General features: G+C 41.3%; 2 protein-coding genes across 3 annotated transcripts in view; one reads left to right on the forward strand and one right to left on the reverse strand.

Annotated features, from left to right (window-relative positions):
- Positions 1–3008, forward strand: part of LOC127213023 (killer cell lectin-like receptor subfamily B member 1F) — a 14158-nt gene extending 11150 nt beyond the window's left edge. For both annotated transcript variants that reach the window (XM_051173254.1, XM_051173255.1), the window contains 3 exons: positions 1–104; positions 1385–1500; positions 2165–3008. The exon at positions 1–104 is cut by the window's left edge and continues 51 nt beyond it. In XM_051173254.1, the coding sequence (XP_051029211.1) occupies positions 1–104; positions 1385–1500; positions 2165–2288 (344 nt within the window). In that variant the 3' untranslated portion in view covers positions 2289–3008. The remainder of the gene's footprint in view (positions 105–1384; positions 1501–2164) is intronic.
- Positions 3009–9549: 6541 nt separating this feature from the next.
- On the reverse strand, positions 9550–54377 carry LOC127213025 (C-type lectin domain family 2 member E). The gene is made up of 5 exons (XM_051173257.1): positions 54290–54377; positions 15613–15744; positions 12899–13083; positions 12233–12339; positions 9550–11219 (listed from the first exon to the last, which is right to left on the reverse strand). Exons 1-5 carry the CDS (start codon positions 54375–54377, stop codon positions 11054–11056), a joined length of 678 nt encoding a protein of 225 aa, XP_051029214.1. The 3' UTR covers positions 9550–11053.
- Between the last annotated feature and the right edge of the window lie 5073 nt (positions 54378–59450).

A 59450-nucleotide genomic window follows, 5' to 3' on the forward strand; every position in this document is an offset into this window, starting at 1 on the left:
AATGCTTATTTATTTCTCAAACTTCCGGACCTTGGGCCGAGGGTCTGGCTGACTGCTCTGAGAAAGAGGCCACTTTGCTGATCATTGAAGATGAAGGAGAACTGGTAAATTTCTGTTAGAGCATAACCTTTTTATTTCCTCACTATTATTCTTTTATTATTTTTCTTATTTTACATATCAATCCCGGTTCCATCACCTTCCCATCCTCCCATCCTCTCATGCCCCCAATCCCCTCCCCTCCCATTCCCTACCCACACAGGGAGGGTGATGCCTTCCAGGAGGGATCATCAAAATCTGTCAAGTCATTTGGAGTAGGGACATGGCCCTGCCTCCTGTCTCTAGGTTAAGGGATTTTCTCTCCATGTGGAATGTTTTCCCAAAGTCCTTTTGTGCACCAGGGATACATCCTGGTTCCACTGCCAGAGGTCCGTTACACTGCCCAGGCCTTTTAATTAAGACCCATTTTCAGGGGGTCTGAGTCAGTCCTATGATAGTTTCCCAGCTATTAGTCTGGGTGCCCATGAGCTCCCCCTTGTTCAGGTCAGCTGTCTCTGTGGGTTTCTGTAGCCAGGTCTTGACCTTTTTGCTTATCACTCCTTTTTCTCTGCAACTGCATTCCAGGAGTTCAGCTCAGTGTTTAGCTGTGGGTGTCTGCTTCTGTTTCCATCAGCTCCTAGATGAAGGCTCTAGGATGGCATATAAGCTGGCTATCAATCTCATTATCAGGGAAGGGCATTTAAGATAGCCTCTCTGGACATTTCTCTAGAGTTAGTTTTCTGTAATGGCTCTCTCTATCATGGTATCTATTTTCTTGCTCTCATCTATTCATCCTCCGATTCAATCCTCCTTTTCCCTCATGTTCTCCTCTCCCCTCCTCTTCTCCCCTTCTCTTTCTCCCAACTCCCTCTCCACTCACCCCCCCCCCAATATGCTCAGGAGATCTTGTCCCTTTCCCCTTCTGTGGGAGACCTTGTATGAATCTCTTAGGGTCCTCCTTGTATCCTAGCTTTTCTGGTGGTATGAATTGCAGGCTGGTGATCCTTTGCTCTGTGTCACAATCCATATGTGAGTGAGTACATACCATGTAGAACATAACCCTTTGTAAAAGCTGTGCTGGCATCTCTGGACTGTAACCACTTGTCTGTGCTGAGGAAGTGGAGACTGGGGTTTTAAACTCCCCATAGTCTGAGAGACTAATTGGATCCATGATTTAATAAAAGTACAAATACAGAGGGATGACTTTCACGAAGGAGAGAGAATTATGCTGGTGAGGAGGTATCATGGACTTCAAATAGCAGCAACGGTGTTTTAGAAAGTTAGTAGAAGCAAATAAGTCAGGAATAAACAATTGAAGATTAAGTCTCCCACTATGTTTTAATTATAGAGATTCATTCATGCTTTCTCAAAGAGAAAAGGACATCAGTTTTTTATTGGACTAAACTATGTACCAGTGGAGAAGATTTGGAAGTGGGTAAATGGCTCTACTTTAAATCCTGATCGGTAAGTATTAAATGAGCTAGTTTGAATATTCAGTTCACATCCATGTCATTGAAAATTTAATTTTGTAGTTTTAATTAAGTTTATAAACTCTTGAGAGGGTCAGAATAGGCTGAAAAGACAGTTTCCAGATTGTTTGAAAATTTTCATGTACAAGGTAGACATCGATCCTTTATAATTGTGTATGTGTGTGTGCGCATGTGTGTTTGTACTTATTTCCAATAGACTTTTAAAGGACAAGATTAACTTCGTAGGGTTGGAGATAAAATATCTTAAAATTCCTATCTGGAGTGCAAAGTTTTTTTTCTTTCTTTTTTCAGTTTTATACTTTCTACACTTATATAAAATTAAAATCTTTCTTTTGTTTTATTTTTGTATACCTGAGTGTATGTATGTGTATGCTGTATTGCATGGGCTCATAAAGGTCAGAAGGGGGCATCAGATTCTTTGGAACTGGAGTTTCAGGTGGTTGTGAGCTTCCATGTGTTTCCTGGACCTTGAATCTGGGTCCTCTGCAAGAGCAGTAAACACTCTTCACCTCTCAGCCATCTCTTCATCACACTGTGTAATCTACAGCATCCTTTAAAGTCTAAAGAAGAATAATGGCTGATGGCGATGATTGTAAGAAAATCCTAAACGCTAGGTGCAGCTCTTCTTTGCTCTTTAGAGTACAAATCATGGGCACTAATGAAGACAACAGCTGTGGTGTCATCTCACAGACAGAAGTGTTTTCTGACTTCTGCTCTGCAGACAACCGCTGGATCTGCCAAAAAAAACTGAAACGTGTCTGAAATCCTGTGTCCTGACTCCTGATTGCAAAGCTCATCTCTATTACTTTACCTTCCACACCAGATGTCTGCATTGAACTGTCAAGGCTGTCGGCCCTCCCAGCACAGCAATACAAAGTATGCACTATAAAACCTCTGTGACTCTTACAGATGCTCAGGTCCAAAGTCTTTATTCTGTAAATGTACACCGACACAGATTTACCCTTCTGAGACAGGTGCTCTACAGGAGAAAGCCCAGGCCAGCAGGGTGTACTGTGGCCTTTGCTGACCTCCATGACTGAGTCATTTGCAAACAGCTGCAGAAAATTGCTTATAAAGCCCTCATTTCTACCCTGCACTCCAAGCCATCTCACATCTGGGCTGTAGAACCTCCTCGATTAAAGTCTTTACTCTGACACCAGAGGCTCAGAGCTGGGAAGGGAAGAGTTTGTTTTTATTGACACCTCCAAATTGACTAATATGATACTGACAGTAATGCTAGATAAACTGAGCTCTGTCCATGTGATGCCTCCCACCCTGCAGGGATGTACCACCAGAACCTGGGCAGATGCTGGTGCATTGGTCCTGGGCTTGTGAGCCTGCAGAGCTGTGAGACAGGAGGGTCTCTTCTCCTCCAAGTTCTTGTTCTGGCAAAACAAAACATGGCTCAGTGGTTAAGGGCCCTTGTCACGTCCATATTATCAGGGTTCTCTAGAGTAGTAGAACTTATAGAAAAAAATCTCTCTTTACACACACACACACACACACACACACACACACACACACACACACACAGGATTTATTAGAATGACTTACAGGCTATGGTTCAACTAACCCTGCAATGGCTGACTATGAATGGAAAGTCCATAAGGCTGTGTGTCAGCTTGTCTTTGGTAGACACTGGGATCATAAAGAAGTAGGCTCCAATGCCAGTGAATACATGGAATCACTAGCAAGGCTAGAGCAGGTAGCCTAAAAGCAAAAGTTTTCATGTCTTTGCATAGGTTTCCAGAAGAAGGTGTGGCCCGATTAAAGGTGTGTCTGCACCCAAACCCCTTCTTAGCACCGACAGTGAGTTGATTCTTTTTTTTTTTTTACAATAACAAAGCCAGGTAATACTGTGTAGGAGTATCAGGGACTGCCTCAGTGGAAACAGAAACTATTTACATTAAATAAAAACCTGGCTAGCATCCTCATGAGCTCTTCACCGGCCTGATTCACACGCTCTCTGTCACTATTGTCCACTACGAAGATCAAGTCTTGGGTGTTCTGGCAGTAATGGCGCCACAGCGGCCTTATCTTGTCCTGGCCACCCACATCCCTCACGGTGCAGCTGAAATTCTTGTACTCAACTGTCTCCACATTGAAACCAATGGTGGGACTCACGGCTACAGCTTCACCCAGCTTCAGTTTGTGTAGAATTGTCCTCCCTGCAGCATCCAGGCCCACCATGAGAATGCACATTTCCTTTTTCGCCAAAGAGGCCCTTAAAGAGGTTTGCAAAGATATTCCATATGCTTGTGGGCAGGTGGAAGCGATACTGGACAGAGACCTCCACAGCGGCTGCTCCCAGCCAAACGCTGGTTTGCTCCCACCGAAACAATAGTTTAAAAAGGATATATGGGCCACATCTGTTGTCTACCAACCTGTGGGATTGAGCTGTCCAGGTTTTTTTTTTTCCTTTTGCATCCTCTGCTTTTTTTTAGTTGTACCGTGAGTTCAGGATATGTCCTCTGACTATCAATCAACCCCACTGGTCTTAGGGCCATTTGTTAGGCAGCCAGGCCAGTGGCCCTGTTACTTTTTGACTTAGAAGGTATAGTGCTTCACAGAGGAAGCCAAAATTCCTGGGAGGGCCAAGATTTTCTCTTTGTTTTTAATGTCCTTTCCCCCAGTAGTTAAAAGCTCTCTGTCTCTATAGATCATGGACACACACCATAGCAAAAGCAAAGCAACTGTCAGGGTTGCTTTGCTATCCCTTTCCCCATCTGAGAGCCTGAGTCAGATCAGTCAGTTATGCTCTCTGGTTTGGGAAGCTCCCACATACCTGGTTTAATCTTTCATCTGGGGACAATCATGGATGAGCACCTTGAGGTGGGTTTAGGAGTAGGGCCTGGTACTGGGTCACACAGGCATTAGACAGCCAGTGTTACTCAGAGGAGGGCCTCATCAGCAGTGATGTGAGTATAAGATCCTGACCCAGAGTTAACTTGCTTGTTTTGGTCTCATTAGACTAGCAGTAGTTGCCATAAGTCTTAGACAGGTGGGGCATCCCAAGGCTTCAGGATCCAATTGTTTGGACAGGTATGCACCAAGGCATTTCCATGGTCCCAAAGTATAGGTTAAAACCTGTCTAGGTTTTGAAGACATCTGAAGTTGAAATAAGAGCTGTTTTTAAAGCCTCAAATGCTTTTTGTTTAGTTTCAGTGTAGATTAAGGACTCAGAGTCCCACTTTGTGCTGGTACATAGAGGTCTTGCTGTGTCTGAAAACTCTGGTATCCAGGAGTAGCAATACCTAGTTACACCTAGGAACTCTTGAGCCTGTCTCCTAGTCTTTGGAGTTGGGATCTAAGGATAACAGCAATCCCACTCTGAGACAGGCTCCTTTTGTCCCACATCAACTGGTACTTAGGGAGGCAGTCTCTGATGTACAAAGCCTTAGATCTACAGCTATTGAGTATAGGAATCACATGTATGGAGTTATTTCCTGAACCTTCTGGATCAAAATCATTATTTCACAAAAATAATACTGTATAACTGCTATTTGAAATATTATTTCAAGTTGGGAGTTTATTATCTGGGTTTGATTTTATATTTTATAACTGAAGAGATTGTGAGCTCTGGGCACACTGCATATGTTTAAACAGGGTGTCATTATATAGATAAGTCTTGCCTCTAACTCTAGAGATCTGCTTGACTCTGTCTCCTGAGTGCTGGGATTAAAGGCTATACAGTCTCTTATCCATCAGTACAAAAATAAAACCACACTCTGCACACTCTGCTGCCTCTCCCCAGCACACGTCCCAGGGGAAGGCCTGGGCCCCTCTCCACCCCTCCCAATACATTCATGTAGTCTGAACAAAGCTCGAAGCTCGTTCTGTGCTAAGGAAGCAGTCTTGTGCTGAGACCTGGCCGCCAGGTGTGGCTCTCCACTTAAAGCAAAAACCTATACTGACACTGATACTGAGCTCCTTCCCCAGTGGGCAGGAGGTGGGAGGAACTTGGCAACGAGATCACCATCTTACCAGATAATAACCACACAGCCCAAATGGGCAACTGTGGCATTTCAATTGTCCACACCAGTGGTTGAGGCACATCTTCACCCGGACCCACAGTGAGGGAAAAGTACTACGCAACCTCTACATTCAAATGGGCAGGGCCAAGGGAAAGATAGCAGATGGCCACCTCTCCTCACTCTGGCGCTGGCCTTGTAGGGGGTCAGTGTGTGTAGGGGTACTGTCCACTCGGTAGCTTCAGGCTGGGAGAAGCCGGTGCAGCCTCTCAAAGCTTGTAGCCGTTCTCTCTTGGAAGCTAGTCCATAGCAGTTCAGAGCCACATGACTGCCCAGAGGGACCCCCCCCCCCAGCCTAGGCCACACTTTCCCCCAAGTTAGTGGGTATCACAAAAAGTCGCGTGAGAGAAAACGACACTGCCTGCAGCTAAAGACAGGAACACAGCTGCCTGGAAAGTCCCTTCTCCCCACCCCCTCAGCCCCCAAGCCTCATGATCCAAGCTGTACAGGCAATTAGTCTCATGCCACTAGGGACAGGGAGTGTGACAGCCACTGGATGCTGTCTCCTCCCCCCCCCCCTACCCCGCACTGTGGGCCAGCAAACCCAGCTGCACAGCAAAATTTTAGCCACCCACCCTCACCTTCTCTGCCAGGAGCTGGGGCTCCTCCTGACTCCCTGCCCTGCCCTACCCCAACATTCTCTAGATTCAGGATAGAGGTGAAGCAATCACCCACAGGAGACTGTCCCCGATGGGAGCACTGAGTTAACTCTGGACAACTGAGAATTAAGGAGGAGGGGGGAGACCAGGGACTTGAGAGGCCTGAGGACAAACCCCAGACAGACACACGGTACAGGCTCCCCAAGGATAATTTTAAGTAAAAAACATAAACATTTTTTTCTCCCAGAGACCTGGAAAAATATATTGGGTGGAAACATGTTTAAGTATAATAAAAAGCATCTTTAAATCTATGTTTAGAACATATCCACAGGAAATTTGTAAATTTTGAGCTTCTGACTATTCTAAGAGTAGTCATTGTTTTACCTGAGTTAGTCCTGTAGAGTCAGCAACAGGCTTGTACACATTACCAACCAGAACCAGTGTCTTTGAAGCAAGGCAAGACAGACTTCAAGGATAAACATGTTCGCTTAACCTATGACATTTATTTATTTATTTTTGATTTTTTTAAATTTAAATTTGAAAAGAGCTTGTTTTACATGTCAATCAATCCCAGTTCCTGCACCCTCCCTTCCTACCCCCCCCCCCCAATTCTGTTTCCTTTCTGCTCCCCAGGGAGGGGGAGGCCTTCCATGGGGAGTCTTCAAAGTCTGTCCTGTGATTTGGAGCAAGGCCTAGGCCCTCCCCCATGTGCCTAGGCTGAGAGAGTATCCCTCTATGTGGAACGGGCTCCCAAAGTTAAAAAAAAAAAACAAAAATCAAAAAACTTATGACATTTAAAATACACTTGATACCCAGAAGACCAGTTATGCAATTTCCTTTTTCAACAGAGCGGAGACCCATAGTAAACAAAACTTGATTTAGTTTTACCTTGAAGAATACAAGTTGTTGAAGCCTTGTGTTCACTCCTTTAATTATTGTAGCCCCTTTGTGTTGTTTTCCAAATTTGTTTTGGTTGCTCAGGCATTTTATCAAAGAACATTATAAAGGTAAAAGAGAGAATTGCTTACATTTCCCCATGTATAAAACCTTTAAATTTTTGCATATTAAGTGTATGCAGATGTAGCTTTAATATCTTACTCACTAAACAATGTTGTTTATAAATCTTATAAACCTTTTCTTTATGATTTTGTACTTACCTGTTATTTTTTATTTTTAGGACAAGAGTTATCATATAAAATTTTATTTTAACCCCAAATATTTTGGATGTTTCTTTTTTACTCCTTAGTTGGTATATATCATATGGTTATCTCAATCAAGATGGTGGTGAAGTTACATGGCTGTCATTAAAAATATCCATGTTTTTCTATAAATAAGAGTGGGATCCAAGTTACATACACAATGTATTGCAGTAGGGTATACACCCTGTATAAACTAGGGGCTTACCTGTGAGAAGCACTGTTTTGCTTTTTGGTTTCTCAAGCATTGTTAAGTCTAAACTTCAAATGTAATGTAACCATCACAACAGACTGACATACAAGACACACACACACACACACACACACACACACACACACACACACACTTCTGCTCACCCCAGAAAGGGAGTCCATTTCAGATGAACATGTTGATCAATGAGTTTCCCTTTGGGGTTAAGGGGACTCAAACTTGCTTAAATTTTAGCACTTAGAGATAAAAGGGAAAATAACCTCTTTAATTTGTATATGGCTGTAGTCTCTAGTTATTGTATAAAAAGGACTAGGCCTCATAAAAAATATTCTATAGCTGATATTATGTTTAGACATTGTTGGGAATAATCTTTTTGTATGTTGTGAAGATATGCCTTTACCAAGACAACTTTAGAATGGTTTAACCAATGGACAGGCAGGAATTAGCCGGCAGGAAATCCACACAGGGATGGAGAAATATAGTAGGTGGAGTCAGGGAGATGCCATGTAGCTGCCCAGGAAGCAAGAGGCATAGGCATCACTGGTTATGCCAAGACCACGTGGAGATATACAGATTATAAGAAACGGGTTAACAAGGAAGAGACAGCAAGCCAACAAGAAGCCTGAGCTATTGGCCAAACAGTTTACAATTGATTCCTCTGTGTGTTTAATTGGGACTAAATGGCTATGGGACCAGGCAGGGCAGAAACTTCTGTCTATACCAGGCTTTGCAGATTTATTGATTCTGGCGAGACAGTCATGGATAAGTTTGTAATGCTACCTCCTTTGGCCCATTTTGTATATGAAGAAACCCTGAGATAGGGGCTACACAATTTGTCAAGGTAGTAGATTATAAATAGGAGAATATAATTTTCTTGGTATGTGATTTAGAAGCCAGTTTGCACATGAAGATTATACCAGCTAGGATCATAGTATCGACCAAATTCCTTTTTGTGAATTAAGCTTGTAGTGTTGCAGTTTCCTCTGAGAACATTCCAACCTTGAAGGAAAATGAAATGTTAAACCACTCAAAATAGCTTCAGGAAGTTCCTCAAACTGACCAGCTTCAGGACGTCCCTCCTCCCCATGAATATTTAGGCAGTAAGTGACTGCCAGGTGTCACTCTCAGAAGAAGCATAGACCAGCAGCATTGCCTAGAAGAGGCGGAGATCAACTGATATCCAGGAAAGGACACTGTAGTGAGATGAATGGGTATGGCTCCTATGGGCTCATGTATGTGAATGCTTTATCTACCACGGGTGAAACTGGGCAGAGTTAAGAGGTACGGCCTTGTTAGAGAAGGTACAGCCTTGTTAGAGGAGGTACGGCCTTGTTAGAGGAGGTACGGCCTTGTTAGAGGAGGTACGGCCTTGTTAGAGGAGGTACGCCCTTGTTAGAGGAGGTACGGCCTTGTTAGAGGAGGTATGGCCTTGTTGGAGGATGTGTGGCTTCATTTCAGTAGCTGTGTCAGTGGCTTTTGTGTTCCAAAAGTCCACATCATCCCCAGGGAGTGCTCCCTTTTTGCGTCTTGGTTGTTGTCTCAACATGGAAGCTCCCAGCCTCTGCTCCAACCCCATGCCTGCCTGCCACCATGCTCCCCAACATCTGAAATTTTAGGCAAGCTTGCAAGAAACTCTCTTCTGTAAGTTGCCTTGGTCGCAGTGTCTCTCCACAGCCAAAGAGAAGTAACTAAGACAGACACTCTCTTACCCAGTGAGGTGCCAGTAACCTGTTCGTTATATTCCAAGGTTGCAGCTTTTGTGAACGGCCAGTCATTCATGCTGGAGTGGACTTTGGTGATATGGCATCAGTGTCAGTTCTGACCTTGTATTAAAGCCCTCATCCCTCACTCATATTTCTGAAAATAACCCCAATAAAACTCTAAGTTCAACAAGTTGGTGTTTGATGATATCTGTCCTTTGGTCTGCTTTGCCCTCAATATCTTAGGTGAATATCTTGTCTCACAATGACCACACACAGCTTAATATAAAACCATTTGTAGAAAGGTTTATTGAAGAAAAGGTTTATGAATGAAGAACGTAGCTGAATACAACCCAACAGTGAAATCTTACAACCACAGTCCTGAGACCCTACCTCCCGTATGAATATGATTTGAACACTTCTGTGTTGACACACTATGCTAGTATCTAGAAATACAAAAGTGAGTAACAATAGAACTTTTTTGTTAGTTTATTTGAAACAAAGGAAAAAAAAAAGGCTAAATGAAGTAGGACCAGAGCATTGAGAAATGTATTTTCCTGAATGAGATATGCTTGTATTTATCTAATAATAAAAATATAGACTCAAAACAGGCATAGTCATTGCCAGATACGGTGAGCCATGTCTTGAATCCTAGCACTTAGGAGTCAAAGGCAGGCAGACCTCTGTGAGTTCATGGCCAGTGTGGTCTATATAGTGACTGCCAGGACAACCAGAACTACTTAATAAGATCCTGTCTCAAAAACAAAACAAACCAAACAAACAAACAAAAAAGCAAATAACAGCAGCAGCACAATAACAAAACAAACATAACAGGCACAGTCTCTATAAAAGACAAACTTAACATTTTTTGTTTATTTTTGTGTATATGTGTGTGTAGGTACATTGTGAGAGCATCACAGGACAACTTGCTGGGGTTGCTTTTCTCCTTCTACAAAGTGGGTCCAGGTTGAACTCAAGTCACCAGGCTTAGTACATATATCAGTAAAGTAGGAAGACAGAAATGACTGAAGACAGGCTTTTGATCTGTTATTTCGTCCTTTTTAGGACTCATCAGTACAGTATAGCACATGATCAAAAAATTAAATTACTTTGTTCTTAAAACTCAAGTGTATGTAAATGATTACAAAATTAGGCACCAAATGCTTTTAAAGAGATTCAGTAATTAACCACCTTAGTCTTTTAGTAGGTTCAATTCAAACTAGCCTGGTTTGAAATGAACCTAATAAAGAATAAAGTTTGAATGCCATATTCATGTATGAAAGTCTCAAAAAAGTTGAAATAAGTAAAATGGCATTGTCTTTGATCATGCTCTTAGGTCACTGAAATTAAAATAGGAACATTGAAGAATAAGTGTAAAAACATTTTCATAATGTTCATGATGTATTAATCACAGAGTAGACAGTATTGGCTTTAATACTGTCTAGATATCACTTCTTTTGGGTTGGTTATTGAATTTGTAAAAAATCATTTCCATGGATTCAATCTCCCCACATTTTTAGGTTCCCTGTATTTAAAACAAGGAACAAAGAAATGCTTTTCATATCTGGTCATAAAAGTGGAGCTCACTAATACAGATATGTTATACTTTAGGTTTTTACTCAAATATCTACTTAATTTAGAATCCATGTTTTCCCAAGAATCCTTATGTATAATCCTCTGAGATTTTATATTTATAGTCAACACATGTTATCATTGGCTTTTGATAATGGTTTTAGCAGATCGGGAGTGGAGTAGCAACTGTAGATAACAGGTCGCAGAGCATCTCTTTCTCAGGCAAGCTGTGGTACATCCCTTATGCAGGTTTTAAAACCATTGTTTTTTGTAAAGGCTAGCTGTAGCTTGCTACAAATCCACTTCCTATTCACATAGCCCCTGCCACTGCTGATCCCATTGTTGCTCAGGTAGGCATATGGTCCTTCTCCTCGGATTGGAACCCTAAAACATCAAACAAACAAACACAATTTCTGCATAGGCTGACACTGATTCAATACAGCAATGAAATTTTGCCAGTCTGCACTGCTTATTTGTAATAAGAATCAAGGAAAGACAGAGCCCATAAGGAATCACCTGTACTAGGTAGACCTAGCATCCCTTAAATTTTGGGGGTTCAGTTTGAACACTATACCTTTGTCATTCCTTCATGTTGACCCTGTAAACTGTGCAGAAGGCATTTGTCTGGTGCTTGATGTCACGTTCAAATGAATTGCTGCCATGGGTGGACTCAAAAGGGTGATTTTCAATTCTGTGTTTAAGTATTTTACACATGGATGAAAGTGGGAAAAATCCAATTCTTAGTAAATTTCTGAATGGTTTTTAAATGATGGATCTGACTGGGTCTGTGTTTTACTATTCCAGTGAAATGGCTCCATTTGAAATGGCTATGCTCACTTCCAGGAGCTGTGTGGATGCTCTTTGATGATGAGACTTTAGAGGAGGTCCCCAATGGAACCTGGAGTCTCTGTTTCTGTGATAGGTGCAGCTGTGTACACAGTGAAATGCAAGTCTCACCCCAGGAGTTCTGCAGCAGCTTCCTGGGGTTCAGAGCCCCCACTGCCCATCCTAGATTCTGTCTACATCTCACAAGGGTGTTTCTCATCAAAGAAAAGTTTTCAATTGGTGATGGAGCTGACCACATCTACCCCAGATACCATCACCATGCTAAAGACTTCAAGTGCAATCACACTAAGTGAAAGCTTTGGAAATGATGGCCAGTAATTGGGAGAGCATCCAAAGGATTTAAATTTGTAAGGATGTGGAGTTTGCTGGAGACTGGCTCTGCATATAAGCACATACCCTATCTCTGAGGCTCTCCCGCAATCTAAGGGTTTATTTCTCTACCTTCCCAGTACAGATGACTCCACATGAGTCATGCTTCCTGTCTTATAGTCATAACTCACACAAACTCAACACATGAACCAAGCAGAAGGAAAAGTGGCTTCCAAACTTACAGGTTGTTGTATTCAGTGTTGTTTGTCCACATCCAAAGGTGCTGTGGTGACTCTCTGTGCAGGCCAATCCAGTGGTCAAAATCTCCCTTGTGTCTATTCAGGAAATCCTGTCATGAAATATATATATAGAAAGCAAATATTTGAGTCTCTTTGCTTCAGAAGACTCTTGGGTCTCTACCCTATAGCCTCCTTTTGGAAAGGCAGCAGGGTATAACAGAGGGTCACAGATTTTGGGGTCATCAGCACCCTCAGTTCTCAGTGGATGCCTTTTCATCTATAATCCAAAGTACATTGAAGACCGTCCATCCTCCCTGGCTGGGAAAGTCCCTTGGTAAACCTGTCCTTGCAGTTATTAACAGCTGTCTTCTTCAGGATGCAATACCTGCCCACATGGATGAAGACTTAGATGACCACCAGGTATCTCAGTAGTTCGTATGTCTGAGGTTATATATTGACTATGAACTCCACATGATTGAATGTCTCTGGAATATCTCAGGTTTCCAGTAAGACACAATAACACCAGTAAATGGCACACACTAATGTGTTCCCTTGTCCCCAGTGCCTAGGGTAGGATCCTTTGTCCTGTTTCAGCCTTAAGTTCCCTATTTCAAGGGATTTCACACTCAGCATAACAAACAACAAACTAATTCCAGATTCCTTTCTTACCAGCTCCTCCATGCTGTCAAATAGAGCTAGAAGGGCTTCTTGTTCCTTGCAGGAGGCATGGCTGAATGTCCAGTTTCTCATGTCTTCAGAATAATAAAAACATTTACTTCCATATCCAATCCAGCCTCTTGGGCAGGTGCCATAGCCAGATTCAGGGCTCTTATTGGCTGAGTGTTCCTTTGTCCCTAAAATGTAGACAGTTCATGAAATTTAATAAACATTTCCAAGTCTTCTGTCTTTGGTTAGCCATCCAAATCTCAGTTGTTTGCTGTGTGCTTGGGCAGTAGCTTTTCTTATGGATCCCTAGGAGACTCCCTCCTAGCGTGAGGGTCCATAATCCAGAGTTTTTCCGTGGGGTTAGGAGGAAATGTTTTATTTTTCATCTTTGTATTTTCACTATGTTCCCTGCCTGACCTGGATCTCACTCTGTGGATTCTACTTGTCTGGAGCTTGTAGTAATTCTGTTGGCTGTGCCTCCCGAGTGCTGGGACTAAAGACACATGTATGCACAAAATCATAGGTCATTAAACTGTTAGGACTGTTAAAGATTGCTAGAATTTGGAACCTTCCTTTCCCATAATCCATGCTCCTTTTCTCTTGACAAAAGAAAGCAAACTCCTCCCTTGCCTGGATTATATTATAGAGAAATGCCAGCCTGCAACATATGCCATGGTCAATATAGGTCTTCCATACCAAAACTCTGATCAAGGTCTTCCTATGACTCTTTCACATACATTAAATACATATAAACATAAGCTGGCTCTTGTTAAAGCTGGTCAGGATGGGTGTCATGAAGAAACATGACAACAAATGTTAGAACCATGTGCAGAAATAGGGACACATATTTATTGCTGGTGGGAGTATAAATGTATACAGACAATATGGAGGTTCCTAAAAGAAATGAAAAAAATGTACCTATCACATGATCAATCCATCTATGCCATTCCTGGATATATATGGAGAGAACACATCCTACCATGCTATTGCTACCCTATTTACAATAGAAAGAAATGGACCTAACCTGGAAGCCAATCTACTCATGAATGCATAACGAAAATGTGGAACACATGCAAAATTCAATAATATTTCAGCCTTAAAGAAAAATGAAAGTTTTGTATCAGAGTGTGTGGACTGGGAACGTATATTAAGTGAGGTCACCCAAACTCAGAATGAAAGAGACCCATATACCATGTCATATGCAGTTGTATCTTACAATGTACAGTGTAAACCGCTGTGCGTGTGGGCATGGTGTAACACAGAAAGAACAAGGAAGAGTGATGCAAGGTGGTGAGGAAGGACAGGGTGCAACAATGGGCACACACGTTGTGAGAAAAGTTATGAATAGCACCACGTTTCCAGTGTAAACTCTGCAGTAGTTCATTTAACTGACGTTTGAAGTCTAAAACCATAGCCAAAGCCCCACAGCTTCAGAGTGGCTATCTTAACCCTGTGGGAGAGCTAGGTGAGATAGTCTGGAGCCAGACAACTGCTTGAGTGGCTGTGTTAATGGAGCTGTGTGGCGTTTTTGTCTGATTCTATTGTAGTAGAGTGATTATATACATATATATATATGTAAATATATGAATGGATGTGTGTGTGTGTGCGTGCGTGCGTGTGCGTGTGTGTGTGTTTGTGTAGAAAGCTCTGAATGGTTTCAGAGGACAGCTTAGATGAACAACAGACATTCTTCTTTTTCTCACTTTAACAGGTAAGAACAAATGCATTGTTCTTTCAAAGGTCTAGTGAGTTCTAGGAAACATGCGACTTGATAAGAAATATTAAATACCAGAATGACCCCCCCCCCATTAGTGGAGGGGAATTTTTTGTAGCTGTTCTCAGTTCTCAGATCCAAGACTGAGAGACTTCTGTGAGGACAAATCCAACAGGCAGTGAGAGTCCCTGTCACCCTCTTTTCTGATCTATGGAATAGTTTAGGTTACACTGGCCAAGACTTTTTGTCAAATGTTTTGTCTTGTTACATATGTGTGCACTATTCATTGATGGGGTTGAAGTGATTTTATAGAACAATATCCTGAAACATTGTTTTCAGCTATGGCAGTAAAATTGTTCAAGATTTTATCACATTATTCGGAACAGCCTACAACTAAAAGCTTGGGAATCACATATTCTGGAACTTTCTATTTAGTATTCTCAGACCATGGTTGAAGACATTAACTAAGGCATGAGTCATGGGGTGTGCGGTTTCCTGTGCCTTTCCCAATGGTTATACTCGTCACAGCTCTCACTTCCCCTTAGCTGTAGTGGTCTCCTGTGAGTGTTTCCCTCTCCTTGTTCTCTGCCTTGAACACATACTCGAGGTGGACGTATGTCTAAACCATTGGAAATACCAGATATTTACATTACAATTCACAACAGTAGCAGAGTTACAGTTATGATGTAGCAACAAAAATGATGCTATGTGGGTGTCGCCACAACACGAGGAACAGTATTAAAGGTTCGCAGCATTAGGAAGATTGAAAGCTGCTGCTCTAGAGGTTGCTGAATGTCACCTTCCTGTGCACAGCACAGCCTGTGCTGTGCCTTCTCTGCATCTTCCGGCTAGATCCTATGTTCCCAGAGAACAGGAGTTTCTGGTGTGCTTTCTCTAGAGTCCTTCCTAGACTGAGTCCTCCCTCTCAGTATAAGTTTATCGGTCTAACTGACAGTGTAAATGTGGTCAGAGTGCTGCAGACTTTGGAGAACGAGTCACTCACCTGACAATGACAGAGCAACAGAAAGTACAATGACAGCTACAATGAGGACCGCGATCACTGCATAGCAGCAGTAAAGCTTAGCAGGAGACTCAGCGGAGATGAGTCTGAGATATTTTCCTTTGAGCTTTTTAGCTGAAAACAATATGAGAACATCAACCTCAAGAATATTTTAGGGAAAAAGACAGATTTATTTCAGAATCGTCTGTGGATTTGGCCTGTACTCCCGCATTGCAAACGCCCTTCACAGAAGGTCCTGGTTCATAAATGAGGCCCGTGGCTCACAGAAGACTGAAGAAAAGGGAAACAGAATTTTTCCGATGGAGTCTTCCTGTCACTGGGAGCCAGTGAAGCAGCAAGAAACAGAAAGAGTGAAAGTGAAGTTGAAACAACAACAACTGCCCATAGATTCAGTTGTATAAGAATATACCTGTGTAGAACTTAGTGAACCATAATACTAACAAAAAGAAAAACAAAATCAAAGGGTCAGGTGCAGTGGCAGAGGATCGTGATTCTAACACACGGGAGGGTGAGGCCTGACTTGTCTAAATAGTGAGTTTGGGGCTGAGATGGCTACAATTGACCCTACTATATGTCTCTCTGTCTTCTCTCTATCACCCATCCATCTATCCTTCCATCCGTTCGTCCGTCCATCCATCCATCCATCCATCCATCCATCCATCTATCCATCCATCCATCCATCTTTGTCTTTCTAACTATAATGAACTAAATGAAATTCTATGTATTAACAGAATAAAAATATAAAAAGGAGTATATATCTATATATGTATCTATGTATCTGTAATTCCAAAATCAACCAGGAGAGACATAACTAGTAATAGACTTTAAAAGACTGGCAGTATTACCTCTTCTGGGGATGTCATTATGGGCTTGTGAAATAGTACATATATGATCGTGTAAAGTGTGTATTTTTAAATTTACATCTGTGCTGTTACAAATACATCTAATATGAACCTGAATCTGATTCCAAGTGTATGGAGAGCCATTATATGGCAAAGGAGTAACACAGACCCTTGTATAATTAGAATGGCATGCCACAGTAAGATTAACCTTGATGTTTTGTATCTGAGTTCCCATGTAGAGTATTCCTCTCCCAAAATGTTAATTCTATAGACTAATCCTTTATCTATAGATTCTTGAGTAAACAAGGCCAAAGACATTGTTGGGAAGAGAAGTTACGTGATACGCAGTATGTACTTGTTGAATCAATGCAGCAGCAGAAGCTACCACAGAACTTACAGCAGCTATTAAAGCAGTCCTGTGGAGAATAAGAGTGGCAAGAAAAATGTTTACTTCATGAAAGAGCAGAAGATAACTGACCCAAAGCATGCACTGCAGGGTAGGCACACCATGGCGGAGTAAGATTCACAGGTAGTAAAACACAAGGAGGCTGATGAAGAGGGCAGGGAAGCAGGGCCCTGAGAACTATGAATACAGTTAGCACTCACACAATGCCTACAAGTCATAACAGAAAAGGAAGAAGGAGCAGTACCTGAAAAAGGATCCCGATGTCCCTCAGCTAATAGAGCAAAAGGGGCAACAACACAAGCTTCCAGACCTGGGGCCCCTGGGGCTGGCTGGGGGCCTAGTACAACTAGATGGCTTTGCGGAATATATTTATGAAATGATCTGGTAGCAAAAATTGGGATAACCCATGCTCCCAAAAAACAGCGATGCATATGGAGGACTGGAGAAGTGCATCGGAACCATATTTGAACCAAGTAAAATACTGCCTAGTAATAGTTAAACAAAATTTATAATTATAAGCAGGAATTGAAACAGACAAATGTATTACAAAACCAGAATGACAACAAAGTCAAGAAGTAACTCCTCTCGTAGGAAATGTGCAAGGCAACCAAGAAGGAAAACCGTTTTCAGGATCTGATGCACTGCTGTTGAATGCAGTGTGCACGAATCTCAAATGCATTATTACTGCAAGGGATCCGGCTACATGGAGTTCTTAAAAAGCAAGTGTGTAAGAGCAGAAAAAGCAAGGGTCCCACAGGCTGGGTACAGCAGAAAGGTCTGCAGAAGGGCACAGGGGTACTGGGGTGGGGCCTGGGTCTATAGCTTGACTATGATGGAGACTTCATGGTTGTATATGCTCTAAAAATTCATGGACATGTACAACAATGAATATATTTACCTGAATGTAAATTACATTTTAAAGAAGCTTCTGCTGTCTGGGCAGTGGTGGCACATGCCTTTGGTCCCAGCACTCAGAGTCAGAGGCAGGGGTATTTTTGTGAGTTTGAGGCCAGCCTGGTCTACAAAGAGAGTTTCAGTCCACACAGACAAATCCTGTCTTTGGAAAACAAACAGACAAACAAAAACCTCCAGCTGACTTCAACCCTCACATTTTGTTCATTTTCACAAAAGTCCAAGATAACGGGGAGTCTCGGTTGACACTAAGGGAAAGCGGAGAGAGGACTGGATGCTTAAGCCAAGAAGGACAGGAGACAGAAATGGACAGAGCAGAGTCAGAAACAGAGGGGCAAGGGTGAGCAGTTCCAATCATCCTTGAAACAGACATCTCTGATTTTTTCCAGTCCAGAGTTCAGAAGTGACTGAGCTGCTATTTCATTTCTCCTAAGTAATCTCTCTGCCTGGATGCTGTGCGTGAGGGTGTAACCAACATTAAGCATGTCTGCTGAAAAGCTTTAAAAATGGACCTCTATATTTTCATGGTAGAAACACATTTTATTAGTTCCTCTGGTTTAGCCCATAATGTAAATAATTTTGGGCTACGATGAGCAGGGAATGTTACAGTAGCCTTTGAGGCCATTGCAGATATCAGGACTCCCTTGAAGGCCAATTCCTCTTGTCAACTGAACAGACTCTGCTTCTTGTCCTGGGTAGACATGCGCACCACTGTGTCCTGTCATAAGAGTTAGTCCTGCTGAGCCTGTCACTCACCTGGCCAAGAGACCACCCCTCAGGAGGGCTGATCCACCAAAGCCATGCTAAAGAGGTGGCAGGAGAAAGTGTTCCTTTACTGAGATCATGTGGTCACCACTGGAGCTGCAGCCAAGCAGTCTGGAAAGATCTGACTTCTCCGTGTTCTGCTTCTCTTTCTCCTTAGGAAACTGGCCAAAGCTGGACTTTTTGTTCTTTCTCTGAACCCACCTGGCTCTCCCATGGAGCTATTTGCCTAGTGTAGGGTCCCCAAAGTCTTTGGGACAGCGTACAATGTCCTTTGGATTTTAGGTCCATAGAAACCTCTCAACCCTCTTTCTTTCCAGTAGTACATTAAACAAAGATGTCCTTTGAATTCAGTGCATCAAGATTTCCTCAATGGCTTCCTTCCTTCCTTCCTTCCTTCCTTCCTTCCTTCCTTCCTTCCTTTCTTTCTTTCTTTCTTTCTTTCTTTCTTTCTTTCTTTCTTTCTTTCTTTCTGTTTTTCTTCCTTCCTTTCTTTTTGTTGATAAGTTAATATGCAACACTTTCTTTAAACAGTTCCCCCCACACCATTGTGTTTTTCACTTCTGAAAGTTATTTATTTACTTGCATATGTGACTTTGTTTACTTTCCTTCTTGTTCTTCTCTTCCAAAACTAAACCCTAAATGTCTATTATAGAAAATATCACATGTATCCAAAAACCACCACTCCCCCACTCTCTCCGCCAACAACAACAAAACCCCAAACAGTATGATAAATTCTCTGCCTGGGCTGACTTGTCTCACAGAAATAAGGGGCATGTATGTGTGGAGAATGAAAATGGTTTCTGTTATGGGGCTATGTGGCTAAGCTGAAAAACATCTACTTTTTTTTTTGTTTTTTTTTTTTGTTTTTGTTTTTTGAGACAGGGTTTCTCTGTATTGCTTTGGAGTCTGCCCTGGAACCCTGGAACTAGTTCTGTATACCAGGCTGTCTTCAGACTCATAGAGATCTGCCTCCTTCTGCCTCTCTAGTGCTGGGATTAGAGGTGTGTGCCACCAATGCCTGGTTAACATCTACATTCTTCATGACCTTGATTTTTTTTTTCTGTTTGGTAATTATGAACACTGTTTTCCAGGAAGCCCACATTCTTTCACTAAAACAAACAAGCAAGCAAACAAACAAAACTTGAAGTAAGGAAAGAGGGGAAAAAGTAATAAAAATAAAAGAACAAGACAGTTTTCAAATACAGAAGACAATTTAACATAAACTCAAGATTCTCTGTTTCCATAATTTACAACAAACCAGAAATGCCAGAGGATTTGCTAGTGTTGGGGTTCAGCCTCCCACTACACCTCCCCTCCCCATCTGTCCTTTGAATCACACTAGATCTGGAAACCATAGGCTCCAGCCCCACAGGGAACTTTCTTAGCTGTGCACATTGAAAGCTGTGCTGTTAGATTTTCCTTCACTCTGGGACATTTCTACCAAAATTCCTGCAACTCACTAGAGTGCAGATTACCAGATAGTAGACTAGCAAGTACACATACAAGCACTCCCCCCCCTCCCGGCCCAGATAGTGGACTAGCAAGTACACAGGAACACACGCATGCACACAACAAAAACAAACAGAAGAATCACAACCTAAAAATCCAACTAAACAAAAACATACTTTAGGTTCTTTTAATTGATTCCTTGTTCATTTCTCTTGCCCAGAAATACTCAAGTACTGTATACTCTAGCAGAGTAACTGATATGCCAGAAGCCTCCAGGCATTTCCACTTGTACAGAGCCCCAACTCTGACAGGCTAACAGGCCCTGTTACAGACAGAGACTTTGCTCCTCTGTAAAACCCCGGCGAAACTTCTCTCTGCTCTGTTAGTTTGATTCCTATTGGATCAGATACATACCTATTTCTTCTTCCTGAAGTTCCGTGTTAAAGACCTCTATGTCTAGCATACATGTGGACGCGTTTGGATCTGCTGTAGCAGGCATCTTTGAATTGAGCCTCAGCTACAAGGAAGACGGAAATTGAAGTCAGGGAGGAAGTATTACTGTAAATTCATCAACTTATTGGTTGATGAATAAAACACTGTGGCCAATAGGGCAGCAAGATAGAAGATAGGTGGGTCTAGGAGATGAGGATTCTGGGAGGTGTAGGCAGAGAGCAGTCGCCATGTAGGATGCCAGAGGAGTAACAGGTCCCTGGACCTTTCTCTGGTAAGATAAAATCACATGGAAATATGTAGATTAATAGAAATGGATTGATAATTAAGACGGAGCTAGCCAATAAGGCTCCCTAGCCAGCTGCTAACAGTATTATAATTAATACAAGTCTCTGAGCCTTCAAGGGCTCTGAGGTTCAAGTATTTGAGGGCTCCAGGTCCATGGGACCTGCTGGGCCAGAAAACTCATGCTTACAGACATGACTGGTTTTTCTTTGTTTGCTTTTCTCTGCTGAATATGTTTATTGCTCCAAGTTGAGGAGGAATCCCTTCTCAGTTTGAGGGAGGTGCAAGGTATGTATGTATGCTATTTATTAGTACTTTACCTCTGGATACAGTCCTGAGAAATTCCAGAAACATTCTGTCATGTAATAGTCATAGTCAGTTTGAAGGGTCAGATGTTGTTGGTTTTTATTCTTTTCTCTTAGCTCGTTGTATTCCTGCACCCAGCTCCTAAATAAAACAGGAGTCTTACTACTTATAAATGCCTGGCCTTATCTTGGCTTGTATCTTGACAGCTTTTGTTAACTTTAAAATATCCCATCTACCTTTTGTCTCTTGGATTTTACTTTCTCTATTTCTCTCTATATTTTCTTTCCTTCTTATTTCATGTCTGGCTGTGTGGCTGGGTGGCTGGCCCCTGAAGTCCTCCTATCCTCCTTTTCTTGTTCTGTGATCCCTTTTCTTCTCTTTATTCTCTCTGTTGGCCAGCCCTACCTATGAAGTGAGAGATCCACCCCGCCTGCACCTGTTGCACTGACCACGCCCACTGGGGCACAGGGACAGGCGCTGGCGTTACCTGGGGGGACTGGGTTGGGGCCCCAGACCCCAGCTCCTGGTTGGAGACAGAGCATCTGGAGGCAACCTGTGGACAGGTACCTGTGGGTGGTCGTCTGTTCCTGGTGTAAGTGATTTCTCCCTGAATAAACATCCATCAGCCTATCTGTCTTCCCCGATCCTTATTTATCCCCCTGATATCTGGTGTCAGAAGTGGCATCTAGATTTTCACAGGCTCTGGGAAATTAGGTTTCACCTAGGTGGCGACATCTACACCGTAAAGCTTCCTCTCCCACCCCAGCTATTCAGCAATCACTTGCAATTTCCTTGCTCCCTTGCCCCCACGGTCTGCTAGTTAGGATTAAAGATGTTTCTTACACTTTAAACACAAAGATAGAATAGATGATAGAATATTTTCTTAAATCTTGCTAAATGTTAATGGACTAAATATTGCTAACTGTGATTCTTACTTGATAACTGTTGTGTTATATATTTTGCTATGTTAAGGTTAAAACCCTTCTTTTATTTTAGACAGAAAAGAGAAGATGATGGGAGATGTCATTCTGTATATGTTTCTCATACTGGTTAATGAATAAAGCACTGTTGGCCAATAGGAAAGCAAGATAGGAGGGACTAGGAGACAAGGAGGAAAGAGGAAGGAGTAAGGAGGAGTCAAGATGGAGAGTCTGGAGAGAACAGAACCGCCATTCCTCCGCTCTCAGTAAGACCATGTGGAAATACATAGAAATGGGTTAATACTTAAGACAGAAACTAGTACCTGGACAACAGCATTGTATCAAATACAGAGTCTCTGTGTGTTATTTGGGGCTGGCGCGGCAGGCCAGGCTGTGGGCAGAAAAACCTAACTCCTTACAAACACATCTGCAATGCAGTTTCTTTGCTCCAGCAAATGCTCACGTGTGCCCGCTGCTGCCACCCACTGCCTGCTGCTGCCACTGCAACCACTACTGCTGACCCAAACCAGAACACAGGCAGGGTCCCTTGACTAACCCAGCAGGGCACACTCCAGCTAGTGGGATGTTTGTGTCTGTGCTGCAACTCCCTTATCCCCACAGTGGCCCGAGACTGCATGCACTGCCACGCACTGCCGCTGCTACTGCCCATCCCACCGCGTTGTGCTGAGACTGCGTGCAGAACCCTCAGCGCCCATACTTTCCCAACACTAGCGGAGGTGAGATCTGTTGGCCCTGTGGTCTCAGCAATTTACACAAGGCTCGTTAGACTCCTCCATTAACAAAAATTTCACTTTCATAGGTTTGTTAAGAACTATTCTACAGGGACCAGGATCGGAAGCATCTCCTGCTGCCAGACACTATTTGGTGGTACACCTGCGCACCTACTGGCTCAATGGGTCCGGTATACAGCCAACATTGAGTATAATGACCTTGACACTGAAGCTTGGGTAGGAGAAGCGATCTCCAAAGGTTTGAAAAGATATCAAAATTCCAGATGTTTTAATTGTGGTAGAATGGGACACCTAAGAAGAAATTGTAGGCAAAGCATTCTTAGAAATAATGCTCCTAGGAGTGAATCAAACAGAAGGCCTCAGCCTTCTGGGTTATGTAGGAGGTGTAGCAAAGGCCGACACTGGACCAATGAATGTACATCGAGCAGAGACCAGCAAGAAAACCCTTTATAATCAGGAAATTCCTTGGGGGTCCTCTTGAAGGTCCCCATGTCAAAGGTGGTCTGAACATTACCAGTCACTGCAGAGGACAATTCTCCCCAGGATGATCAAAAAATCCAGTGCCTATTGTAAAAAAGCATAATGTTGTGGATGACAGATTAGTTATGGAAAATGAATCAAACATAAATGGAGGAAACAAAAAAACATATATTTTTCACACTTCTATAAATATTCAAAGGGCTAAATTAAGAATAAGAATGAATAACACAGTGGTAGAGGGGATCCTTGACATGGGTGCTGATGTGACCATTATAACTAATAAATCTTGGCCTCCAAGATGGCCCCTGCAAGAGACAAATGTTCAATTCTTAGGGTTGGAACCCTATCTCAGGTAAAACAGAGCATGAAATGGGTTGAATGTATAGAACCAAAAGGACAGAGAAGAAGGTTGAGACCATATGTGGGTGAGATAGCAATAAATTTATGGAGTCATGATCTATTACAGCAATGGAATACACAGATTAACATTCCTCCAGTATGAGATATGAACCATAAACAGACTCATGGTTGTAGAAAAAATATTGTAAAGTACTATCCAAGACAGACACCACATATCCAGGCTGTATAAAAACAGAATACAAATGCTAAACTAACAGAAGAACCAAAGGCCCTACCCTTAATATGGCTGACAGGTGAACTGTCTGGGTACGGCAATGGCTTATGACCTCTGAGAAGCTAGAGGGCATTAGAAAACCTGGTTTAGGAATAGCTAAATGCTGGTGTTTTTTTTTAATCAAAAAGAAATCTAGAAAATGGAGAATGCTTATAGACCTGAGAGCCATCAATAAAGTAATCCAGCCAATGAGCTCTCTACAGCCTGGAATGCCCTTGCCTTTTCTGATACCTAAACAATGGCTTATCATAGTATTGATTTAAAAGATTGCTTTTTCTATATACCGTTACAAGAAAAAGATAAGGAAAAATTTGCCTTCATGGTCCCTACTTACAATAAATCTCAGCCAGTGAAGAGACATCAAAGGAAGGTTTTGCCACAGGGAATGCTAAATAGCCCCACCCTGTGCCAATATTTTGTGCAAAAACCTTTGGAAATAATTCATAAACCGTTCCCACAATCCATAATGTACCATTACATGGATGATATATTGTTGGCTGATTCCAAAGTAGAAATATTAGAAAAATGTTTGAGAATGTAAAGGAAGTTTTACCTTGCTGGGGATTACAAATTGCACCTGAAAAAATACAAAGAGGAGAGTCTATCAACTACTTAGGATATAAAATAGGTCTACAGAAAATTAGACCACAAAAAGTACAGATCAGAAGAGATTGCTACCAGACTCTTAATGATCTTCAAAAATTACTAGGAGAGATTTCTCAACTACAGACCATTATTGGAGTAGAAGGGCAGGATTTGAAAAACTTGAAAATGGCCCTAAAAGGGGACAAGGACTTGAATAGTTCATGAATACTATCAGCTGAAGCTGATCAGGAATTAGAATGGGTAGAAAAGAGGATACTAGAAGCACATGTGGACCGTGTGGATCCAAAACTAGACTGTATTTTGGGTATATTACCATCTAGAAAATATCCTTCAGGGATTTTGATGCAGAGGGAAGATATCATATTAGAATGGATATTTCTACCACATAAATCGAATAACAAACTAAAAGAATACATAGAAAAGATCTTTGACTTGATTTTAAAAGGTAAATTAAGACCTCATCAACTGACAGGAAGGGATCCAGCAGAAAGTATAGTACCTTTAACAAATGACATTTCTTCCTTATGGAAAGGTCATGAATATTGGCAGAGAGCTTGCAGTAACTTTTTGGGAATGACTAGCAACAATTATCCCAAAAGTGAGCGAATCAAATTAATAAAGAAAATAATTTGGACCCCTCCACTCATTGTAAGAAAAACACCAATCTCTGGAGTTCCTACATTCTACACTGCTACAAACAAATCAGATAAGGCAGTATATAAATCAGGAAATATAATAAAGTAGTTCAAAGACCTTATAACTCTGTACAAAAGGCAGAGTTGTATGCCATTCTCATAGTACATATGGATTTTACAAAACCTCTCAATATAGTTACTGACTTAATATGCAGAGAGACATGTTACACATTGAGACTGCAGAATTTATTCCTGATGACACAGAATTTACTTCATCATTTATACAATTACAAGAAACTATCAGGAATAGGACTCATCATATATATCTCATACATCAGATCCCACACAGGCCTGCCAAGTCCTCTAGCACAAGGCAATGAGGAAATTGATCTGTTATTAATAGGAAGTATGATAGAAGTCTTGGAGTGAAATCCTAATTTTCCTCATACTTATCTTAATGTTTCCTTTCCAAATATGCATACCTATAAAAGTTGAAATGTTTATGTTGATATTGATGTTTAAGTTTTCCAACAGGAACAATAACAATTTCTAACAGCAATCTTTGAACTCTCTGGAAAGAAGATGGGGCCTTATTTCATTGTTTCCACTTGATGCAACCTGATACATCTAGCATACAAACATCACCCTAAAACCAGTTTGGGACTGTAATGCTTGAGACAACTCCAGACTAGCTAGCTGAAATGGTGCACCTTCTCATCACACTGTGGCCAGAGGTTCAGTCAAGCATTTCCTGCCATGTAGACAGTAGCTACAAATGTTACAGCTAGTCCATTCTAGAAATTTTGTTGCCTTATTTTTTCCCTACAGGATCCCATGGAGTCATCATCATCCCATTTTAGCAGGAAGTAATCTTAAGATAACAACGCCCCCTTTCCTTACTGTTGTCATTAAGGGTTAGTATTCATCTGCATAGGGTTGGTTTTAGTTTCTTCTAGTTGGGTATGGAAGATGATGCTCAGACTTGGGTATCTCTTTTAGATGAATATAGGGTATGGTTGGGAAGGGTATGGTTTACATGGGGATATAGGTAGGTTAACTTCTTGTGAATTATCTTAGTAATTATTAGTTATGTACAAGTTACATCGTTATAAATTCTTATATGTTATAACTTACATAAAATTAAATTTGTATTCTTTCTCTGATGAGTTGTAGATTTTTTCATTTTGGGTAAGCTCTTGTTTCTGTTTATGATGTTTTGTGCACAATATCTGTATCATATTCTATGTATGTATATCTTTACATATGTTCAAGAAATTTTGAATCGTGATAAAATTTAGGATATTTTATCAAGTTGCACTATACAATTCTACTTCTGGTCAAGTCATTTCAATTCCACCTCTGTTTTAGAGATTTACATATATATTATGTATATGATTATATTGCTAAAATCATTGTCCTTGCTAATTACTTAGGGAAGTTTCAATCATGTGTATAGCTAGGATCCTGTGTATTACAGATTATCTTCACCCATGTTTCTAATACCTATGAGATTAGTCAGACACAGATCTTTGTTTCCTCGAATACTTCATAGACCTGCAGAACATGGCATTTAAATGTTTTAATATTAGTACTCCATTGACTTGAGACACTATTGCTCCTGATAGCACTGAGCTTTTCCCAAAAATACGTTGGGCACTGATGTCACTCCTCCTGGAATTCATCCTCTCCTCAGCTAATGGCCTCTTGGACAAAGAACTGCCCCCACCTCTACCGCTGACTTTGGACATGCGGTCCTACTTTGCTTGCAGGAGACAAACATAGAGGACTGCTGAACCTTGCCAAGTCAGGATAAGATAGCCTTTCTACCTCCCTGCTTCTGTAGTGGTCTGTCAGATACTCTAGGCCAAACCAGTTTAGCCAAAACTGGTTGCCCTGACGTTGCTGTGAGACTTTGGGTGACTGTCCAGGTAGCCTGCTGTTTCTGTCCTCGCTGCACTTTTTGAAGCTGCTCTCCTGCACTTCCTGCCCACCTTAGTGTTATCTTTCTTCTCAGGTCTGATGAGGTTGAATATTAGACTATCACAATTATTGTTCTTTCTACCTAGAAAGAAATATTAGGTACAAGACTTAAGTTTTCCAGCTTAGGACAATTCTATAGTAATCTCTGTTATACCTTCAGCCCAGGACTGGATATGTAGTTCTTGCCATTTGTTCTTGATACCTCACTGGCAATAGGTCTTAAGTTTGTATGTTTTTAATTTTCCTTTTCCTAGAGCATACTTGATATTTACTGTCTTTGTATATAGTTTTGTATCAAGCCTAAATCTTTTCTTTAGACTAAAACGGGAATTGTAGTGAGATATCCACCTCGCCTGCACCTATGCAATGACTATGCCCATTGGGGTGACAGGTGCGGGCATGACCTGGGGGCGACTAGGCATGGGGTCCAGGACCCAGCTCACTTTCTTACTTCCTGGTCAGAGACAGAGAACATCTGGAGGCATCCTTGGAACAGCAACCTGCGGTGGTCATCTGTTTCTGCTGTAAGTGATTTCTCCCTGAATAAACATCCATCAGCCTATCGTTTCCCAGATTCTTATTTATCCCCGAGATACACCTACCCTTTCTCCTGCCTTGTTATTGGCTATTCAGGTGTTTTACATAGGCAAAGTAACACAGTTTCACAGACATAAACAAATGTAACATAAAAGATTCAATGCATCTTTGCATCATTAAACAAATGTTCCACAGCACAAACAAATGTAACACATCTTAATAATATTCCACAACAGTCAGACATAGTGTTCCTGATCTACTTAGTCATATGACTGTAGGAGTTGTCTGTATGACAGACTTTCTCTGGGGGAGATTTAACACACACACAAAATGTTATGTTATGGGTTTGGAGTTACTCAGGGATTCATTATGACCATGAATATATTTTATTAAGAAGGGGCTGAATACTGGTGCCGGATACTCATTGCATCATGACCACATGAAGGAGTCCCCAGATGGCAGCACCTAACTGTATCAATCCAAGGCTTACAAAGTCAAAAACCACAATATTACATATATTCTGTCTATGTGTAGCAGGGTGTAATGTTAACATCTATGTCTTGCAGTTGTCCTAATTACTGACCAGAATAAACAAGATGGATTACAAAGGCAGAAATAACAGTTTGTCTTGTGAACTTTTATATTGCTAGAACAGCAAATTTTATAAGATTTGTCAATTTTAGAACAGTTTTCAGTTTCTGTGGAAAATAAGGTAGTGGTTGACAGGTTACAGCCTGGACAAGCTCAGGGCTTACAAGTGAGAAGAACTTCTTTTTGCTTTTTGATCTCTCTAGCATAGCAAGTCTAAACTTTAGATGCAATGCTAACCATCACAACCGCCCTTGACTTATATCCTGAGTCAAATCTCCAACTCTGTGGTGGATACCTGTTATTTCTAAAACCATATAATAACATATTGGTTGAGAGGAACTAGTTTCCTTTGAGCCTAATATTCCATTCTTTTGTTGAGGATGAAGGCCGATCAATGTACTCGCATCTATAATTGTTTCCCAGTTGAAACTAGGATATTGTTGTCAGGGCCCATGATGCTGGAATGCTAGTCAAGGCCAAGTGTTGGGGGTTCAGGCAGTGGGGGGGGCATTCATCCGAAGCATCTAATTTACTAACACAACTAAAAAGACAGGCAACAATTACATCAGCTCTCAGCAAATCCAAGGCTTGTGGCCACTTGGAACAGTTCGTGGTTTGTAGCTGACTCCTGGATGGTGTCTGTCAGCCAAATGGAAATCAGGTGGGACGGATACAGACTAGGAACAGAAGTTCAAGTTCAGCATCTTAAAAGGAAAATCTTACATTTAGAACTTCCCCCTTAGGATTAAGCAGTAGGTAGGGAAGCTTAGGCTCTTGATTGACAGGAGTACTCACCTGGAGTCTATCTGACCAGTGACAGGGGAATCCAAGTTGTGTCTTCCTGAAGCTTATATGATTTTTGAAATTTATAAAAAGAGATAAAATTTTTAGATATATCAGTGTTATCATTGTTTGTAATCTCTACCGAAATCCATGCCTCCTCCTCAACAACTTCCCTTCATTCTTCTTTGCTGAATTTCTATGTGGAGTTATTTTCTTCTGCTTGAAGAATTTTTCTTCAGTATTTCTGTTGGTACACATTTAAAGATGTATTTCTATCAATTTCACCTTAGTAAGTGGTGCAACGCTTTCCCCAAAAGTCTTCTTCTATTCTCTCCAGACAGAGTGGGAAGCTTTGAACCAAAGAAGCAAGAGAGAGCATCCCAGTGCAGCTTAGAGAACCAGCGAGTTTACTGTGGTTTCTCAAGGGACACAGTTGAGTCTTGGGTACATATATTTCAGAAACTTCCTGGGTACAAATGTGGTGTGATGACTCACAAAAACTGGGTTAAAAGATCTAAAAATGTAGCAAAATGTAAAGAAAATTATCAGCCCTTGGACTCTCTGCTTTAGACTACCTGACATGGGAGAGAGACTGGATGAATGAGGAGCATAAAGGGCTGTGTATTTATGAAGGAAAAGGCCAAAGCTTTTGCAGCATGGCTAGGCAGAGAACACAGGTGATTCACAGCCTGGCTGACGGCAGCTGTAGCTGCTCTCCCATAGCTGGGGACTGAGAGTGTGTGTGGAGGTAGCAGCAGTACCAAAAGCCCGAATGGGTATCAAGGCAGCTGACCTGGTGTGACAACAGCTCAGGGAGGTCATCCAGGGGAAGCTCACAACTCTCAGGGCGAGGGAGCAAGTTGCCTGAAAAGCAGACACTGGGTGATGGAAAGTGAGGATCTGCTGGAGACTGCTGTAGAGAGGCTGCAATGGAGAAACCCTAGATTTGCTCAGAGGACCTGGGGGTATCAGCTGCTCCAGCAACTGCGAAGCTAGGGGTGGGGGCGGCCACCTTGTGTCCTTGTGCCTCAAGGTGGATGCCGGGTGAAGCATTTATCTAATTATTCTTTGTAAATAAAAACTTGGGCCTCAGATATTGGGGCAAGAGCCTGAGTGATAAGAGAAGCAATGAAGAGAAACCCCCTTACTCTTACTCTCTCATTCTCTCTCTCATTCCTCAGTCCAAAAGGACTGAACCCCTCTCTACGCCCAGCCCTATTGCTTTTGCGTCTCTCTGTCCTCATACCTCCAAAACCTCTGTGGCTAATTTTGGTCAGCTAGTAGCTAGCTCCACCCTCTGATTCTAAGAAAACTGTACCTTTGGTCTCAGGGGCATCAGAATGGGATCAAAATATCACACACCACCTATCTCGTTATCACTGCACTTATCCCTGTTTACACTGTTGTTCCTAACACTTGCATGCTTTTATTACATATCATTTGATCTATCGTCTGTGTCTCCATCATATATTTAAAGGATACTTTCTATTCTATACCACCCCACCCAGACTCATGACTTCTTTGCTTTTACCGAATCAATTTTTTTTTTTTGGGAAAGATGGCTAAAAAAGTGATTCCATCATCAAAACTCACAGGGTCCATCTTCTTCCTCTTCTTCCAAGCAGGATAAGTGGTACTCACCACATTCCCTCTATTGATCTCATGTTTGGATGCCTCTTCCTGCTGGGTAATCTTATTCCTTTATAGTCTACACCCTTACATGACTACTCACTGTTACCCTGTTCATACATTTCCTCCATCAGTTCATAGCAGAGCCAACTAATCATCTCTCAGTCTTGGAGATCAAGTATTCCTAAGCACCCTATGTCCCCCTGGACTGGACCTCACCTGGTCATGATCACCATTCTGATGGTGGTTAAACTCTAGGGTATCACTGACTGGGTTCATCTCATAGTTCAAAGGGGCCAAGTCAGCACAACAAAACTCATCTCATTAGAAGATAAGTACTCTTCCACTCCCTTGGGTCCTCTCAAGCTTAAGATCTTCCATGTCTCCACAGCCCTCCCAACAAGAAATGCTTACATTAAGATCGTCGCTCTCCCTTTCCACCATGCTCTTGCCATTCTAGGCATCTATGTTATAATACATGTGCTTGGTGTTTTTATGTGTTGGTTGCTACAAAAATGGTAAAGATGAGGGTAAAGTCCTCACCTCCACTTTCTGTCTTCTCTCTGAGAACTCCAAGCAATCAACCAGATCTTGTCTTTCTATAGAGCCTGCTGAGGTCAGAAGAGGGCACTGGATTCCCTGGAAGTTGATTTAGGGATGGTTGTGAGCCACTGTGGAGTATTGGGAAGCATATCCCCAGGAAACTCTGTCACACAACAATCACACAAACTTTAATGATACAAAGTCTTTTATTTCTATGATTTTTTTCTAGAAAATTTAAATACCTGATATGTCTCACAAAGCTATCTTTGAGTGACATGAGTTACCTTAAGCTATCTTGTAGGTTTCCTGATTGCCACTTTTACTCCATCCATCCATCCATCCATCCATCCATCCATCCATCCATCCATCCATCTGTCTATCTTGAGAAAACTTCTGTTAAAAGCACAGTGATCAGCAATACATTTTAGAAATTGTTTTTCTTCTCCCTACTCTGATCTTAAGGAACTTATTTTGTGATATAATGAGGATGTAGTCAAGTCTCTGGAGGCCAGTTTCTCAGACTGTGGTTGCCCTCTGAATGATCTTATAAATGGATGTAACTATCAAGTTAACCACATAGTCCATAGCACTTTTTAAATTGCAGCTGAGTTTTTTTTTTAACCACATTTGAGTCCACAGTTCTTTTTAATTGCAGCTGGAGTTTTCTGGTTCTGTTCTGGCTCCCATGGTGGGAGAGCAGTGCTGATTTGGGCTCCCAAGAACCATGGCCTCCTGTCCTGCCTCCGCTGTCTTTCCAGTACTGGTGGGGCATATTTTGTCTTGTATTTTGTTTGTTTTCCTGTTGGTTCACCTTGGCGTTGTGAGGATGAACTAGAAACTTCCAAGCTCCTTCACGAAGAACTAGAAACCAGGAGTCTTTCCTCACTGTGTTTTCATTTTAATCCTCATTTTGGTTAGTGATGTTGTGCAACTTTTCACATGCTTCTTGGCCAACTTCATGCTGTTGTGATACTTAACCTCAATTTTAGCTCGTTTGGGCCAAGAAACACCTATGTCGTTTGTTTAGTAAGTGTCTGTGACTATGTTTCCGAAGAAAATAGATGATAAGGGCTTTAACATAATACATGGCTTACTCCCTTGATTGATAAATAATATGGTTGTGTTTCGAGATCTGATGAAAGGTAGGCGATGACAGCCTAGAAGGAAGCAGTAGTTCACTAAAAGTGTCCCATGGGTAATATCTCAAGCCGGCTCCTCTCTCTGTGTTCTTTTCTCTGATTTATGACTTACCATGATGTGACTGCTCCAGGAGCAGTTGTCATGGAAAACCCTAAACCATTTTAAATGCCATATCCTGTAGGTCTTTGAAAGGTTTGAAGAATATCTATCCATTTGAAATATATCTCTATATATCTATATATAAACCTAACTAATCTATGAGTTTTGACTGTTATAGGTATTTATCTCTAATCTGGACTTAATTGACATTAAAAGAGCTATATGAATACAATATCTAAACAAGAGGTACATATACATATCACAAAATTGTTCTTAAATTTGTATCAATAAATGAAAATCCATTCCAATACAAAGTATTCATTTCTATATCATAATCCCCTTTTTTCCTTTAGAAAAAAAGATTGGTTATGATCCTTAACCATTTCTAACCAACCCCATTAAAATGAAAATAAACATTTATAAACAATATTTGGGAGTTTTGGCATCATTCTCGCTATGCTAATTTCTGCTGTTAGGAGACGTTGTGAATCATGAGAAAACAGAAACCTGGCCAAATCTTGGCTGTAGTAGTCTGAAGTTGCATTATAACAGCTGTTTTCAATAATGGATCACCTGGCCATTGCTTCGGGGGGTCTTGCTTTACCAAACCATATTAATCTGGAAGGAATTCACAGCTTTACATTTTCTGTGGAAGCAAATTCTTTTCCAAAGTAACCTGTTCTTAAGGTTAAATTTTGAAGTCAAAGCATTTTTAAAATATACAAGTTGGATTAATCCAGCAGCATTTATAATCGAGGTCACCATTTCCGACTGTGGACAACTCTAATTCTTTTGACTTGCGGGCTTCTTACCCACCAGACCATTCCTTCTGTATGTAGCTCAGGAGAGCATCCCCACCCCGTCTTCTCTCAATGCCCTGTAATCTCTGCTCTCACTGAAATTCTTTGGGTTCCATAATTCCCTCATTCCCCTCCAAGTCTAGCTGGATTGCAGAGTTTATGATTATGAATTAAAAACTAAGCAAGAAAAAAAAAATCCTTTTTCAAGGAACTGAAGAGATGGCTCAGCAGGCCAATCGCTTGCAGTGTAGACAGTAACCTCAGACTTCAGAGGTTACTGTCTACCTTTAGCACCATTGTAAGTGCCTGGTAGGTATGGTAGCCCATCAACACCAGCGCTTGGGAGGTGGAGACAGGGGACACTGGAAAGATTTTGTTAACTTGACTAATTTAAGCAGTGAGTTCCGGGTTCATTAAGAGGCCTTGCCTTGATAAATGAAGCATGATCAAAGAAGAAACCTGATATCACACCGATGCCCCCACATGCACACACACATACCATAGACATGTACTTACACACATGTGAGCACTCATATTCACACTCACACACACCATGCAAACACGCCCATACACATGCACTAAGAAATAAAGTTATGCACTAAGCTGCTTATACATCTGTGATGTTTTAGTTAAGAAGTATTCTTTCCTTTCATTGGTTGGATGATGGTTTGCTATTTGAGTTTGTTCTGTGATTGGGCATCTAAGATCCAGCCACCTTTCTTAGTCTTGCACAGATTCTTCATCTGAGGAAAATTTTCACCTCATTGAGCTTACTGTGCTTCTCAAACCTATTTTCCCAGCTCTTTCCACGCTGTCTGCCATTGCACTTGATTATTTCCTTATCTGTAGGCTACGAACTAGTCATGTGTCCATTGGCAATCCAAGTAAGTCAAGAAAGAAACAGTTCTCAGGTGTTCCTAAGCAAACAATGCATTCATCCCTGCCCATTGTTTCATTTTTATTAAAAAAGAAGAGTCTCTCTGTGTGGCCCTGCCCAGCAAGACATTCTTCAGTGATAGGTCCTGAGAAAGAAGGTTCAGGATCTCAGAGATAAAGAAGATAGAACAGGTGAGCTTGGGAGGTCTCACAGAAGCTGTGTTTTATGCTAAGCAAGTTTACTAAGAAATGCATCATTTAATAAGACTATTTCCAGGGAAGAAATGGGACAGATCCAGAAAAAGCTGTCATACAACAGAATTAAATCCATAGGAGGTTAATCAAACAGCAATGCACAAAGGAAATGCGGATACTGTAAGGAGCATGGCAAACTAAACATACAGGGGCCTTGGGGATGACAACTCTAGTCTTTACAGAGAGAAGTCCTGTTATCAGGAACTGAAACTGAAACTCCTTTGAGCCCTGTGCCAGCTCCAGTCTGGTCTTGCCATTTTCACTCCTGGCCCAGGACACAGAACTATATTCCATTTTCCTTTTCATCAGGACCTCTGAGAAAGCCTTGGATAGTTCTGGCTCTCAACAGCGTGGGATGTTTCTTCCTGGATCTTCTCCAGGAGGAAGCATGAGAGAGCTGCATCAGTTTCCCAGCCCCTTCTCTGTAATGTATGTCTGGGTTTAAAATGGGCCGTGGCTGCAACTTCCCAGCTAGTCTCCAGACTTCCCCCACAGAAATTTCTCTCGCATGTTCTCTGTCTTCTCTCTATCCATATATTTTATTATGACAAGATCAAGGCAATTATGAATTCTGATATATTTTGTGGTAAAAAAAATTACCCTGGGAATCAGGTGATCAAAGGACACAGTGGACACAGCTAAATTATCCAGGACTGCAGTCTCAGAGGAGTATATTTTAGTATCTGTAGGATGATAGCTACATAACTGTGCAATAGTTATTTCTGATATTGTGTAACCAGCAAGTGGTCAGTTTGCTTCCTACTTACATAGACAAATGACGCTCATCTCTGCTTGTTTTTTTCCACTTAGTTCACACTTCATAGAACAGAGGCATTTGTAAGCATCTTTATCAGAAATCATCTAACCTCAAACCTGACCCCCCCCTTTTTTAATTATGAAACTGTTGGCCATTGGCTATGGTTTCTTATTGGGAACCTGCCCTTCTAAGCAGAGCTATTGTAGATTCCTAGTAGCCACGATAGCTTCAGAATTTACAGCTCAAGTTCAGAGTCCTCAGAGTATTGTTTGATTCTTCTGCGTAGAGCATCAGACTTCTTGTCACTCTATTGATATTTCATTGGCTTCAGGATTGCTTATTTAAGTGTGCTCCATGAATGAACTTAATACTTGGAATGTTTATTCACACATTCCCCATGTATACCATCTTGGCAAAGCAAGGCGTTTGTTCATGTTGAAGGAACACACATTGTTAGCAAATTTCCTTATATGTATTAAACTTTATGACATATACACTGAAATTTCTGTATGCTAGATTTGATAATTTTCTAGAACTGTATAGAGTAACTCAAGATTGACAACTCTGGAAGGTCTTGCACACTTGTTGAAATCTTAAGTTTAGATGAAGAACGAGGCAGGAAGAACTTGGTGTCTGGTATTGAGTGAAATGACTGTCATCAAACTGTGAAGCTGAAGAGGTTTCTTAAGTGTGCTGTGAGACCCTCATACAGGCTTCCTCTCATTTCTTTTTAATCATCAGTGATTTTGGGGAATGAGGGTGTACCCCATCATGTGAGTATGCACTTCCTGTCTTCTGGACATCAGACCACTGCCACTACCATGCAACTTTGAGTGCCTGGTGCAATTTCACTCTGTGCATAGACAGTAACTTGAAAGAAATCCTTGCTATTTTTGTTCTTCACCTGTAATCTGAGAATGTCCGACTTAGAATTTGTAGTCTTACTCTAAGTCTGTAGGCCTGAAAATTCTCAGAGGAGTTAACACATGCTGTAGACCTAAGTCCTCCACTCCCTGCAGCTCTGACTGATAAAGTCATTTCACTCAGATGAATATTATTACCACCATGTGATAGTATTGCAACCGTGTGAATCTTCAGGACAGTGCTGACAGACACATGTTGTTCCTTCCTCATTGCTTTTTCTTTGTGCCAGTATGTTTCTATCATCATCTGTCTATCTGTCTGTCTGTCTGTCTATCTATCTATCTATCTATCTATCTATCTATCTATCCATCCATCCATCCATCCATCTATCTATCTATCTATCTATCTATCTATCTATCAATCATCTATCTATCATCTATCTATCATCCATCCATCTATCTATCTATCTATCAATTATCTATCTATCTATCTATCCATCCATCTATCAATCATCTATCTATCTATCTATCTATGTATCTATCTATCAATCATCTATCTATCTATCTATCATCTATCTATCCATCTAGCTATCTATCTGTCATCTGTCCATCTACCTGTCTCATCATAGATACCTGTATCTATCATGTATGTATGTATGTATCACAATCTTTTTACCACATTATTGTTCTGATTTCCACATTTCACAGCTCCCTTCATGACATGGCTTTGTCAGAAGGATTTTTGAGTGTCAACGTGTGTCAAATATAACCTTGGACTTCGATGCATTAATTTATATTTTTATAAAAAGTCACAAAATACTTTATATTATAATTCCTGGGGTGGTGGGGAGGGATCCCATAAATTTGAATTTAAGATTGGGTAGTTGTAGGCAGGGTTTTCTTGGTCTTCAGCCACTCCCAAATAAACATACCAATGCTTATATCAAATTACATTGTATTAAATTATAAATGCTAGGACAGTACCTCAGGCTTATTACTAGCTAGTTCTTACATTTTAAGTTAACCCATGCCCCTTATTTATACTCTTTCAGTTAGGGATACATTTATTAACATGGCAGGCTCATCAAATGATCCCTCTGTGTCTGGCTGGCAACTGCTGACTCTGTCCTCTTCCTCCCAGCCTTCTCCTAGGCTGGCTCTCCTGCCTGATCTTATTCTGTTCAGCTTCTTGATTAAACCAATCACAGCAAAAAAATATGTTCACATAGTATAAAGGAATATTGCACAGCAGGTGGTTGTTTACCCTGACATTTACTCTGAGGAAATAACTGAGAACAGCTGGCTAAAGAAATAAGGACAAAAAAGGCTTTTCCAGAATTTTCTCAAAGTGCATAGCATGTGTTACTGTGCTTTACCTTCTGTTTGAAAGCTACAAGCGAGTAAACTGTGTGAGTATAATGAATACCAAGTTCGGTAACTGTGGAGAAACCCTCAGATGCAAGTGTGTGTGGGTGTGGACGCAGACAGGAGAGCGCTCACGGCAGATTTCCTTTAGCTCATTTGGCCTCACAGAACTTTGAGTTTGTCATCATTCACAAGTCAGTGTAATGGACACATCAGTTGTCTACGCTGACTTAAACTTAGCCAGGACTCAGGGGCTTGGGCATGCATCACCTCTGTCTTTTCACTCAGGTAAGTGGCTTTTCTTCTTTCGGTACCTGAATATATTCTAGAGTTATGATGCCCATCATGTTATAGTTTTAAATGATTGCTTTGGGATGGTGAGATGATTCCTCAGGCAAAATGACTCGCTGCACAAACTTGACAACCAGAGTTCAATTCCCAATACCTTTGGTGGAATGAGAATCACCTCCTGAGATCTGTTCTTGCATCTCTTCACCTAGTGTGGCATGCACACACCTGCAGTCACACAGGCACATACTAAGAGGCACTCACACACTCATTCACACAGAGGCGGCACTCACTCACACACTCATTCACACACATAAGCACATGCTCACACACATGTGTCAGTCACAATTTTGGAGAGAAAAACTTAAATGTAATTTTATTCAACGAGTTCATGAAACATGAACAGGGGTTCTCCTATTCAGCCTCAGTTTACAAGACCCTGGATAAATAGCATTTTCCATGTATGAACAGACAACTGTTTTAGAGACACTGCAGACTTGCTGTAGGAGCTTGTCCATTCCAGACCCTGGCTCAGAACAGACATTTGACCCAGCTCTACTGCAGCTGCACCCCTGGCAGTCAGCATTGGGTAGACCAGCTCTCACCTCTACCAGGGAGGTTAGTAATCAGAGTGACAGAAATGTACCAGACTGAGTAATACTTAAAAGGGGGACATGAGATGAGAGCATATGAAAAGGGACCAGAAATTGAGGTGAGAAAATGCGTCTAAAATCATCACCAGACTAGTATTGCAGTCCCTGATCTAACTGAACTTACTGACATCATTACAATGTTTTCATTTTAACATTCATCATATATTGTGAAAACGATGTAATTATCAGTATTAAAGAACTTTCCATTAATGCTGCCCTGAGGACCAGACTTCAGCAGTGCAGGAATTGAGGGGGAGCCACAAAATAGGTAGGGTCTTCCTATTCTCTCTCTCTCTCTCTCTCTCTCTCTCTCTCTCTCTCTCTCTCTCTCTCCCTCTCTCTTCCTCTCTCTCTTTCTCTCTCTCTCATATCTTTGTCTATTTTCTTACATCTATCCAAATGTATCCATTTTAAGCATTTATTTTTCCCTTATATCTTATGTACCCCAACAGATCCTTTCAAGCAACATCAAAATTACAATGTGATCACATTTTGTTTTTAAGTGAACGTTTATAATGAATAATAATAATAATAAAAACCCAGCATGTTTCCCATTTCCCTTACATGGTTAAACATTTTACAAATTACAGAAGGAAAAGAAATTATTGCCCTAATTCATGTACAAGCAACCTGATGTAAATTAACAGAGCAAGCAAGGGTCTTTTCTCAGGTCTTTTGCTGGTGGGCTGCATTTTGTGGTTACAAAGAAAGGATCAATCACTTTATTATTTATCTCGAAAGGTAGTATTATAAAAGAACTTGAAAGAATCACAAATCTAATTTTTTTATATATGAAAACCAGTCAGCTCTACTTTAAATCCTCAGAGTACTTACCCATTCATCAGCAGTTTTTTATATCAGGAGGCTAAAGGCAGGAATGGGTATGAGGAATTAATCATCGCCTTTGATCACCAACCCATCCTACCAAGAAAGGAACATCAGTGAGGGTTCAAAGGGAATTCCAGGAGTTTGTGTACTCTAACTTTTTTATCCGAGGGGGTAAGAAAAAGACACTCCCACGCTGTTTATGGGTTCCTTCTGTATTCTTTATTCTGTGTTCTATATTCTCTTTTATCTCTCTCCAGAAATGTCCCTTCTGCCTCTCTTGACGTTTTCCTCCTAACACTATGTTCTTCCTTATTTTCTCATTCTTGATGTTTTTCCCTTTGTTCTTCTTCTGTAGTCTATTTTTCCTCTGCAGCTTATATAGCCCAGCAAAATCAAGAGCATAAAAATTACAATGTAGTTACATTCTATTTTTCAAGTGAGTGATTACAATGAATACAAGTAAAAAAACAGCATGTTTTTCCATATTTCTTAACGTTATTAAACATTTTACATATTACAGGTGAAAAACACATTGTCCCAAGAACCTAGGTCCATTCATACCCAAGCAACTTGTTATAGATTAACAGTGTAGGCAAGCAAGATATTCTTTTTCTGGCAGGCTGCCTTTTGTGGTTACGAAGAAAGGATAAATCACTTTATTACTTATCTGGAAAGATAATCTTATAATAAATCTTAAAAGAATCACAAACCTAAACTTTTATACATGAAAAACAATTGTTTGACTCTATTTTAAATCTTTAAGGTGCATACCCACTCATCCATAGTTTTTTACATCAGGAGATGAAGTGAAAAATAAATGGGCATAAGGAATTAATCATCACCTTTGGTCATCAACCAATCCTAGCAAGGAAAGCAGGTTAGCCAGTAATAATTGGGTTGCTTTGTGTTTGCCTCCTAACCTTTCCTAGTTCCTCATTCAACCCTGTGCCTTTAGATTGCCTTCTTGGGATTTTCATCTCAAAGATATTTCATGAAAACATCTTAGTCTAACCTTAGGCCATTTTCAAAGCTTTTTTTCCCCCAGCTACAATGCACTCTGAAACCCGTAAACACATCTCCCAACATTAAGACTGTAAGAATTTAAACTAGCTAGACTACTGGGGCTCAATTGCTTTTCCTCATCGTTAACCTAAATCACAGTCTATGTGGCTCCTCAATAGAAACTGATGCATGCTAGCTGAGTGACACTTCCTTGTTTTACCTTTTAACCCTCTGCAGCCTCTGCTTTATCAGAGGAAGGAGCAACATTTTATCCTCCATTTCCCTATGTTAATTTTTCCACTAACATCTATCATAATTCTTTACTGTATTTATTGAAAACCTTCAATCATCAAAATCCTATTTAAACGAACACTATTATTGTATTAAATCATTGCTACGGTTAAACAGTACAGCTTAGGAGGAAACCATCTTCATAATAATCCACAGGTAAAAATGACCAGTAAACAGGATATTTTCATGAGATAAACACATTACATTGCAGGCAGTGGGGGGGGGTCGTCTCCCCAGTCCCATTCACACCATGCCAGATACCAGAGAAAGACGGCAGCAGCAAACGTGAAAGGCACATCGGAAGCGAAGCGAAAGGCATTCTGGAGTCTGTGGTCTCTGGGCCTTGCCTATCAGAGATTCACTCATCAGGGATTTCCTCCCGATCGGCTGACACCTCAGACTTCAATTGCCATCTGCTGCTCCTCTGACATAACCAGTAGCAAGTGATTTAACTTACTTGATGACTGTTTCTCAGCTTCTGAAAACTGCTCCATAGTCCTGAGACCACTAGTGTTTGGCCGCAATATGAATCATACAATTCAGCCACTAAAGATAATGAAAAAAAAAAAAAAAAAAAAAAAAAAAAAAAAGAAAAAAGAAAGAAAGAAAGAAAGAAAAAGAAAGAAAAAAGAAGAAAAAATGGACACAAAGGTAATTCTTTTATTTATTTATTTATTTATTTATTTATTATTTTACATGTCGATCCCAGTTCCCTCTCCCTCCCTTTCTCCCTCTCTGCCCCCTCACATACACCCTGACCACACTCCCCTCCCATCCCCCCATCCCAGTTCCACATGTAGGGCAATGCCATCCAGGTGGGGTCATGTAAATCTCTCAAGTCATTTGCAGTAGGGACTAGGGCTTCTCTCCTGTCTCTAGGTTAAGGCAGTTATCCCTCCATGGGGAGTGTGTCCGCAAGGTCCTTTTGTGCACCAGGGATCCATCCTGGTTCCACTGTCTCAGGTCCCTTAGACTGCTCAGGCCTTCTAGCTGAGACCCATATTCAGGGGGGCCTGAGTCAGTCCCATGCTGGATTCCCAGCTATCAGTCTGGGGGCCGTTAGCTCCTCCTTGTTCAGGTCAGCTGTCTCTATGTGGATTCTAGTTCGACTCAGTGTTTATGTATGGGTGTTTGCTTCTGTTTCCAACAGGTACTAGATGAGGGCTCCATGATGGTGGATAAATTAGTTGTTGATCTCACTATCCGGGAAGGGCATTTATGGTAGACTTTCCACGGATGCTCAAATTAGTTGGCAGCAGTCTTGTAGGTTTCTAGACCTTTCTTTAGGTTCAGTTTTCTCTTCAAACCAATAATGACTCCCTCTTTTATGTTCTCTCTCTCTCTCTGTCTCTGTCTCTCTCTCTTATTCCTACCCTGACTCAATCTTCCTAGTTGCACGTGTTTTCCTCTCCTCTCCTTCTCTTGCTCCTACTTCTCTCTCCATTCGCTGCCCCCCCCCACTCCCCATGTGCTCTGGGGGACTTGTTGCTTCCCCCTTCTGTGAGGGACTTAATGTGAATCTCTTAGAATCCACCTTGTATCCTAGTTCCTCTGGTGGTGTGAATTATAGGCTAGTGATCCTTTGCTCTAGGTCTAAAATCCAGATATGAGTGAGTATATCCTATGTTCCTCTTTTTGTGACTGGGTTACCTCATTCAGAATGGCTTCTTCAAGTGCCATCCACTTGCCTGCAAATTTCAAGACTCCATTATTTTTTTCTGCAGAGTAGTATTCCATTGTGTATATGTGCCACATCTTCTTTATCCATTCTTCAGTTGAGGGGCATCTAGGTTGCTTCCAGGTTCTTGCTATTAACAAATAATGCTGCTATGAACTATGCTATGAACATGGTTGAGCACATGTCTTTGTTGCATGGATGTGGATCATTTGGGTATATGCCTAAGAGGGGGATTGCCGGGTCCTGTGGTGAACTAATTTCCATTTTCCTGAGGAACCGCCCATACTGATCTCCAAAATGGCTGTAGAGTTTGCCCACCAGCAGTGGAGGAGTGCTCCCCCACAAGGGCAATTCTTGACCACACAGTGAGACCAAGGAACATGTTAGCACACCTGCTTTCAAATTTCAACGTGTAACTAACGACATGGCATCAATTATACCAGGAAACATTTAAATAAAAGAGGAAACTAACAAAATAGGAATAAGTCTGTCGCTATAGAGATTAGGAATCCCTAGCTATGCATGGTGGGGCACAACTGTTATTCCAGTATTTGACAAGTGGAGACAGGAGCATCGGGAGTTCAAGGTTCTCTTTAACCACAGAGGGAGTGTGGGAGTCATCGAAGCTACAGGAAATCCAATCTGAGAAACAGGGCCAGGCAAAACCAAACCCAGTGGGAAAGCTTTTCTCAGAATGGTGCACTATTTTGTTCTAATAACTAAATCTGAAAAGCCACTCATAAGATGATATTGCATGGAGTTGTTAGAAACTAAATGAGAGCAATAGAGACTATGATTACATTAGGTGTAAAAGAGCCAGCTAATATTTCTGGTTATTACTTTTATAAACAAAACTCATGAGCGAGGACATACCATATTTGTCTTTCTGTGTCTGAGTTACCTCTCTCAGGATGGCTTCTTCTAGTTCCATTCATTTGCCTGTGAATTTCAAGATGTAATTGTTTTTTTTTTAACCTCTGAGTAGTACTCTATTGTGTAAATGTACCCCATTTTCTTTATTCATTCTTTGGTTGAGGGGCACCTCGGTTGCTTCCAGGTTCTTGCTGTTACAAATAATGCTGCTACGAACATAGTTGAACATGTATTAGACATAGAAGAAAGGATCACTAGACTACAATCCACAACCCCAGTGAAGCTAGGAAGCAAGGAGGACCCTGAGAGAGAAATACATGGACCCCCCAAGACGGGGGAAGGGACAAGATCTTCTGAGTAAATTGTGAGCATTGGGGGGATGGGAGGGAGATAGGAAAGAAAGGAGAGGAGAAAGGGATGGGGGAGGAGAACATGAAGGACCAGGAAGGTTGAGGGATCAGGGAAGGAGAGCAAGGAAAGAGATACCTTGATAGAGGGAGTTTTCTAGACTTAACAAGAAACCTGGCACTCGTGAAATTCCCAGGAGTCCACAAGGATGACCCTAACTAAATCTAAGCAATAGTGGAGAGGCTACCTTAATTGTCCTTCCCCTATAATGAGATTGATGACTACCTTATATGTCATCCTAGAGCCCTCATCCTGTAGCTGAAGGAAGCAGAAGCAGAGATCCACAGCTAAACTCTGAGCCTAACTCCTGGAATCCAGTTGTAGAGAGGGAGGAGTGATGAGCAAAGGGGTCAAGACCATGCTGGGGAAACCCACAGAAACAGCTGACCTGAGCAAGTGGGAGCTCATAGGCTCCGGACTGACAGCTGGGGGAACCTGCATAAGGCCAAACCAGGCCCCCTGAATGTGGGTATTAGGTATTAGTTGGGGGCAGGGAGCTTGGGCAGTCTATGGGGCTTCTGGCAGTGGAACCAGTATTTATGTCTAGTGAATGAACTGTTTTTTAAGAGCCCATTCTGTTATAAGCATTCTTTCCTACCTGCCTGGTACCAGCCAAAGAAGCACACAAATTATAAATTAATTATGAAACTGTTGGCTGGTGACTAGGGTTTCTTATTGGCTAATTCTGTTTTAATTATTAACTCATTTCTACCAATCTAAGTATTTCCACGTGGTCTTTGCTTACCGGGAATGTCGGAGCTGAACTCCTTTGCCTGTAACATTTCTGCAGAGAAGAGAGCGATTTCCTGTTTGTCCCTGCTTACATACTGATTCTGCCCAGCTGTGCCACCATTCCCCATGGAGGGATACTCTCTCAGCCTAGATACCAGGGCTGAGATGTGACAGACTTTGATGATCCCTCATGGGAAGCCTCACCCTCTCTGAGGAGTGGACGGGGGTGGACGGGGAGGTGGTGTGGGGAGAAGGAGAAAGGGAAGGAGAGGGGCCTGGGATTGGTATTTAAAATAAGATTGTTTTAATTTAAATTAAAGAATTAATAAAAAATCATTGTTTTCTATATCTAACCTAATTTTTTAAATTGTCTAACATAACGTTAAATTCACGGATTTGTGGGATATGATGATCACATCTCAAACATTAATACATTTCACCGTCTAATAGGCATAAGATATTTATTGTTGATAGTTACCAAAGAAAGCAGAGATATCAAACATGGTGTCTAGGCAGTGCAATGTGGTAGACATAGTGTAGTGTATGTCATGTTACAGCAGAACTACTTATATGCTATAGACATAGTTTACATCATGTTATAACACAGAATCCCTTATCTGCTATAGACATAGTATATGTTACAGACACGTATGTTACAGCATAGTACCTCCTTATTTGCCATTTCAGTAGCTTTTGTTATTCACATTCAACAGCAGTCTTCAACCATTAACTATAAAATTATAGGAATAAGTAACTCAATTTTTTTTTAAAGCTGGATACTGGCCTGAACAGCAATGAGGAGATCTTGCACATCAAGGTTAAAAAGTGAATCACTAGTCACTCCCCTACCTGTGTGTGTGTGTGTGTGTGTGTATAAAATAGTGCACACAGAATGTAGCATTAAATCCAGTTCAATCAGTACACTTGGAGTTTTGGAAATATTCCTAGTAGTTAAGGGAGGTCTTATGTAGATAGGAAACCACCTCTGACTTTTCTCCCAGATGTACACAAGAGGATTTAGCAAGTGTATTCTTTGCATGTCCTAGATGCCTGCCAGTGCCCATACTGGCATCAGTTGGCTCTGAAACTCAGCTGTGCTGGGCTGGTCCTTCTTGTCTTGAGCCTGACTGGACTCAGTGTCTCAGGTAAGTGAGGCAAGGGCTTTCCCTTCATAATTTCCCACATAAACATTAGTCCTTTTCATGGCATTTGACCACCAAGGGGAAGGTCAATGACATCTAATGTTACAGGACAATATCCTGTGTGTACTGCAGAAACTTCCCATTATGGGGCACGGGGTATTAGTTATGGCATATATGCATGTTGAACTATACAAAGTAAAAGTCAAATTGTGACAGAAGATGATAATAACAAAGAAAGCTAAAGGCTCCCACATTTAGCTTAACACATGCCTGCTAAACATTTTCTTGGGGGCGTGGGTGTGACTGTGAACAATCTGAGAGTGTCAGCACCACCCACAGATATTGACTTGTCAATCAGATCATATGAAACCTCGGAGTTGTGTGAATCCACATGCTCTGTGTGGCTCTCAACTTGTCTCTTAATCCAATTTGCTAATATTTTATCCTGAGTCCAGATATTCAAGTGAAATAACTTGACTTCCTGAGATAAGAAATAAAACAAGCTTGGTGTGGTAAAACGCACCTCTAATCCCAGCACTTGGGAGGCAGAGGCAGGTGGGTCTCCTATGAGTGTGAGGCCAGTCTGGCCTACATAGCAGGTTCCAGAACACCCAGGGCTGTTACACAGAAAAATCCTGTCTCAACCTCCACCCCATGGAAGAAAGAAAAAAAGAAAGGAAGAAATAGAACAAATCTGTTCCACCAATCATGTAAGCATTTAATCCTCTCTGTGTGATTTCTTATACCAGTGGGATTCTTAGTGCAAAAACCACCAACAGAAAAATGCAGCGTGACTGCTCAGGAGAACAGGACTGAACCAAAAGGTAAATTTCCTGACAGTAAGAGGTGGTTTTGACACAAAATCTAAGTTAAAGTTCACAAGAGCCCTTAATGAAGTTACTATGTTACCCTTATGTCTAAGAAAACAGCCAAAAACCCATTAAGAAATCACAGGGAGCCATGTAGTTTATAATGTTGGTGCCTGGAACTGCACTGTACTGGGTGACCTTGAAATCTATGTATGTGATCAACTGGCCATGCTGTCTTAAGGTGCTGGTACACGTGATCCCTAAAGGGCAGATATCAAGTGAAAAAGTGGAATATTTGATTACTTTAATGAATATGTTAAAGTTTATTTTTTTCTGAAGTTTATAAATAGAAACAAAGCATAAAATGAATCTGTGTCACATGGCAGCATTAACCTTGTTCCAGCATGCTCTAAGGAAGCTACTGTGTGGATTGCTTGTGGTGCAGCAGGAACAGGGAAGAAATAAACAATCTTCTTTCTTACTCTAGGGGGATCAGCCATGCTCAAGTGCCTGAGAGAGTGGCATTCATACCAGGAGAAATGCTTATTTATCTCTCAAACTTCCAGACCTTGGTCTGAGGGTCTGGCTGACTGTTCTGAGAAAGAGACCACTTTGCTGATTATTGAAGATGAAGGAGAACTGGTAAATTGACAGCTAAGATTGCTCAGTTAGAACATAACACTTTCTTGACACTGTGCTGATGTCTCTGCTGAGGAAGTAGAGATTTGGATTTTAAACAGCTCAAAATCTAAGAGTCTGATTGGAGTTTTGAGTTACTAACTGAAAATAATGGGATGAATCAATTAAAAACAGAAATGTGTAGAGAACAATTTCACAAAGCAGAGAGAATTATGCTGGTGGGGAGTTAGGAAGGCGTTCAAACGGCAGTAATAGTGTTTTAGAAATTAAATAGAAGCAAGTCATGAATAAACAGACTGAAGATGAGGTCTCCCACTATGTTTTGATTATAGAAATACATTCAGGATTTCTTAAAGAACAAAGACCACCAGTTCTTTACTGGGCTAAATTATGCACCCTCGGAGAAGACGTGGATGTGGGTCAATGGCTCTACTTTAAACCCTGATCTGTGAGTGTTAAATGAGCTAATTTGAATATTTAATCCACATTCACATTACTGAAAATTTACTTTTGTAAGTTTGGTTTAGTTTATAAATTGTCAAGAGTGTTGAAATAGGCTGAAAAGACAATTTCGAAATTAGTTAAAATTTCAACCCTTTATGATAATGTATGTGTGTATATTTATTTGCAAAGGAATTTTAAAAGACAGGAAATATATCTGGAGTTCATAGATTTTCTTTATCTTTCTTTGTTCACACACTCAGTTACATAGAAATAAAGAAATTTAATGTTTTGTTTTATGCATGTGTGCCTGAGTGTGTGTGTGTGTGTGTGTGTGTGTGTGTGTGTGTGTGTGTGTGTGTGGCCAGAAAAGGGCATTAGTTTTCTTGGAACTGGAGTTACAGATGGTTGTGGGCTACCTTGTGGGTGCTGGATCTTGAACCTCTGCACCTTCACCTCTTAGCTATTTCTTCAGCCTCTACACAGATATTCTTTTTGTTAATTTTATTTAATTTTATATAACAGTCCAATTAAATGAAAACAAACATTTATACACAATATTAGGGAATTTGGGCATCGTTCTTTCCAAACTACTTCCTGCTGGTAAGGGGCGCTGTCTTGGGGGATTCGAAGAAGATTCAGATATCCTGGCTGTAGTCTGTAGGGCTGTTTTGTCCAGCTGTTTTGAATGTAGGATCAGCTGGTACTTTGTTACAGGCGGTCTGGCGTGATCAAACCACATTAGTCTGGAAGGAATCCACATCTTTTCATTTTCTGTGGAAACAAAAATAGAAATCCTTTTTCCCAGTAACTTGTCCTTCAACTTAAATTTTGGAGTCAAAGTGTTTTTTTTTTTTTTTTTAGTTTAATATATTATTTTACATGTCGATCCCAGTTCCCTCTCCCTCCCTCCCTCCCTCCCCCCCAGCCCTCTCTCCCTCCTTCCCTCCCTTTTTACCCTCTCTGCCCTCTCACATGCACTCTAAACACCCTCCCCTCCCATCCCCCCACCCCAATTCCATATGTAGGGGAATGCCATCCAGTTGGGGTCATGTAGATCTGACAGGTCCTGTGAAGTAGGGACTAGGGCTTCTCTCCTGTCTCTAGATTAAGGCAGTTATCCCTCCATGGGGGATATGTTCGCAAAGTTCTTTTGTGCACCAGGGATACATCCTGGCTCCACTGTCTGAGGTCTCTTAGACTGCTCAGTCCTTCTGGCTGAGACCCATAATCAGGGGGGCCTGAGTCAGTCCCATGCTGGCTTCCCAGCTATCAGTCTAGTGGCCCTTAGCTCCTCCTTGTTCAGGTAAGCTGTCTCTATGTGTTTCTGCCGCATGGTCTTGTCCTCTCCATCTGCATCTGGGTTCTAGTTCGACTCAGTGTTTATGTATGGGTGTTTGATCCTGTTTTCAACAGGCATTAGTTGAGGGCTCCATGGAGAAGTTAGTTGTTGATCTCACTCTCCGGGAAGGGCATTTATGATAGCCTTTCCAGGTAAGCTCAACTTGTTAGTTGGGAGCAGTCTTATAGTTCTCTCGACCTTTCTTTGTGTTCAATTTTATCTTCAAACCAATATTGGCTCCCTCTTTTATGTCCTCTCTCTCTCTCTCTCTCTCTCTCTCTCTCTCTCTCTCTCTCTCTCTCTTTCCTATCTTCTATTCCTAACCAGGCTCAATCTTCCTGGTCGCACATGTTTTCCTTTCCTCCCCCTCATTTTCTCCTACTTCTCTCTCCATTCGCTGCCCCCCCCCACTTCACCTGAGCTCTGGGGGACTTGTCCCTTCCCAGTTCTGTGAGGGACTTTATATGACTCTCTTAGAATACACCTTGTATCCTAGTTCCTCTGGTGGTGTGAATTATAGGCTGGTGATCCTTTGATCTAGGTCTAAAATCCATATATGAGTGAGTACATACTGTGTTTCTCTTTTTGTGACTGGGTTGCCTCATTCAGGATGGTTTCTTCAAGTGCCATCCACTTGCCTGCGAATTTCAAGATACCATTATTTTTTTCTGCAGAGTAGTATTCCATTGTGTAGATGTGCCACATCTTCATTAACCATTCTTCAATTGAAGGGCATCTAGGTTGCTTCCAGGTTCTTGCTATTACAAATAGTGCTGCTATGAACATAGTTGAACAGATGTCTTTGTTGCATGGATGTAATCCTTTGGGTATATGCCTAAGAGGGGGATTGCTGGGTCCTGTGGTAAACTAATTCCCATTTTCCTGAGGAACCGCCATACTGATCTCCAAAATGGCTGTATGAGTTTGCACTCCCACCAGCAGTGGAGGAGTGTTCCACTTTCTCCACATCCTCTCCAGCATAAGTCATCACTGGTGTTTCTAATTTTAGCCATTCTGGCAGGGGTAAGATGGTATCTCTAAGTTGTTTTGATTCGCATTTCCCTGATAGCTAAGGATGTCTACACAGATATTCTTAAGTAGTACTTTAGAATTGTTGCAGCAAACATGTTGCCACACACTATGGTGTGTCATGAAATAACTTTTTAAAGGTAGAATCAATATAGACATTGTTATTTAAAAATAATTTCACATAGTAAGGTTTGACATTTTTCCTTTGTGTATGTATTGATTTTCTCTCTCTGTGTGTAATTGTACTGTGATGTAAAATGCATATTTGTTTAGATTCATAGTAACAATATGATGACATCTGAAGGAAGCCATGTAAGGCAGAGGATTTAGCTCAGCGGCTGTGTGATTCTACTCTTTGGATGAAGGGTTAGACTGATTAGACGGCGGTGACCAGGTAAATTTGGAGGTCACCCTGTTATAGTATCAAGAGAGTCAGTCAAACCTGCTTCTGTTTTAAGTGGACTGAGAAAATGGCTCTGGGTAAAAGCTGTGGCTGTGTAAACATCACAGTTCGAGAGCACGCACTCTACAGATTCAGAAGTAGCCCAGTGGAACCACAGCACTCCTGCAGAGAGAGGGGAGGCTGTGACAGCAGAAGCACCTGGGCCAGTGAGTCTGCACTACACAGCACAGTGACAGAAACACGGTGGAAAGGGAGGCTTCCCCCTACACTGAGGCTCCTTTTCTTTCTGCATCCAAGTCTGTGGGCCTGCTGTCTCACCCTGTATGTTGAATACATTTACTGAGCACCTACCGTGTGCAACATGGTCGTACATTAATGTATAACTCAATGCCTTCCCTAAGCAGTAGTTGGTTATGAATAATATGTTTGAGGGAATTGAAGCTCAGCAAGATGAAGATGCTTTCCACATGATCACATGACAGACATATTAGTAGTAGATCTAGTTTTCAGGATGGACTCGCACACCTTTTCCTTTTCATATATCATGATAAAGATGCTTGATGGATTAATTCTTCTCCAGTGAAGGTGTAATTGAAAATCCAAGAGGTTTCCATTGGCAGTATCTTTAATGTTTATATATGCTTATGTTTGTTATTGCGTGTTTACTATGCTTACACTATGTAATCTGCAGCATCTTTAAATATTCAGAAATGGTTGATATGATCATTGTTAGAAAATCCTAAAGACTAGGAACAGCTGTTCTTTGTTCCTCAGATTACAGGTCACTGGCAAGGCTGAAGAAGACAGCTGTGCTGTCTTCTCAAAGAGAGAAGTGTTTTCTGACTCCTGTTCGGCAGACAACCGCTGGATCTGCCAAAAGAAACTGAAACGTGTCTGAAATCCCGTGTCCTGACTCCTGCTGCAAAGCTCATCTGTATTACTTTCCTTCCACACCAGATGTCTGCATTGGACTGTCAAGGCTGTTGGCCCTGCCAGCACAGTTGGTGGCACAAAGCAGGGACTATAAAAACCTCTGTGACTCTTACAGATGCCCTCTTCCAATGTCTCTATTCTGTAAATGTAAATGTACACAGCCACAGAGAGGTGCTCTATAGGAGGAAGCCCAGGCCAGCAGAGGGCACTGGGGGCCTTGCTTGGACTTTGTTGATCTCTGCATGAGGTCATCTGCAGAGAGCTACAGAAAACTGTTTGCAAAGTCCTCACCTCTACCTTCCACTCCAGGTTATCTCACATCTGGGCTGCAGAACCTTGATTAAAGTCCTTGCTCCTGACTCTGACTCCAGAGGCCCAGAGTTGGCAAGGGAAGAATTTGTTTTTATCGATACCTCCAAAGTTAATAACTGACTAATGCTGTGATAAGGAGAATGACTCAAGGCAAACAGAATTCTGTCAGTGTGACACTTCCCACTCTGCTGCCACCCACAATCATGTCCTGGAGAGTTGGTGACACCTACATCTGGGCTTGCCATTTTCCAGAGCTGTGAGACAGGGTCTCTTTTCTCCAGTTTCTTATTATGGCAACAAAAATGGACCAAGACAAGGCCTTAACTCTTCCCACAGTTCTACAAGCCTTCCCATTTAAAATTTTTCATCTCTTCTTTCTTCCACACCTGTCTATAGCTTATGGCTCATGCACAAAGTGTAGTAAGTATGCAATTAAATATTTAGTTATTTTAGTAAAATTTAATAACATCTTTTTAATTCTTCAGTTGGAGAAATTAAAAAAATAAGTATTTATCCTAATAAATCTCTTGTGTATGATCTTTTTTGAAAAAACTTGACAAATTTTCTGTGTTATTCAAAAGAACAAAATTGAATTTACCGTCTAAGGAGGCACTCTAAAATTTCTGTTAAAATAGTCATCTATATACATTAGACTCTCATTATCCAATTTAATTACTTAACTTGAAGCATATGCTATGGTCCAAGTAAATTTTGAATTAAAAATAATTTTTGAATAAAAAACTATTATTTGCCTGTATAGATGTTCTGATTGCATGTGTGTCTGTGCACCATGTGCATGCAGTGCACTTAGAAGCCTGAAGGGGGCATTGGATCCCCTGGGACTTGAGTTTTCCATGGCTGGAGGGTGCAATGTGGGTGCCTGGATCAAACCTGGATCATCTGCAAGATCAGGCAATGCTCTATGTCATCAGTGAAAGACAAAAAAGTAAAGTTAAAGATCCCCTCCACTTGAAATGAAGGACAGACTAACCTGGAAAGCTAACCCAGACCAATATCTGTTCCTTGGAATTTGCTAAGTTCCCCTCACAAGGTCCTGAGATAACAAGATACCAAGAATTCACACTGCCCCTCCTTTCTTGTGAGTCAGCAGGTGGTGAATAGGGTCCTTAAGAAACAAAGAGATAACTGTACCTCAGGTTTTCCCAGACAAGATTAATTAGCACACCCTGAGGCCCTAAGGTCTGTTGACCCTAATAGTGAGACCATCCAGCCTCAAAGGGTCATGTATTCAATGGACAGAGGGTCCCACCCCACCCTAAGCTTGTGGGTTTTGCCTTTAAAAACACCTGTGGGATGGTGCTTCTCTCTAGCCTGCATGCTGGAGGAGCCCATTTGCGCAAACGTTTCCTGTTCATTAAAGCCTCTTGCGTGTTGCAACAACTGGACTGGACATTGAGTTCTTGGGGGTACCGACCGAAATTGGGAGACTCCTCATTCTGAGGGTCTTACAATCAGTATTCTTACTTGTCAGAAATAAGTACTTACATTGTTGTTGATAATAACTTTCCAACATATCAAACATCAAAGAATAATTCATTTGTGAAAATACTGAGGAAAAAAATTCTTCAGGAAAACCATTGTGAGCAAAGCAGCTCTGCGAATCAGTGGTTAACATGAGCGAAGGTCTGGAAAGGTACTGTAAGTGTTAAGAGAGTGCAGCTGAGCAGATATGAGCAGGAGGGGAGCAGGGACATGCATACCCTCATTTTTCTAGTTGGGTACTTCCTGTCCAGGGAGGGAGTCAAGAGGATTATGGCTGTGTATTGGTGGCTGTGTCTCTTGACACATTGCTTGCAATGTTCCTTTGTGGATAGACACCCTTGAAGCTACAGTTGGGCTCCTCCTGCCATGTAAGAAACTAAAGTACCAAGGGACTTTGCCAATGACCACACATGACACTAATGAGTAAGCTGATGAGCATGGAAGGAATACCATAGGAACATTTTGGCTCTGGAGCAATTTCTGTAACATAGGAGAAAGGAAATTGCCAATAGGAGAAATTAACAATGACATTGTGGAATTGGGAGTGTAAGAAACTAGTGTAAATTCTACCAGTCAGAGCCCAATGGGCAACCTCCCACCTTCAGAGCAGCCTCCTCCAATCTTGTTTTGGAGTGTACACTCACTTTGAATGACTTTGAGTTGTTAAATAACCTCTTGTAATGGTGTCTGTACCAACCTTCTGATGCTGTTCAGGAGGAGTTGAGTCATTCTGGATGGATTAATTTATCAGCCACGCTTTCATTTGGAAAGATATTTATCATTTTTTTTCTTGAAATAGATTTAGGTTCTACGCTTCCTGTTTGAGTGTGTGATCCATTTTGAGTCTGTTATAATACACAGGATGAGATGGGAATCATAATGAAACCCCACTGTCTAAGCACCATATGCAGTAGAGTTTTTAGCCTCTTTCCATGTAAGAACTATCTGCTTTTCCCAGTCTACAGTACACATGCACTATAAACACAGATTGATTTTTTTAAAATGAAAATGAGCCATCTTATGGAATAAGATGACGCTTACATAGTAACTGCATTCCTTAACTGTGCTTAGTATTACCAAAATCTGGAGAAAATAGTTGAAAAATAGTTTAGCATTTTGTTATAATGAGACTATATTTACCTCATGCCTTGTATCTGAGGGAAATGCCTGTGTTTACATAAAAAAAGAAAAACCTGTTGTGTTTATAGCAGCTTTATGACTTAACCCTGTATTTTTCAAAAGCTCAAATATCGCGAGCTTGTGACATACTAAAGCAGTATTAGTCAGCCCTGGGGAAAATGACTGAAAAAGGAAGCCTGAACATCCTGCTTGCACCTGCCCATATCTTATGCTGATTAAATGATCCTCAGCCTGCTGTCCCCACAGGTCTCTAGGTTGGGCCATACACACCAAAAATAAATTACACAAAGTGTCCCATACCAACAAACCAAACAAATAAAGTCATATTTTAGGCATTTGCAATTAATTTATTATTAACCTTTCTAGCCTAAAAATACTCAAATATAAAATACTGTAACAGAGCAGCTAAAATAACAGGTAACAGAGGTCTCCTCGAATTTCCATTTCTATAGGGACCATTGTGACAGGCCAACAGGCAGGAGGTTCAGCTCCTCTGAGGGTCCCAGGTGAATCTCATCTCTATCTTTTATTTTGAATAAATTAAAACACATACCTATTTCTACCTCTTGAAGGATGTCTGGAGTAGTGAGGTCTGTCTTTAGCATGTCCATGGAAGCCTCTTCAATCTCCGTGGCAGGCATCTATGAGCTGAGAGGAAGAGTCTTAGCTGAACTGATGAGGAGGTTTGAACAGAACTGTGAGGAGGGAGAAAAACCTTTATATTCTGTATGTTATTCCTGATAAGGACTTTATAAGCTCAGTCCAGCTTGTCTGGGTGATTCATTAACCAGTCCTTATCAGTTTTGAGGCAGCTGAGAGGATTAGTCTAAGCACACTACAAATAGAAAATGCCCCGAGAGTTATGTCCTTTCCTCCTCACTTTTTCCAGTTTTAATTTTTGATTTTATTTTACATTCCAAGCAGAGTTGCCCTCCTACCCATTCTCCCAACACCTGGCCACCTCTCACACTCCCTCACATCTCTCCTAACACAACCTGGTCCACTCCTACTCACGGTTAAGGGCTCCCAAGACCCCAGTCAACACAGTTTGGCACAATAGGTTAGGGCAGGGCCCCGGCCCCTCTCATGCATTAAGACTGAACATGGCATGCCACCATAGGGAATGGACTCCAACAAGCTAGCTCATGTACCAGGTTTGAATTTGGTCCTACTGCCAGGGGTCCCTCTGATAGTCCAAGTTTCACAACTATACAAAGGATATAGTTCAGTTCCCTGGAGTCTGCATAGTTGTAGGTCATCTAGAGTCCATTAATTTCCTAGAACTTGGTTCAGCTCTCTCTGTAGACTGCTCCATTATGATCTTGACCTCCCTTGCTCATATGTTTCTTTCTCTCTCTCTGTTTGCCTGGATTCCTGGAGCTCGGTCTGGTTCTTGGTTTTAGATCTCTGTGTCTGGTTCCATTAGTTACTAGATGAGGACTCCATGATAGTTGGGTTATTCATCAATCTGAATAGAGGGGTAGGGCATTTCAGGCATCTTCTCTACTATTGCTAGGAGTCTTGGTTGGGGTCCTCACAGTGGATTCTTGGGAGATACCCTAAGCCTATGGGTGATCTCTCTATTGCTCCTAATCATATGACAGAGTTTGAAGACTCCCCCATGGAATGCCTTACCCTCCCTGGGGAGCAGAAACTGAATGAAATAGAGGGTTGGGTAGGCAGGGGAGGAGGGGAAGGAGAGGGAATTGGGATTGATATGCAAAACAAGCTTGTTTCAAATTTAAAATATAAAAAAGGAGGGGGGAGAGAATATATGGAAAAAGTTCGCAGGTAAAAATGCCTAGTAGAATGGGATATTTCCAAGACTACTGAAATAGATCTGCATGACAGGTCTCATTGCATTATGCTCTATTATAAGTAAATTGAAATGATACAACATCCCTGTCAGCAGTATGGTAGACAGCAACAAAGAACTAAATACAACAGGTAAGAGAGGAATGAGCGTACAGTGCAAGCTGAGAAGTTATTATATGCAGAGGACCAAGGTAATGCGCTGTGCTGTATCCCCTAATGGGATGGGCAGTGTCAATAGGGAACAAGGTCCTGCCACACCCAACAGTGTTTGATGTTTCCTGTGAGAGACCATCACACCCCTACTATTCTGATTTAAGCAGACCAGTACATAAATTTTCAGGGGTGACATGTTACACCTTAGGGAAGAATAAATACCTGTAACTGTGTTGTAAGACTTTGGCACATTTATTAATGCTAAGAAATCGAACCATGCTATAGTAATTTTGTTTACATGTACACAATGTGCAGGTCCAAAAAGGACATATGGGATGGAGAGATGGCTCATTGGTTAAGAGGACCGGCTACTTTTCCAGGGGTCCTGAGTTCAATTCCCAGCAATTACACAATGACTCACAAAAAGGACATACCAGTGTTATTTCCAGCAGCCAAACCGGTATCGGAGGTGTTTGTTAGGATGAAAAATACAGCCTAACTCTCCAATGACCCCAGGAAGCTAGAAGTTTAAAAACACTAAATACCTTAAATGCCAGACCCTGTCCTCAGCCAGTAAATAGGCGAAAGGTCACACTTCTTGCCACTTATGTGACTTTTTAAACTGCTTGTTAAACCCCCGCCCCAGCGACCTAACCTAACTGCCATTTGTCACCCCACCTAGGAGCCCGCACAAATGCAGACCTCTGGGGCTATAGGAAACTGATTGGTCTATAAAGTGCGGGTGTGGATGGTTTAAATTGATTGGCCTGCACCGCGCGGCTCTGGATTCTATGAGATGATTTTTTATGATGGGGGCTTTGTTGTAAACCTATAAAAGCTGTCTCAGGGTCCTCAGACCTCTACCCCTGCGTGGCCCATGACTGTGGACCCCAGTGATTTGGAATCAAAAGTCCTCATGCTTTTGCATCAACACTGCTTCTCGTGAGTGATTTGGGGTGTCGCCTTTCCTGAGTGGGAGTGTGAAGGTCCATGCTCTGTGGGTCTTTCAAAACACACTATGCTGTATTTATGTGGTGTGCATATCAAGTGTCACTGAGTAAGAACCCATTCCTTAAGTCTCAACTCAATAGCTCCACGTAGAGAAAATGAGGAACTTCACCCTGTTGTGGGGATGCCCTGGATTTCTCAGACTTACTTGTCATTTCCAGAAAGTTGCTGTATTAAAGTTCATCTTCCTTCCCTGCTATGTGTTCTTCAGGAATATCAACTTTACACTCACAAGGTCTCTTAATTCTTTCAACAATTACCCTTTCATCGCTGTACCTGGCTGGCAGGATCGACTTCATAGTCGCCGTCTCTAATGTAGTCCTCCTCTCTTCTGTCTTTATTGTCTTTCATGTCTCTGCTCACCACTGAGGGCTCCTTTATTCCCTCCACCATGGTGTTTATTATCCTAATTCAGGCTGCTATGGGTGTGAATTAATTGAAGCTGCCTCTAAGTTATTGGGGTATGAAGAGCTCTCCAAATGAGTATATTTTACTTATCCTAAAAAGCAAAGCAGCTGGCCACTAATGGTTACCTGTACCGCAAGCTGAAAGTTCTGACCCGTAAGCTCTCCTCAGCATGGCTGGAGACTGAATGCCTCATACTGAATACTGAAGACCCTGCTTCTAGCCTTTATAGTTCCCTAGTGCTGAGATTAAAGGGGTGTGATCCCAGGTGCTGAGATCATATGTGTGTGAGCTGTTTCTCTTTAGGACTTGATCAATCTTGTGTAGATCTGGGTGGCCTTGAACACACAGAGATCCATCTACATCTTAATCCTAAATCCCAGGATTAAAGGTGTTTACCACCACTTCCTAGCTTCTGGCTACTCCAATTAAAGGCATGTGCCTGGTTTCTATGGCTTGTGGCTGACTTTTCTTTCTAAATCCTCAGGCAAATTTTAATAAATCATAAATAATAGATCACTAAAATTCCCATTTTTGTCTAATACAAAAATAAGAAGGCTAGAACTAACATAAGAAAACTATATACAATAAGTACAATAAGTATAGACAATATATACAGGCAATCAGTTTGTCAACAATGTCTAGTCCATTTGCATTTGACAAATTCAGAGAAAATATTACATTATCTATCCTGCCTTTGTGAGTCCAAAGTCTTGTACCTAATTTACTTTCTATTCCAATTTACATTGTCCAATTATCTTTTAATGTCTTTCAAACCATTTACACTTTGCACATCTTAAAGTGAGTTTCTTTCCTTAGTCTGGTACATTATAAAAACTATAACTATACTAACAAGTGATGGGAGATGTCATTCTGTAAATATGTTTCTCTTATTGGTTAATAAATAAAGAACTGTCAGCCAATAGGAAAGTAAGATAGGTGTGACTAGGAGACAGGGAGAATTCGGGAGGAGGTAGGAAGGTATTCAACACGTAGGACCAAGAGAGAGCAGAACTCCGTAAACTCTCTCCGGTAAGATAAGACCACGTGGAAACACTTAGATTGATAGAAATGGGTTAATATTTAAGACAGAGCTAGCCAATAAGAAATACTAGTAACAGGCCAAAAGCTTTATATCTAATACAGCGTCTCTGTGTGTTATTTGGGGCTGGCACGGCAGTGGGACCAGGCTGGAGGAAAAATACCTTGTAACAAACTAGTCTTCACCTCCCCAAGAAGGAAATATTATTAACTGAGCAAGCAGGAATTGTAAGCAAGGGACTTGCAAAAAATGTGAGAAATGATAAAAACAGCTGGCTGCCTGAACCCAAGATTCCTCTGCAACACTGGGGCATCCGTCTTCAGGTATAAGCCTAGCATCTCTGACAGACTTTTCTGTGAAGGAGCATTTTCTGAAAGGCAAGGTTTCACAGTCACTGTCTTTTGTGTCCTTTTGTCCGATTTGGACAGCATAGTGTTGGCAGTCAAGGCAAGGGTACTTTCTTGCCCAGTTACTTTTGCCACAAAGAATGTAAACTCCATGTGAGTTTCCTCGATGCATCACCGTCTTCTCTTAAGTGAATTGGTGCTACCAGGAGTAGACATGTCTCATTGTCATAAAAATACATATATTTTAAAACATTTTAAATGCTACTTTCTGTAGATTTCTCAAGTGTTTGGAGATGACCTATCTATCTAATATATCTCTGTTTGACTTTGAAAACATACCTAATGTGGTTATAAGTTCAGTTGTAATAGATGACTAATTACTTGCCTACATTTCCTTGTTCTCTTACACAGTTGGTAATAATAACTTTCAAGGACTAGAAATTTGCATTATATTCATAAATGAACTGAATAGGTACAATACCTTGAATGATACTAGAAACACATACACAATTTATCTTAACAAATTAATCTAAAATTTGTACCAATATACAATATTTATATTCAATATACAGAAGTCCAATCCAATGTAAAATATTTAAAACCAGTAGTTGCCTTGTAAAAGTAGATCCAATAATCTACCATTGTATCTCATCATGTCTATAATTTTTAGAAGTAGATTCAATAATCTACCTTTTATCTTATATCAATATCTTCTCTTTTTCCTTACAGAGTAGATTCGATAATGCACCCTTTTATCCTATCATATCTATACCCTCTACCACACACATGTGGCAGAGTGCACATGCGGATGTCAGAGGATGACTATGAGCCTGAGTCCTCTCACACTTCTACCTTGCATGAAAGTGTCACATTGACACTCCACCCGCTAACTGTCCCAGGACTTCTGATGGCTGTCCTGCCTCTGCCTCCCCTCTCCCTCAAGG

This window comes from Phodopus roborovskii, unplaced genomic scaffold (genome assembly GCF_943737965.1).
Source record: "Phodopus roborovskii unplaced genomic scaffold, PHOROB, whole genome shotgun sequence".
Taxonomy (NCBI): Eukaryota; Metazoa; Chordata; class Mammalia; order Rodentia; family Cricetidae; genus Phodopus; species Phodopus roborovskii.

Coding starts and splice junctions, on each gene's coding strand:
- LOC127213025 (XM_051173257.1), bottom strand. CDS start 54,377: ATGCCTGCCACGGAGATTGAAGAGGCTTCCATGGACATGCTAAAGACA. Junction 12,340..12,898: donor TTGACAGCATGGAGGAGCTG/GTAAGAAAGGAA, acceptor ATTTCATGACAG/GATTTCCTGAATAGACACAA. Junction 11,220..12,232: donor AACACTGAATACAACAACCT/GTAAGTTTGGAA, acceptor TTGATGTTTTAG/GGTTCCAATCCGAGGAGAAG.